Source organism: Myiozetetes cayanensis, unplaced genomic scaffold (genome assembly GCF_022539395.1).
Source record: "Myiozetetes cayanensis isolate MyiCay16 unplaced genomic scaffold, myiCay2020 scf5-8, whole genome shotgun sequence".
Classification (NCBI taxonomy): Eukaryota; Metazoa; Chordata; class Aves; order Passeriformes; family Tyrannidae; genus Myiozetetes; species Myiozetetes cayanensis.
The window spans coordinates 43,517,224-43,589,312 of NW_026087742.1; the positions used below are offsets into that span (position 1 = coordinate 43,517,224).

Here is a 72,089-nt window from a genome sequence, read left to right on the forward strand (position 1 = left end):
CTGGAAGCAATGGATATAGTCCACACATCTCCTGGAAGCAGTGAGGTCAGATGGCAAAAGCAACTTCACGGGAGTTTGAGTATTTGGACTTAAAATCCCCTTGGGGGACAGAACAGTGCGGGCTTTTTTTATCCCAGTACGTGCGTTGTCCTAGTTTACTCCACCAATACAAGAAATGGAAGTTTTATTCAAAGCCCACTCTAGTCAACAAACTCTTCTCACTGTTTATCCCGAGTTGTACCCATGGGAAATATATAAACGCCATCAACACTAGCGAATCGTCTGCAGTTTTAGGCGGTATCTGCAACCTTCTGGATTGCGACTCGGGAAATCAGGCGTAAGCTTAAACGCTTGACGGGGCTTTTTGCTGTTTAACTTGCAGAAACCGGGTGAGGGCGGGCTCTTTCCCCCCTCCTCCCCGAGGCTAAGCACTCCCCGGCCGAGGCGGGCGAGCAGCGCTGTCCCTCACGGCAGGCGCCGCCCACCCGGGGGCCGCGGCTTCGGCTGCGCCCGGCCCCGCTCGCTCGCACCGCCCGGCCGCGGTGCATGCGGGGACCGCCGCCGTGTCCCGGAGCAACGCCGCCGGCCCGCTGTCGGGGCGAGGGCAGCGGGCCCCTCCGTACCCGGAGTCGCTCGCCCTCTACCGCCCTGGGCACATCGCCGCCCCCCGCCTCGGGCGCGGGCTGAGGGAGCCCGCACAAGGAGCGGTTCGGCCGCGGTGGCTCCGCGCACGGCGGGGAAGCGGCGGGGGACGTTCTTCTCCTCCTCCTCCTCGTCCTTCTGCTGCTGCCGGAGAGGAGCCGTGCGCTTCGTCCTGGCTGAGGCTCGCTTGCTGAAGGGCATGTACTTCATGTTACTGATGAAATCAAACGCTGCCTTCTTAAGATATTTATGAAAACAGGAAGCCAGGAAAAGAGAGACCTCCTTAGTGTCTGCGTTCCGTGCTGGAGAGGCCACCAGGCGAATGCAGCCGTATTAGACACTGGAGTAGTGTTAGTGAGCACTTTGGAACCTGGGCTTCTTTAATGCTGGCATCTAAAAACCTTTTTGGCTTTTCCATCTGTGTGCAACATTCTTCATGTATGATAGATTCTTCATATACGATAGATTCTGTCTGCAACATTCTTCCACTCTTCATATCTGTATAATAGCTTTGGCTGTGTTGATACAAGGACAGGTGAAGGAAGATTTGAAGCTAGGGGAGATACCATTCATTAGGCTTAATACTGTGGTTTGGCCTAATAAAGGCAAACTTTGGAATATGAGAGAGTTATCTTAAACCTGAATTAGCTGACAATGGAAAGATACTATTGGAAAAGTAGTAATACAGTTACTTGTTATAATCGTTTAGTTTTCATGATAAATATCTTTTAAACAGTTTTCATAAGTGGTATGAGTACAAAACAAAAAATGTTTCTGTGAAATGGTACCATTTAATACTGTTTATAGGAGAGTCCTAGCTCTTTTGAACTTGTAAATCTTACTTTTGTATTTTACGTATTTAAAGATTTATATAAAACCACCGAGGTAACATTTGGCATGTTAAATGTTTCACAGAAAAATGATGCAAAATGTACATCTGGCTCCTGAGAACGATGAAGATGATCTCTATTCTGGCTACAATGATTATAATCCCATATTTGATACAGAGGTAAAAATATTTGCTGTTTTCCACCTTTCCCATAAGTAGAATTGTAATTTAGAAGTACGAGATAAGAACTTGTGTACAACTGTACTCCTGCTTTGAAATGAAATGTACTTTATTTATCAAGAAACATAAAAAGCTTCACCAGGATCGTTTTGAATAGTTATTTCTTTGATAGTTTCCTATTCCAGCAAAATAGTTGTGTACTTCTCAGGAAACCTAATACACTGTAATAGTTAGAATTTATGCAGTATAAAATCTTAGTTATTTTTAGGTATATTCAGTGTGGTGTTTCCCAGATTACATGCAGCAGCACATTTTGTGACAAAAGAGGCTACTCACTGGCGAATAAGTCATTGATCTCTTGCTGAGCTGCTGCTGGTGGTGCTCACAGTGCAATGGAATACTATGGGTCTCTGTGCAATCAGCAGAGCACCTGGGATGTCTTAAGATAGTCCTGCAGACCACTTTCTGGTAACTGCTGGTGTGGTGGAACTGGGACAACAATGGGCTCATTTGATCCAAACTCAGTAGACATGGCATCTTGTATGAAATCCTAATGCCAAATTCATAAGGAGTTGCAACATGACCTGAGAGACGTGGGATGTCTTAATGTATTGGGATGGCAGGTCTTAATGTTAAAATTCAGAAATAGTGCGAGTAGTAAACATTTGGATGGAGATAAAATTTCCTATTTTACCACTTCAGCTCTGCTTCCTCAGTGTGTTTTTTCTACTTTTCAGAGAATAATGAGTTTTACATTTTCTAATCTAAAATACCAAAAAAGATTGACAAATACTGTCATTGTAATTTAATGTCAGTAAAACCTGTTATTCAGTTATCTTCAGGCCAAGTATTTAGGGAAGAATTACTGTGTTTTTACCTTTCTGCTTTTAGTAGTCTGAAGGTTCTGGAATTGTGGCTTTGGATGTTGTTGTTTTAAAAGGGTTGATGTTTTTATATTATCTTTTCTAGGATTTAGAAAATGATACAGCTTTTCAACAGGCAGCAAGAACAAGTCATGGAAGAAGACCCCCTGTAAGTACCTTTGAAAATACATTGCAATAATGTAGACCTTCTTTAGAGCCTTACCTCTAACTTTGGCACTGATACAAACTTATCTTGAGAATCTCTTACCTTTTTTTTTTTTGTCTTCTACTAATGTGAAGATACAGATTTTAGTTATTCATATGAAAAATAAGTAAAAAATTTGCAGAGCCTGATTAATTCCGTTGCATTCTGGAGTTACTCTAGAACAACAAGGAACTTTGGTTGAAAATGTGTCTTCTTGTTTGATAAAATGAGGTAAAGCCTTGTTCAAGAACAAAATTATACATTCACAAAGGACTTTGTTTAATATTCCAGATATAGACTTACTGGCTCTGATATACCGTTACAAGGTTGAAATATATACTAGATGGTGGGATTTAGAAAATGTGCTATTTTTCTGATAACTTTTTCCTCCATATTAATGTAATTGACATCAATTCCCTTATTTTCATCTAGCTTTGACTTAATCTTACATCAGTTTTCAAAACCAAATATGAAGTTGGTACCTGCACTTTAGAAGTACCTACTGAATGGCTAAAGAACAGCTGGAACTGTCTGATTATTGTTACTTCTTTGCCAGAATAATCTACTTCTGCAATGAGAATTCTTTCTGTAACAGTTGAAGCGTTATATCTATGAAATCACTACAGAACTTATTTATGAAGACTAATCATTGACACATATGGTTGTTAATTGGTGGGAATTTTTTTGTTTGTTTGTTTGTTTGTTTTTTCCATCCAGGTGACAGCCAAAATTCCTGGCTCAGCAAGTTCAAGACCTTTAGCTACTGGATTTGGGGTAGGTTTTTGTTCTGTTGTATCCTTAATGAAAATGGCATTTACCAAAAATTAAATGTAACATTTAATTCCTTGTACAAAGTGAGCTCTTTTTAATTAAAGGATTTCATTCCAGTAAAATGCATGGATTCGTTAATTTCAATTCACAACTCTGTACTTAGTCAAGGCATTGTTAGTTAACTAGGTTACTGTTTTCTTTTTTCTGCCAAACCATACTGTAAATCTACTTCCATACTTCATAAGACATTAAAATCCAAGGAAATAACCACGTTCTCTTGCAGGGGGAACTGAAAAGTTTGTTATTTTGGCTTGGGAAAGTTTTCTGGAAGTTAAGGTGAAATCAGTCTTAAAAAATATGGCTTTGAAACACCTCTAGTTTAATTGGAAAAAGTTGATGATGGTCTTAGGTATTCTTAGCCTATTGTAACTCTTAACAAACCAGATGAAACCATATTCCAATAAATTATAAACTTGTTAGCCTGACTCAGTAAAATTAAAAAAAAAATAATGCTCTTGGATATAACATTCCTTAAGTGTAATGACAAATATAAGAGGGACATCACATGGCTGTAGATCTCTTGTGTAAGTTAGATGGCTAACAATTTCAAGAACACCTCAATTCTATTACGTCACTGAAACACAACCTTTACTCTGAACCTTCTGTTACCTGCTCTGGATGTATTAGAATCATGGAATGGTTTGGGTTGGAAGGGACCTTTAAAGGTCAGCTAGTCCAACACCCCTGCAATGAGCAGGGACATCTTCAACTAGATCAGATTGCTCAGACTTTCATTGCTGCTTTTTCTTAGCAGTTGTATTTGCAGATGATGAGCGTAATACCAGGCTGTAGGAGGAAAAGCTGTCTTGTTAAATGAGTGCACAAAAAGGCACTTCTTTGGGATAATAAAGGCTGAGTTGTTCATCTGCAATAGCAGAGCTAGACTTTCCAAAGCATTTTCCACAATACTATATCTTTCACTCCACAGATTTGCTTCTCCTGCACAATAATCCTTGCTAAGGTACATTCATCCTTAGCAGTAAAAATGAAAAACAATCATGATGTGGATGTATAATGAGTATAATGGTAAAACATAGACCTCTGAGTCGGAAGTAGGAGAATACTTTTTCATGGCCTGAAACCCTTAATTTTTGTCCATTTGTATTGTGTATTTGTAGCAAGCTTTAGCACTTACTAATAAATATTTCACATTTGTTTCTTTACATTTTAACCTTCTGCAGGAAGACAGTATGTGTCATTTAGGAAACAGAAGAGATATTCATTGGCAGTTGAAAAGTGTGTCTGTATTTATGACAAAATAAATCTGCATGAAAGTATAACTTAAGAAATTAATTCAGGGACAGATTTTATCAGCTCTACTCAGAATTTTACTGAGGTATCTTGTGTAAATTACTTGTTCAATTTGAAGATAGTGATTTCAGTAATGTAATAATGGAAAGCACTACTGCCTCAGATAATTTTCTATATCCTTCTTTTAAAAAGAGCTGATAGAAATATCCAATACATAAAAAAGCTTTATTGCAAATTTGTGCTAACAGAAGTGCTCAACATCTTTAAGTCCGCCAGGCACTGGCAGTATATTGCTTATGAAGAACATAAATGGGAACTTTGCTATGAACTTATGTGAGAGCTCAACTTTTAAACCTCAGTGTTGAGAAGACTGTACATAGGCTTCTTATGCTTTCTGAATGCCAGTTTCAAACTATTTACTTATTTTTGTAGCCAAAGGCAACTTTACCTTCGTCTATGGGAAGACCAATGACAGGAGGTATACAGGTAAAAGTTTCAATATGTACATTTTATATTCATTTGGAACAAAATTTTCTGATAAGTGTTTGATACAAGTATTTTTAAAAGATTGTAATATTTAAGCAATAAAAGCATTTTAAAAAATGTTTTCAGTTTAGTGAGGTGGTAACTGATTTTTGTATTTAAAGGTTTTGTAGTATGTAATTTTTATATAAATAATAACATATCTACAAATTATATCTTTAAATATATACAATGATGTCTATATTGTCCACAATATAATTTTTAGTAAAGTTATTTTAATATTTCTTCTTCTTTGTTTGAGGATGGGGTTTCTCGACCAATGACAGCAGTGCAAGCTGCAGGTTATACTAAGACAGCTATGAGAGGTATGGTTTGTAGAAACTACCAGCTGCCCCAGGGAAGTGTTATTTTACAATTTTCAGTAAGCTATTAATTTTACAGGTTCTTCATTTGATCCTCTTGGCCAAACAAGAGGACCTGTTTCACCTCTGGAAAAGAAAAATTCAGACAGGTTTGTTCAGTTTTGCATTAAATTATTTCAAATCATTAGCATCAACAGAAAGCCAACCATTCACAGAGTTCAAAAACATCCAGGCAGTTACAAAACCTTGAGGGGCCAAACTCTTCACTTTGTGGAATAATGCCACAAACAGTATGCATGTGGTTAGCTGGCTTGCTGGAGCAGTTGCACTGACTTTCGGGAACATTTGATTTCAGTGATTCCTGGTTCTGCATAGCTCAGCAGCCTGGACATAGGTGTTGCCACAAAAATGCTGTTATATAGAATTGTAGAGGATCATGGAAGTGTGTGTGACAGGCAAAGAACACCATGACTTTTGCAGCTCTCTGGGAAGAACTTGAGGGAATTTGCCAGCTGTTTCTCTCTTAGCACTTGAGGTAAAACTTGAAGGCTGGTGCAAATGTTGTGGAGTTCACTCAGAAAATGTTGTTGAGCTTTCCAATACAAAATTATGATGTTCCCCAAATGTAACTATGTAGGAATAGGGAATCCTACTGAAAAGTTAATTATTTAGCAGGGGGAAAAATCTAGATGAATGACAACTTTTTGTTATAATCTACATAATCTGCAGGCAATACTTTGGAGTTATCTATGTAAATAAAGGTTCAATTAATTGCTTTTAATGTGCTATTCCATTTCACTAGGTGTTTGATTTGAAAGCTGATCTGTTGTTCTGTTGTTACTTCTCCTGAACAAATTGAGTTCATGAAATTTACCTGTCTGTATTGTTCTCTTAAGAGGATTTATGTTTTCTTAGGTCTCTGTTCTCAAGTTGAAAATGTGAATCTTGTAGGGGATCTTTGGGCATAGTTTCACGTGATATTTTCTTTGATGGGAAAACCAGTTAGTTGCGACGTGATACATCACTGTGCTGTTTTATTGAGTAGTGGGTAAAAGAATTGAATTATGTGTAAAAGCTTAGTGTTTGCAGTTAAATTACTAATCTTTTTATTCTTATTTTTGTTTTAGTCCAGAAGAGAAGTTGAAGCAGTTGGAAAAAAAAGTGAATGAACTGGTTGAAGAAAGCTGTGTTGCCAACAGCTGTGGAGACTTGAAATTGGTAATTTTTCTGGATTTCACTTTTACTGTTGTGTGAAGAACAATTTGTATAGATAAGTGTTTCATCTGTTATAGAGGGTACTAGAGCAATGTTGTGCTAGTGAATAGTGGCTAAATAACAGGCTCTAGCCCACTGGATTTACATTTAGTATGGATGTAGTTGGAGAGCTCAAGCTGTTTGGACAAATTAGCACTTCTAGTAAATATGGTCTTTCTGTTTGACACAAAGGAATATTTTTCTATCCTAGTCCAATTTGGACAATTTCAAATATCTCATTAGGTCTTATGAAATGTGGTGGGTACAGCATCATTTAATCTTACTTCAGCTATCTTAATGTACTGGATCTGTTGAGCAGTTTGCAGTCCATCTGTTGGGAGATCATATTTTTTCAGATGTCTTTGTGTTTGCATTGAGCTCTAGAATTCATTCAGCTTTCAGGAGCCACACTGGACCCAATGACAGTGAGAGCTTTCTTATTCTGAAGGGACTTTATGTTGCCTGGTGCTTTCCCCACTTGGTGAAAGTCTCCTTAGCTCTTTTATGCAAGATGTTACTGTGTGCCTGTGTCATGCTTCTTATCAGACTACATATGTTATCCTTATAATGTTATTTGTATTCGGCAGGTTTCTTAAGTTTTTTTCTTTGCATGTTTCAGGCATCCTGAAAATGAGGTACTCCGTGTTACGGTGTCAGGATCTGCCCTTTTTTTGTAGAAAAATATCCAGTGTTTCTTTAAGAAGCATACCAGATTTCAGGTGTTTTTCTCTCTTTAAGACACCAGTTTACCTTTGGAACTAGTACAGCAGGAACATACTTCTGTCTTCCATGATTTTGTCTTGTGTAGAGTGAATTTTTCAAATACAGAATTGGACATTTAGTCTATTAGACTAAGACTGGAAGATTCTAATTGTCTTCAGGTCTGTTTCAGGATTGGTGAGATTCCATATTTCTTTGCCTGCTACAAAGAAGCGTTGTATCTACTGCTTTTGCGAAAAAAAAAAGCTGTCCCAGATCTCTGACTGCATTCTTGTTTCTCTGATCAAAAGGATACCTTTTTTTGGTTTGTGCAGCAATTCCAGTGATCCTAATCAAATTAAGGCAAGACTGTACACTGACTATCTTGATTGTGATAGGTCAGCCTAGACAGTTCTGGTTTCAGGGTGATACTATTCTGTATGAGGACTCCCTTTATGCTTGCACTTGTTAGGACTGTCTGGAATACTGGGCTACATCAGTCATACTCCTTTCCAGTGATTTTTGGAGAATCTGTTTAGCTAATAGCCTGATAGCTTCTTTGGAGAGAAGGATTTCACTTAGCATATATCCTAGGAGTCCACAGCATAGGGAGTTTGCTTTCTCGAAGAGCAAGAAACAGAAGGCTTCTAATAAAGAAACTACGAGTCCCAAAGTGTGACTCAAGTCTGGTGTTTAGACTGGAATGGGCCACCGTTCAAGCCAACAAAAATCCTCTTATATTTTACTTTTGTAATAAAACATTTTTTTTTCTGCTGCTGATAGCTTCTGACCAGAGAGTATGAAAGACATCTATCCATTTTTGTGTTCCTTTAGTACAAGTATCCTTACAGACCTATATGAATTTGTTTCTGTTACAAAGTCTGAAATTCACCTTCATTAGGAGATGAGCTAACTTGTTTTGTTAATTTTTCTTGAGCCCCTTACGAGTATGGTGGAGAATATCCTTTGCTTCTTGATGTCAGAGGGTTGTTTCTTATGTAGATTATATCACACCATTCCGAGGGTCCTCTAGGATGTTTGTGTTAGTTTCTGGTGAGTCCAGCAGAATATCCATTTTTCTGCAAAAGCCATCAAAGTTGCCAACTCATTATCTATAAAAGAGTCAAGTTGGATTTGCCTTCTGTCGTAAGGACTAATAATCAAACTGTATCTTGAAGTACTTCCTTCACTACTGGCTGCCAAATCGCTACCTTGAGTGGTAACCATTACTTTCTTTAATCATTGTACCCTTGTGAAGGCATACAGGACTGCTAATGGCGCTTGCTAGACCCAGAGCATTAGTTGTGCAAAGGGTCTTGACTCCAGCCTGCAGAGGATTATTACTGGGTACACACATGTGACATACCACTGTGGATAGATAAAAAGGGAAAGAAGTTTACCAGCATCAAGAATTAGTAAAGGTGTGTGTACAACGTACATTTGTGTGTTTGTAACCTGCATATTTATTTCTTGCCTCCACTTGCTTCCTTCCAACACTTTCTGCACTGAGATTCTGCAATAAGGAAACATGCGAAACCTAATTGCTCCCTCTTTTTTTTTTCTTTTTTTTTTCCTTTTTTTACCATTTTTGTGCACTTTCTGTGATTAATTCAAGTAGAATAATCTTCTAGGATCACCATAATGTAGTGATTATGGCATATGTATGTGTGTGACTGTACTTCTCTAAAATTATACAGCGAAGTAGACTGTATGTCTGCTTAGTGCTAAGTAACACCTTTCAAGGCACTGTTAAATTCTAGTATTTTGTTTAAGGCTCTGGAAAAAGCAAAAGAGGCTGGAAGACAGGAAAGAGAATTGTTGAGACAACGTGAACAAATTACTCCTCCAGAAAATATCAACTTAGACCTCACTTACTCAGTAAGTGCTTAGAAATCTTTAGTGACTGAAGTATTGCTAAAAAAACCTTCTGAACAGATATTTCAGTGTTTCTTGAAGTCTGTGTGTGTTGTAATGCTCCTAGCATGGTATCAGAGGAGATCCATTTGTGTCATTGAACCTGTTGCCATGCAATCTCAAGCACCAGAGAAACCATGTACTTAATGTAAAGTGGAGACGGATGCCCATGAATATCTGCTCCAGCTATCTACTCACATGCAAAACTTGCATATCAAAACATAACAGATGTAAACCCTATACTTAAAAAATAGTCTAGAAAATGTGACATGCCAAGAGAAGAAAACAGGAAAGATCAGATTCTGTCTTTAAATTAAACCATAAAGTAACAGAGAATGTATTACATGAAATAGGGTACAGTAATATTCTTAAATCTTATAGCAGATATCTAGATTTACATTCTGGCTTTCAAATTTATAGTAGACTTTTTTTTTTTTTTTTTTTTTTTTTTTAAAGGGTGCAAGATGCATAAAAATACTTGAGGGGTATTTAAAGTTGTACCCCGGGTACTGCTGTAGAGACAGCTATTAACAGTTAAATTAGGCAGACCTAATAGTTTATTTTACTGTAAAGGTCAGGGTAAAGCTGGGGAAAAAATGCCGAGGTATTTTACCCGACACCAACAGAACTTGTGCTTTGAAACAGCAGTTTGGAAAAATTATGTCTTTCTAAACGGAGTGACCACAGGCAGTAGGACCATTTTCCATTACCATTACCATTTTATGTTGGGAGACATAAATTACACACAGTTTCTGAGAATGAACTTGTATGAATATTTTTTAATAACCCTGTATTATACATTGCGTTTACTTGGATTTAAGGCTCACTTAGTATGACTTTGAATGGTAGTTATTTATGTACAAAAATAAAATAATTACCTAGAATAAGTAGCTTTTAAGCTTGTTTCCTCTATGTCCATGTGCAAGAACAAAGAAACATTATAGATGGAAAGTTTAAAATTGGTACAAACAGTACTCCCAAAGTAAAATAATTTGAAATTATCTGTTATGAATTAAAGTTTATTACTGTTGAGAGGACAATATATCTTGTTGTACCTATAATTCCAATTTTCTGTAGGTTCTTCTCAATCTGGCCTGTCAGTATGCTGCTAATGAAATGTATGCTGAAGCACTGACTACGTACCAAGTTATAGTGAAGAATAAGATGTTCACTAATGGAGGTAGGTTATATTCCAAGGTGGATTAAAGTAAGGCATTTAAAATGAGGGCTGCATCGGTGTAGTGTTGATTCACAGAGATCTCAGCCCTCAGAGTCAGCTGGTCAGAGTGGACAACGGATACCCACAGTTTCTGACTTGGAGAGCCAAACCAAATTAAGTTGCACCAACTCATGAAGTCTTTTCTTTCCATAGGCTAAGATAAACATAAAAACATCTATAATTTTCTCACACCACACACACTATGTTGTCTGCTCTAATACTAATTTTTTCTCTTTTCATTTGGCTTTTCTCTCCTGAAAGATTCTTTTAGTATTTTGTACGTCTTTGAGACTACCAAGTGCTCTTTTCTTAGAGATGCTTATTTGCAACTGTCTTCCTGGAGAGCACTGTAAATAATCTCTACCTCATCCCTCAATTCATAGTCAAAATCAGAATACATCTTACATGGTAGTTCTTTCCTAGGTTTCGTCAGTACTTCATCTTCTCCTGGCTGAAGGCAGTTCTGTGCAGTGCTGCTTTAAAGGGACATTTGTGTCCTGTAATGAAGACAGATCTGTTAGGAAGTTGTTCAACTGTGCCACTTTGAAACAGTCTAAAAATCTTGTAACTCACTGACTTCTTTTGATAGGTATACTGAAGGTAAATATGGGAAATATATATTTAAAACAACGGAACTATTCCAAAGCTATCAAATTCTACCGCATGGCTCTAGACCAGATTACTAGTGCCCACAAAGAGATGAGGTGAGTTTCTTCTAGGAGGCCTCATTATGAAACACAAGATTTGGATGCAATATGATGTGAGAGTTAAAAATATAACCTAATCTTGATTTCTTTACTTAGGATGAAAATAATGGAAAATATTGGAGTTGCATTTATTAAAACTGGCCAATTCATTGATGCCGTTTCTTCATTTGAAGACATAATGAGCATATCCCCAAACCTGAAGGCAGGCTTCAACTTGATCCTATGTTATTTTGCTATTGGAGATGGTGAGCAAATGAAGAAAGCCTTCAAAAAACTTATTGCAGTTCCCTTGGAAGTAGATTTTGATGACAAATACATTTCATTAAATGTAAGTTTGAAAAAAAGAAACTGTGTCTTAATATAGTAAATTGGGAGAAAGAGGGAGATATATATAATGCTTGGACTGTACTGAATATGTGAATAGATGTGTACTTAGGTATCTAAAATAACTTTTTATTTTTTTACAAACATGAATTTTTTAGTGTGGCAGTACTGCTCAGAAGTGTAAAATAATCAAAGAACATTCAAAGTCTTTCTTCCTCAAAAGATATGATGTACATAAAATCCACACCATTGTCTTTTGAATTTCATTATTATTTCTTTTAGAGCTAGCTAGAGTGATAGAAATCATGAGATGATCATGTGAGTTATTGTAATGAGGAGGTAACACAAGTCCTCTTCTGCTGAATGCAGTTCAGCAAATGCTTATTTTTAAGCGTGAGAATATTCTCTACAGCCTTCCCAGTCTGATATACATGACATGATCTACATCCATTAACAACTCTAACGTGAGCTGTGACAACATGTACGAGCAGAAGAACAGGCTTGAAGTAGTTGTAATGCCAAATTTCAGATTTTACAATTAGAAAGCTACTTTGAACTGAAGCTAGCTTTTTCAGATGTGGAAAGTGACATTATAGACCATGTATTTTGTACCAATTTATGTTTGCAGTCATATAGTTTATAAAATAATTAAAATGTTTATATACTGGCATAATTTGCAGTTATTCTGTCCCCCTACAGGATGATCTACATACAAATCTACTGCTTGAAGCCATTAAAAATGACAGTATAAGTCAAATGGAACGTGAGAGGTAATGATGGAATCTATTTTTTTTGACTATGGTGCCTGGAATTTTAGCTCCTGGAAGGATTATTGGTCTTCTCACCTGTCCACAGCTCTTGTTACAAAAGTGTCCTCATAATTCCTAGGAAGGAACACACTCAGAAGAACCAGTTGGATCACTCAGTTTAGTGTACTGCACTAAAGTAGAATACCTGCCCCAAATGATCTAGGTTACATTGCTTAAAACTTGCAGCATTAGTTTTTTAAAAAAACAACTACAGTGTGCAGTGAAAGGAAAACAGAAAAAACTGATACAAGGCAAGATACAGGGCAGTGTCAAGATACAGGTAGCAGAGGACTGGTTAGACTGACTTCTAAGATTGTCCTGAGTGCAGGAAGAAGCAAGAACAAGATCTGGTTATTTTTTTTTTCTATACATGTTTTTGAAATGATGACATAGGATGGTTTGGTTTGAAAGGGACCTTAAAGGATCATCCAGTTCCAACCTCTCTGCCATGGGCAGGGACACTTTCTACTAGACCAGGTTGCTCCAAGTCCCACCAAGCTGGCCTTGAACACTTCCATGGATGGGGCATCCAGAACTTCTCTGGGGCACCTGTTCCACTACCTCACCACCCTTGCAGCGAAGAATTTCTTTAATATTTTTGTGCTGTGTTTTTGTTTGGTTTTCTTTTTCCTTAGGAAATCCATGGCAGAGGAATACATCATGACAGCTGCTAAACTCATTGCACCAGTAATTGAGACATCTTTTGCAGTAGGCTATGATTGGTAAGAGTCAAGTGGGGCTTCTTTTTTTCTAAACTATATGTGAGTCTGTCATGCTGGTTATGAAACCAGATTCACAAACATAAACAGCCTGGGAAACACGGCCTGCCCTGCATCTCCAATGTGGTATCCAGGCTATTTAGAGTTTGCCTCCATAATGCTATGGAGAAGAACAATACAAAGCATTAGAGTCTATTCTGTGAAAAAAAATTTAATTCGTCATTGAAACTCAGCTGTTAAATATATATTTTGCACTGTTCTATGTTCACCCAGAAAGAATTTCTAAAAGCTCAGTTAAATTTGAAAATTCAACTTGAAAATTGAAGAGCTTTTAAAAATCTCAGTGAACAAATGCTATCTGGAAGGTAATGATCAGTACTCTTTAGTGTAAGTTTGAAGATAACATAATGAAAACTTGAGGTGCCTAAGAAGTCTTCATTACTCCATAAACTCATTATATAAAATAATGAAATCCAAATTTTTATTGGAAAGGTTTATTTGCGTTTCATTTTAAAACTAAATATTTTTAAATTTTAAACTTAATCTACCATTTCTTAAACATTTTACAAGTGTATACAGGGATAGGTTGCTGATACAGTTCACCATTTGAACTTTATTTTTTTAATGTACAGCTTAACTTTTGCTTTCTGTGGTATTTTCCAAAGCAGAATACTCTTCTCTTTAAAACAAAATCAAGTAGACACATTTACTGTAATTACAGTATAAAAATGATTTGTATAACTTTCCCAAGATATATTTTAAACTTACTTTCAGTTTTCTATTATAAGGACATTGATATTTTTTGTATTTTTGGTAACACTGGAAAATAACGTACACAAATAAGTGTTGTGTATCTGCAGGCACAAAATTACTAACGTGTTCAGTGTTTGGGTAGTGAAGGACATTTGTTGAGAAAAGAGGACTGTCCTTTTACCTGGGGTTTTTGGTCTGTTATGATTATTTTCACATTGTACGGGTCCTATAATTATAATTTACCAAGTTGTTTATACTAATACAAAATAATCTCTAACATAGATGTGTTTTGTCTGCTAGGCTCCACAAGGTGGTGTTTGGTGGTTTAATAATCATTATAATCTTACAATTTCACTACTTCTGACGTTCTGAATCATCAGAATTTAAACAGTGTGTCTTGTGAGAATTAGCTTGCCACTTTAGAATTTGTTAGCATGAGTAAGTCATATTTGTTTGCTCTGTATTTTGTATTTTTGTTTAGGAAAAATGGAAAAGGCTGTCAGATATTGCTTCCTTAGTGCTATCCACAGAATACTTGTCATGAAATAATACATTCTCATATGTGTTCTGGCTAGTTAAACAACTTCTGGTGAGATATGTGGGATTGTTTTGTGTGTATCAGGACAGATCTGCTCTCTGTTATTTTAGGCTGAGGTATTTGAGCCCAGTGAAGAAGTTTACCAGCAGTTTGAGCTTAGTTTTTCAAATGTAAACTTTTTTATGAGTCCTCTGAGTATTGAATGTACTTTTAATCAGATTAGTTTTCTTTAGAGAAATTAAGTGGGGACAAATAGTCTTTTTTATAACTTCGTACTTAAAATGTGACATAGTCATGGGACTATTCTGTCATATTCCATAAAGAACAATTGGATAGTTAGACCTCATTGCATTTTATAGTTAAAAGATTTTAGCAGTAGCAGTTGAAAACTTTTTTTGACTTTGTAAAGACATCTGTAATAAAAGAATAACTCACTATTATTTAATATAAATTTTTCTCCAGCATAAAAGACAGTTGTATAGAGACTGTCCATGTGCCAACCCGATTACAGCAGGAGGCAGTTCGCTAAATTAAACTTCTGTTGGCAATGTAGCCAACTGTTGGAAGGAAAGAAGGCAACTCTCCACCAGTTAAAAAATTAGTGGAAGGGATGAAGGAAGCATCCTGCAAATTGTTCATTGACTGTGCTTAATTACCAACTGTTTGAGAGAACAGTATATGCATACAATAAATAAAGGTCTTGCTTCAAATGATTGAGCAGCTTAAAGTACACCACATCAATCCCTGGATGATGGAGTTTGGGAATAAGCATCTGTCTGCTACATTCTCTTCTGCACTCATTTTGCAGAAGACCCTAAGCCACAAATAACTGGGAGATGACCAGAAAGAGGTTTATTATTATGTAGCTCAGGGACACAATCTGTAGTCTCTGCAGATTGTTCACTAATCTGGTCTACAGGTTGTGTAATATATGCAACAGGAGATGAGGTTTGAAAAACCACCTTATAGAATGTATCCAAAGAAAATAGTTTGAAAAATTTTCTTAGTGAGTTTTTGATATCAAGTATTGCTCAGTGATGAAAAATAAATTGATGTTTAGGCATCTGGCTTAAAAAAAAAAGGTAGCAGGGATACTGTTATTAAGGTAGGTTATAGATATAAATATTTTCTCAAATATTTTTAATTAGAGTGCTCTTTTCCTCTGTGAAGAAAGATTAGCTAAGAAAAATTGAGTTTGGAAAGCAAATTGGATGCAAAAGTGTGTAACTTAGAGGGGTTTGCACAGGTGCATTTTGTTTATGTTTTTGGATCACTTCTGTTGCAGGTGTGTTGATGCAGTAAAAGCTTCCCACTATGTGGAGTTAGCCAATGACCTGGAAATAAATAAAGCCACTACTTACTTGAGGCAGCAGAATTTTAACCAGGTATAGTAATCAGTGCTTTTTAATACTGTATTTGCAAAGATACTTTTCTTAGCCACAGCATATTTTTTGGTGAGGGAAAGAATAATTTATGCAAACATCATTATTTTGATGCTGATCGGTAAAATAACTTTATGAAAGCATTGGCAAAAGATGAGTTTTATCTAAACAAAATTTCTGCCACAGAAGCTGGCGTGAATGCATTTCATTTCAAAATCAAGACACCTAGATTTAGTTATCTTCACTGGGTGTCCAAGCTGTAGTTACAGTTAGTGGAACTGAGATTATTACAGTCAATAGAGCCTAGAAAGCCTATTGCTAATCAACATAAAGGTGTTTCCATTAATATGAGCTGAATCTTGTTCTGAGTTAGGTTGACTATATTACCAAAATATATGCAGCGGCACTTCATATGTATCATTAATGTTTATGCTCTGGTATTCTCACTGTTCCCCATGTACTACAGCTTTTATAGTATTTTATTATGAACTGTTTTTATACTTTATTTGGCCCTCCTATCGTTCCAATGAAATACAAATTGAAATTAAATTAAGCATCTGCTCAGAAGCTTGGACAGTTCTGAATCTCTTATAAAAATGCTTGCCCCTCTGAAGAGCACAGAGGGCTGGGTGAATTACCAATACTGGGAAGATATTACAGCAATTTAAGCCACAGTGTGTGTTAGCAAATGAAGAAGGTCATAGAAAAGATACAGTATTAGTAGTTCCAAGTAAAAGTGTAGCTCATTGCTCAAAATTCAATAACTTGCAGAAGTTCAGAAGATGGATCTACCAAAATCACTGTGACTTTACATTTTTTTATCTTGCACATTACTGCATGTTTAATTTTAAGTAGTTTGTTGTATTTTTAAATATACATGTGAGATAACTTTTGACTGTTTTGAAATGTGATCTGTATATTTATTTAGGTTGGATCTTTCTCCAGCTGGCTGCCCAATCACTAGTTAGATAAATTTCTGCCTGTGAATTTTATGCTGAACTGCCTTCACTTTAAAAATTGTCATCAGTCTCTTTCTAATAAGTACAGGAGGCTGTTAACTGTAGCTTTCCTTTTCTATGCATATAAATTACCAATGCAGGTGTATAAATTAATACCACAGCTTGCCATGTTTAAGGTTTTGGTATTGTCTGAGTGAATGTGCAGCTTCCTGACAGTGTTTATTTAAGGGAAAGTGCATTTTTTTGCTCTTAATCTTTATGAGTCGTGGCACAATTTATAATACCAGGTTTTCATCAGATTTGTAATGTAACCTTTTATTTGCTTGTGGAAGAGGCTTGGTTTGAAATGTGAGCAGTTGGAAAACAGCTTCATATGAACACAAGGAAGCTCAGATATCTGACAAGATTTGTTCAGCTTCCTTCTAACATGCACTGGTTGGTACATTCAGTGATAGGAATGCTTAATAAATAAGAAGGTATATAGCAACCCCCAGGTTTGCACAAGTGCCAAGAAGTATAAGAGATCATATACAAGCAAAATTACTGCCGAAACTGTGAATACCTCTGTCATCTTCTGAGGTCCTTCCCCATCCCAGAGCTTAGAGGGAGGCACACAGGGCCATGTGCTTAACTTGAGCCGCTTTTACTTCTCACGTTTAAGCTTTTCTAGTTTCCTGAGTGCTCTTGCTCCTCCTGCCTGTCTTGTCCTCTTCTCCTTCCTGTAGATACACAGCAAGAGAGTTATCCTTTGTTACACTGCATGTCTGACTGTTGTGGTTTAACCCAGCTGCCAACAAAACACCACGCAGTCACTCCTTCACTCCCTGCTGTGCTGGCATGAGGGGGAGAATCAGGGGAGTGAAGTGAGAAAACTCGTGGGTAGGGATAAAGGCAGTGTAATAAGTAAAGCAAAAGCTGCTCATTCTGCTTCACCCCTTCTTCCTTCTTCCATCACTTTATATACTGAGAATGACGCCATATGGTATGGAATATCCCCTTGGTCAGTTGGGGTCAGCTGTCCCAGCTGTGTCCCCTCCCAGCTTCCTGTGCACCCCCAGCCCACTCACGGGTGAGGTGAGAGGCAGAAAAGGCCTTAGCTCTGTGTAAGCCCTGCTCAGCAGTAATGAAAACATCCCTAGCTTATGAACCCCGTTTCCAACACAAACCCAAAATGCAGCCCTATACAAGCTACTACAGGCAAAATCAGCACACTGATAGCTTTTCTGAGATCAGGAAGCAGTTTTGAGAGTTTTGAAAATTTGGGGCAAATCTGGTAGCTTTTGAAGGATGAGAGTGTTACAGGTAGGCAAACAGTCATGCAAACTCAAGAAATTCTATTTTGATGGTAATTCTTTTCGGTTTCCAGTTAGTATCCAGTATAGTTTAACAAGCCCCCTAAAATTAATTTTCAGTAGTAAAATTATATACAGAGATTGTTGGTGATGTTTCTGTGTAGTACTTTAATGGAGGAAGAGGGAAGGGTTTGGGAAGTTAGCAATAAGGGGAGAACCTCTTTTTGCTTGGATTAAGTGATAGAAGACCTTTAACTGGCACTGGAACCACTTAATAGTGCAGTGGGACTGCAGAATGGTGATTGCAGAGAGTCATTTGGCTTTGTTCTAATAAAACTGCAGCTACCATTTAAATTCATCCAGTCTACCTGTTGTTCATATACTAACTATCTCCCACTTGCTCAACACACCTTTGGCTGAAGAACAAGAATGGAAACTTTCTGAAATACTCAGTTTCAAGGCTGAAAGATTTTTTTGTGTGTTTAAAAAAACAAAACACTAAAATAGATTTCTCCTGTAACTATAATGGGCTTAACTATGGGTTCATTGTAGTGAATATGTTATTTTAAAACAGTTCTTGCAAATAAAAAATAAAATAAAATTTAGGGGAAAATTACCATAATATCTCTAGTTTTGTGTATTAGACATTTTGAATGTTTTTTACTATCAGAAGAAAACCTTTGAAAAATCAATTTAAAACCAAAATTCTGCAGGTTAACCATGCAGCTCCTAAACATCTCTGACACACCCTGCTTGGGTCAGGCAAGTTGCTTTGAAGTTTAACTTCTGTAAGCAAATAATTTAGGTACATTGGAAGCATGTCACAAAGAATAGTTTGGACAGTCAGTGTTTTGATTGTTGAATCTAACTAGTAATTATTTGTTAGGATTAAAAAGTCAGAAGTTCTTTAGAAATCTTTGAATGTAGCTGATTAGACAGTGCTACATTGCAAGGACAAAAGGAATATTGCTATGGATTTTCATCCTAGGGCTCATAATTGCTGAAATGGTTCAAGAGATCTGCAACGTTATTTACCAGTAAATGACCATTAAATGAATCGAGTTCAGAGTCCATGTGAGCTTTTCATTATATGTGAAAAGGACATTACTTCTTCTCTGATCTTTATTGTCAAAGATACCATTTAGCAGTAAAAGCAAAGTTAAATAAATCAACTATAAGGGGAAATAGCTTTTCAGAGAGTAACTTTGAACTGTAAAGCTCTAAATTCACTAAAAATTCCACGAGAAGCAAGTTTTTCTTAAGAGCAGAGTACCTCAGATATAGTAATACTGCATCTGAAAATGTCTGGGATCATCCCCTTTTTGGAGAAAGTCACAAATATATACAAAGGTTTAAAATTATCATAATTACAATTCTTACATTTCTGAGACCACAAAATCTAGAGCCTAACTATTGAAATGCTTTTCTTGTTTAAGATTGGTGTATTTTTAGAGAATTTTCTACTATTGGAGAATATTAAGATCCTTAGTAATTCATAGTTCTTGGGTGGAATGTAGTTGACTAAATCAATGAACTGCGTTTAGCTGTGTATATTTTGTCGTTTTACAGATCATTAGTTTTTTGTGTAGAGTAACTGTGAAACATTGTATGTATGACAGTCAATTAAAACCTGTTTCCTTTATGTTTATTTTGGCATTTGACATACAGTATAATGCATTTGCTTTGATATGTAAAATGCAGCTGAAACGTTTCATGTCAAGAAAGAAGGAAACTTTTAAATTGCTAGTGTTGAGGGCTAAATTGAGGTTGCCACATCTGTGTTGTAATAGATGATGGAACTGGGCTCACTGTGATATTCTTAACAGTTTTTGTAGTTAATATAAATATTTGGCATAAAGAAGACAGAGTTTTCTTAATCATTTAGTCTGCAGTTAGCAATGTTATCCCATAGTCAATGAAAAGAAAAAGCTGCCTTTCATTTCAAAGTTTCTTTCATAGTTTAAATATGTTTACTTTTTATCTGAAAACATCTTTATTTTGAAGTGTACGAAATCTAGTTTTCGCGTAAAAAGTTTTTAAAAAACTTTGTGGCCTCAGGCTTCACATTTGAGTACTTCCTAGACTTGGGCAGTTGTTGTTGTCTTACTACACAAAACAACTGCAAGTTTAGGTCCAGTCCTATGCTGTTGTGTGTATTTTTTTGACATATAACATGTTCTTTTTTAGCTTTTTAATAAGGATTTTAATGTCAATTATTTTGTGTTGACTTAAAGAACTGAAAAAATATGTATGAGAATTTTAATTAGTCAGCTAGATTAAAAGCAAATCATCTAATGTTGTGTTTTATTTGTATAGAATTGTCAGATATCCGTGTAGTTCACAGGAGCCTTATCTAATCTAAATTTTGGAGAAGTAATAAATAACCAATATTATAGAAATTTCGTGACCAAAATTAATGTTATGTATGATAGAGATATATTTTTGCGTGTACGTGCTTATAAATGTGTGTTACAAGCTCTAGTAATTATAAAATATGTGAGTATATGATAATTTTAGCTGTTTGTCACTGTGAAGTTTATCAATGCTTTCTGAAAGGATTTTGGAATAAGTTTGCTTCAGTTGGAAGTAAGTTGTTTCCAAATTACTTCTAGGCATTGGAGACTTTGAAAATGTTTGAAAAAAAGGAGAGCAGAGTAAAGAGTGCAGCTGCAACAAACCTTTCATTCCTTTATTATTTGGTAAGTGTTTGTTTCAACAAAACCAGGTAAGAACTGCAGTTTATGTAGCAACTTCTGTGTTTTTGTAACAATTTTTGTGTCTGTCTAAATAATCTCTGTAAACAAGAAGAAAGTGCACACTAGAGAAGTTATTCTGGAGCACCAGTTCTGGGCTGTAGTTGAAGTTTGGATCAGGTCATTTTGTTGCTGGGAAGAAGAGTGAGATTGAGCCCCAAGCCACAGAAGCGTGTCTGCGGTGGGATTTGTGGCTCCATTTAAAACATGGGTCCTGGAGACCCAGCCTGAACTTTGGGGATTTTTTTAATTTATTTTTTTTTTTTAAATAAATGCTACTTTAAAAGAAAACTTCCAGACCAGATGGGAAACAGTAGCAAGACACATCTCAAGTGCTAAGTTATCTGAAATTAGAAAGAGATGATCTACCTTATGCAAATATATAAGAAATATTTTGGGAATCTTTTTTTTTTTCATCCTCAGTCTTTTGTAATTCCTGTAAGAAGCCACAGCTACAAGAAAATTAACTGACAAAGGACTAATACAATGTTTGTTTTGTTCATGTAGGGGAATGAATTGGCACAAGCAACTAACTATGCAGATTTAGCTATAAATTCTGATAGGTACAATCCAGCAGCTCTAACTAACAAAGGAAATACTGTTTTTGCAAATGGAGACTATGAAAAAGCAGCTGAATTTTATAAGGAAGCTCTCAGGAACGATTCCTTATGCACTGAAGCACTTTATAACCTTGGTAAGTCATAGGTACTTTTGTGATTCAGCTTTTGTCTAAAGGTAACAGTTTTTCTGAGAATCTGTCTTTCAGGGTGTTCTTATGTAGAAATATATGTGAATTATTATTACTTTATTGAGTAATTTATGTTATAGCAAGGTATTAACTTGTACTTTCTCTCTGTTCTGCTAAAAAATCCCTGCGTTAAGAACATCAACTAGTAATTGCAGATAAATGAGTTACTTTGAAGATTAAGAAATTTATGCTGCCTACAAGAAGTATACCAGTTTTAGCATTATTAAACCCTCATTCCCCCATTTATCTTGTTCAAAAAGTGAGATTACATGTATTCTTGCTCTTTGATTGGGTTCATGTTCCTTGTGTTTACCAGTTTGGTAGGCCATGCTGGCTGGTAAGAATTATAAGCATGGCTCTCACAAAGAGTCTGTTAATGTCCAGGCAGTCATACTGCCTCCAAGTACCAATTTTGGTTTTCTTGTTATTCTGTCAGGCCAAAGTAGTCTTTTTCTGACTGCACTGATTCTGTAACCATTATTTTTTTTAGGTTTAGCATACAAGAAGTTAAACAGGATGGATGAAGCTTTGGATTTTTTGCTGAAACTCCATGCAATCCTTCCAAATAGTGCCCAAGTCCTTTACCAGATAGCAAGCATGTATCTTTTTCTGGATTATGATAAGGGATGGTGGTTTTAGTGAACTCATTTAGTCTGAATTACATGTTTCCATCATGACAGGGTGACTTAGAAATTTACTGCAGTATCTGCTATAGTAATGATGATTTCTTGTCTGACGTTTGTGAAAATGAGACCAGAACTTAAACCTTCTTGAATGTTTCCAGTGAAGCAAATGAAGAAATACATTAAGACTGCTCTCATTGCAGGGAACGAGTGATTTACACTCAGTGTTAAATTGTGTCCTGGAATATTTAAAATACTGCTGCTTTTATTATGAAAATAATATGGCATATGTAAGCACATGTAAGTAAAATATTTAAGAAAAAAAATTTATGGTTAATGAATGTGATGTTCTCTTCTGATTGAAAAGCTGAGGAAGGGAGGAACTGGCTTTGCACATCACCAGTGATATGAATTTCTTTAACAGTTCTGAGGATGTGCAAACTGTAATAAAATCCTTCCCAAGGCAGAACAGATTTCAGTTGCTGTACTACACTTTTAAGAATAGTGTAGGTAATAAAAATACATTTTAGTCAGTAAAATAAGTAGCCTCCAAAAATACCAAAGGACTCTGATCTCTATTCCTTGTTGTATGGCCCCTTTACAACGCTATAAATGGCCCAACAACTCCCAGTTCCCATCTGGAGCAGAGCTTCTCTGCTCCACTGCTGTGTAAAACTGTTTTCCACCAATACTCACAAGGTTTTTCCATGACAGGTAGGATGCAGCACAAACTGAAAAACCAGGTTGGGCGGTAGCTCCAGCTCACACTGCTGGGAGCTCTGAGCCACTGTGCCCCTCAGAGGTGACTGAGGGGGGAAGAGCACACTGCCAGCTGAGTTACGGCTAATGCTGCCTCTCTTTCTGGACCAGAATGTGGCTTGTGCTTCTTAGACATACAGCAGAAAACCTCACTGCTGGCAGAAGTCAGTTCTTGGGAATAGCAGTTTTACCTCATCACTTACAGTTAAACAAAATGCTGTTATTATGAAAAACTAACCAGGTTGTAAAGGCTACAAATCAATGGCCTGGTTCTCACACTTCATTCTTATAAATGCAGAAGTCAAAGTAAAATTAGTGTCAGAGAGAGAGAGAATTGAACCCAAAGTTCTGTTGAGCCCAAACTAGTTTTAAGGTGAAAGAACAGCCAAAATCTCGGAATATTTTTTTTTCTTTAGCATAATAAAAAGGCTTTCTAATGGAAATTAATTATGAAAACAAAACGAAAAAAAAAAGAAGGCCAGTGTATCTTCATGCTACAGTGACTGGTGTATCTGTTCAGCATACGGATTGCATTAGGTAAAGTAATAAGAATTCTGAGTAAATCAAACTACCGTTGGCATCAGTCCTTGACTGAAGAAAACTCAGATATGAGATCATGGAAGATCCCAATCAAGCCATAGAGTGGCTCCTGCAGTTGATCAGTGTAGTACCAACTGATCCACATGTACTTTCAAAGCTAGGGAAATTATATGATAATGAAGGTGATAAATCCCAAGCTTTTCATTATTACTATGAGGTACTTGCTCTTGTTTTGCTTTTTCAATGCACTTTGTAATATTTAAAGAAAATTTTGCTGTAAGTTCATATATCAAATTAACAATTGATTCATTTAAACTTTTTGAAACGTCCTCCAGAAAGGAAAAAAAAAGAAGATACTGGGAGAGAATTAATAAAATCTAATTTTCATAGTCAGATCCTAAGGAAATGCATAGCCTGTGGTTCCAGTGTGGATACTGACCTCAGACTTTCGTGTTTCTTTTTGTGGTCATTGTTTACACTGACCTGTAACAGTTTTATTTTAAAATATAGTCTGGGACAAAATAAAATCCGAATATAGCAAATTTAGTAAATATAGTAATTTTAAAGGTGTGTAATGGGACTGAGTTGATTGGAGGCTGTGTCTGTATAATAGATATGGTTACATATATAATGTGTTTATATATGTGAGTTTATTTTAACGGTATAGCTACACATTATGTATACACAGTTGCCTAAAGATACATAGCCTCTTTAATTTCAAAGAGTTGAATTTCAGCTGTACTACTGCCTGTAGTTTGGAGGATTCTTCTGTCTTAGAAAAAATAATATGACGGGAAACTGCTTTGCTGAGGGTTCTTTTTATCTGTGAAGTAAGGATGACCAAGGGCTGTGTTGCAATCTGAATTACTAATTGAGTTTTTCTTGATGATAATTTTGCTGCCTGTTTCCGTGGGAATTTCAAAAAAGCTGAAAATGTTATTTATGTATGTTATGTATAGAAAAGAATGCTTTTAGTTGAGTTTTCCAGCAGACTGATGTGAATATGGAATTGTACACGTATTAGTTAGCATTGTTTAATGTTTTAGGTAACTTACTCGTATGTAGACGTGAGCTAAGTAAATGTTTTTGTTGTTGCAAGCTATTCAAAATAGTATTTCAAATAAGGCTTGATGGAAAATGTGACAGACTCATCTCAGGTAACTTCTAAAAAGCATTTTGCAATTAGAAAACTTGGCAGGCCTTTTTTTTTTTTTTTCCCCAGGATCACTTAGTGCAGCACACTACTTCTATTCATTTATATTACACATTTTGGGCATCTGGAGAATTAAACACTTGAGTAAGATATTCCAGAAGTACCATAAAGATGTTGTTTATCACTAAAATTGTGGGGTTTTTCACCTTTCCTATTTTGTCAGTCATACCGGTATTTCCCTTCAAACATTGAGGTCATTGAATGGCTTGGAGCATATTGCATTGACACCCAGTTTTGTGAAAAAGCCATTGAGTACTTTGAAAGAGCAGCACTTATCCTGTAAGTAGTTATTATTTTATGCCTACTCAGATTTGTGATTAGACATCCATAAGTATACCTAGAGATAAATCAGTTGGATAACTTTAATAATACTATAAGCCAACACCAGAATTAAGAGTATTTGGGATTTTACCTAATTTTCTGTCTGTTCATTTACAGTGTGTTTTTGTTCTTACTGTGCGATTTCAGTGTTAAGTAAGATCCTCCTTTGGGCCCAAGACAGTGTTAGGTATTAGACACTCTTTTTCTCTGTTATCTGCCATTGAATACAGCTACAAAGTGGGCAATAGCTCTCCAAAGCCACCAAGACCTCTTTCTCTATGGCTTTATGTGAAATACTTCCTTTCTATTGTTTTGTTATGCAGCGATGATTTGGTGGTTCAGATAAATGCACGTTTTAGCCGTTCTTGCTGCATTTCCACTTCTCGCATCGCTCCTACTTCCACAAAAAAACGATCACAAATAAGGTATATAAGTAAGCAAAATTGTGCTGTGCAGAACTGCCAGGGGGCAGTAAAAATAAATTGACAGATTAAATTGATCCTGATGGAGATGTTTGAAATATGCTGAGTTCAGTTCAGCAACTCAGTGGCTAAAGTTGTCCATTAGAAGAACGTGATGCACTTCAGAAAGTATATAGGCCATATACTTTATTTTAGTTCAGAAAGGAAGCTTACCAGAAAATGCTTAATAAAATTGTCAAATTTAAATCTGTAATCTAGAGTTTAAAGATAATTCTGAAAAGACAGGCATATGGTCTTTTTATGTAGGATTCATGAAGCATTTTGTGTTAATAGACCAATTCATGCAACTGAAATTCAATTGAATAAGTGTGAATTTCTCTATTTTGTGTTTTAGGAAACCTACCAAAAATAATACTAAAAAACCATCTCTTATTGCTTGTCTTGTGATGATCTAAAATTTTACATTCTTTTTGTTCTGGGAATCTGAATGGACATGCATGTACAAAGACAGCACGTGAACAAAAAGTTTACAGTATTATTCAAGGAAAAATCATACTGCAAATAGGTTGTAAGAAGTTCAGTAAAAAATACTAATTCTGGCTTTGAGACACTTGGGTTAGAATGGACATTAATTGTGGAAGAGAAAATCTAAGTTTAAATAAGGATTAAAAATGAAAAAAACCCAAACCAAAACATAGACTTCACTCAAATGGTGATATAATTATAAAGAAATAGAGATGTAGATAAGATAAAAATACCGAGTTCACAGGTTTGCCAATGTTTTTTTCCATATAAATACTGGCCATCTTAAAAATTTATATTTTAGTCCAGCTATGAGATTGCAAATACTGGCGTTCATGGTCTTCTTAGAAAATTTGGAAAGAAACAGACAACACTAAAAGAAATTATTTCATAATCTTGTTTTGGCAAAGATCTAAAGATTTTGTGCTTCATGTCTCAGTCAGTGCATGAAGCACGTGGATTGTAAAGTACTTACGAAAAATTGGCATATGAAATTCTTCATTATTATTTATAATTGTAATCTATCTGTAATAGAGAGACATTATTTCTCTGTGGGAGGAGATTTTTAACAGTAGATAATGATGCATAAATGTTTTGGTGCTTATTTGGTACTAGAAATAGAGCCTAGATAAGCTAATTGGTAAATATGAATGTAAATATAAATTGCTACTGATTTGAAATAGTTACATTTAAAAATTATTCTAACTATGAACAGCATTTTTTAGTTTAACAATTTTTGTTTGTTTAGTGCATTCAGTGCTTTAATCACAATAACTACATTTTAAATTGCATTCTAAGATAACATGTTAGACAGTGAACTGGGCAACAGCTTTCATTACTTTATTTTTACCAGCATGCACAAATCTATCACTAATAAAAGGAGTTGTGCAGTTAATGCTTGCTGCTGACAACTTATTCTCTCCAGAATTTTCATACTGAACTATGTAATAAACTTTATTTTGGTGTCTGCTTGGCTGCCTTTGTTTGCAGGAGACACATTCAGCTGAAACTAAAAAGGTGCAGCATCTGTATTTCATGAGCTTTTTTGGCAACTACCAGGCAAACAGATTATTTAGAGTTAAAAATGCCCTATGCTATGATTAGAGGGAAAAACTGAAGAGAATAAGTACAAAACTATTCTGAAAATGTTATCTTACAGTACCTTTTGGATATGCTACTATTGAACTGTAAGCCACATGTGGAAAATGCTTTGGCTTATAGAGGATCTTGATGCTATTGACATGAAATTTCCTAGTTTTCATATTAATTTGAGAAGGAAGAGGAAGGAGTCCAACTGTTTTATTGTACATGTTGAAACATCTCAAATATTCTCTCTGACATACCTGTCACCGTTATATGCTAAAAAGAGAAGGACAGGCAGCAGCTCGATGCTGTGATGGCATCATAGGCAAAAAGGAGAAACCAGAGTTTGAAGCTGTGAGTGGGCAGTGTGCTTCCTGGCAGGGATCTCCTGGGCATGCACAGGATCCTAGTGGTAGAGCCTCCTCAAAATACAGTTTAGCATTTTGTTCTTTCCTACTGCATGGTTCTAGAACTCTGACAAAGATCAGTGGTTCACGTGTCTGGTGTACTAACTGTGCCTGGGCACAGAATCACGAGCAGGAGGAAGGCTGAAAATACGACTGAAAATGAGTGACATGGAGGCCTGAAGACAGGTGCAGAATGCAGGGGTAAACTGTGTGTGAATTGAGCTGGCTAAATTCTTTCTAGGAAGGCAATAGGCTAGGTGAAAAATTTATTGGTAGTTTAGTAGTAGGTCTTTACCAGTGCTGTGTAGGTTATTTTGCTTATTCATTCTTTGGCAAATATGCATCATTTTATTTTATTTTATTTATATGCAGGCCGACACAAGTGAAGTGGCAGCTGATGGTTGCAAGTTGCTATAGGAGAAGCGGTAAGCTCTGTGACTTTTTGGTAACTTGTTGGAGGTTTGTGACATTTTTTTTTTGTAATCTGTGGGGGCTGTTCAAAATGGACAATATATGAAGGGGGCTTATAGAAAAGATGCAGATAAACTGGGGTCTGCAGATCCAGGGCAAAGAGCAACGGTTTTAAACTGAGAGAGGGTGGACTTATACTGGATATAAGGAAGAAATTCTTACTGTGAGTATAGTGAGACACTGGAACAGGCCATCCAGAGAAGTTGTGGATGCCCCATCAAGGCCAGATTGGAGCAACCTGGTCTAGAGGAAGGTGTCCCTGCCCATGGCAGGAGGGTTGGAACTAGATGATCTTCAAAAGCCCCTTCCAAACCAAACCATTTTATGATTCTGTGATTTGTTTTGTTTTGATTGATGTTTTGATTTGTTTCTTTTGATCTTTTCTGACTGATGTGAATATTGGTGCTAAAGTTGGTGTGAACACTCAGTTATGTATTATTTTGTTATAAATTTTCTCTGTATATATAATAAAACATGATGTTTCTTTTAAGTCCAGGATGTGTGCCTGCACTGACTTATATGTGAAACATTCCTTGTGCTGTTAAATAAATAAAGAAAATAGTACAGCATACATGATCTGATAGGTTTTTCGAATATAATTATACTACCAACTGATCCAACATAAACAGTTTTTCAAGTTGCTTAGTTCCCTTTCATTTTCAACAGCAGGTATAATTTTTCAATATCAAAATAGTATTTGCACTACACAGAAGAGAGTCTTAATGTGCTGTGTTTTCATACTGGGAATAGAATACACTGATAAGCAAAATGAAGAGACTAACCTTTTAGGGTTTTTCACCACCTAAAATACATTCAAGATACTTGATGATGTAAATTATACTCTTCTTTCTTCCTGTTCCATCTTGTCCCTCTTCTTTATGCTTCTTTAAAACTTCTCAGAACAGTCTTCCGTAATAAATAAGTGCATTTTCTCACTTAGCTCAGTTATTTAATACAACAGTGAAAAAGGAACAGGACCTGGGGAAGCCAGTGTGTTAAGAATAATCAGCACCACCCAAAACTAGACAGATGAAGCATTTTCCCAGCAAAGGAAAACAGTGGGTTTGGCTGCTTCTTAGATCGTTTATGGTTCATTGGCAAAATTCCCAGTTTATCGTGTTAACACATAGCACATCAGTTTGATCTCTACCTTGCCCCAGAAGAGAAAAACAGCGATATCTCAACAAACTTTTTTGTCAAGTATTTAATGGATATGATATTTTAGATTTACAGGGTCGATCGGTCCTTTCCATAATCAGTCTGAGTCAAAATTGAAGGCAAAAGACTTAAGGAATAATTACTTCACTGCCAGATCTGGGCAAAGGAGAGCCACACAATTTCTATTTTGATGTCAGGAAGGACAGACAGAGCTCTGCTGTTAGATATTTCCATTTGACCAATCCATACATTTGGAGTCCCAGATAAGTCCTGTTAGGCTTGATACAGCTCATCTAGTAGTTGTGTTGTAGAAATGGAGTCTTAGAGGAAGGTCAAAAAAAGGGCAAAAATCAGGAAACTGCTCTTTATTAATTCTCTTGTTTAGAGAGTAATTTGGGCTGTTTTCAGATGCCTTTAATTTTTACTGTTGAAGTGAATTGCTATTAAATTAAGTAATTAAAGAATTTTAAGTTCAGTCTCACCAAATTTGGTCTTATAATATTAAATTATTTAACTAAAAAGGTGCATTGATGTTAAAGTGTATCAATTTTGCATCAGATATTCTTTTTTATGTTTGACTGTGTGGATAGGAGGTGTTTGTTTTGTTTGCAGGTAACTACCAGAAAGCTCTGGAGAAGTACAAAGTCATTCACAGAAAATTCCCAGAGAATGTTGAATGTAAGTTGTTTAATTCTGTGGTACAACTATCAAAGGAAACTTTGTTACATTGAGTATGTGTGTTAGTAATCATATGACATGTTTTTCATATGAAAATATTTTCATGAAATAACATTTTTATTCATGCTAATGCTGCATGTTTTCTGTGACAACACTAAAGTGTGATTTAAGAAATACTAGGTCAATGCTGAAGAAGAGTGATGAAAATAAACTTCTATTGAGTCTGATTGGTTTGAGTTCTTTCTCATACATAACTAGGTTGCTTATTAAATATTTCTTGTGATAAAATATATGTACTTGTACTTCTAGTTCCTGCTAGTTGAAATTTCTGCTGTAAGTTTCTAGATATGAGAAAATCATATTGCTAAGTTTTACCAAAGCCAGGCTTTCCAAAAAAAACATAGATGGTGAGATTTTGTTGCTGGGTTTTTAAGTATAGTTGGTCAACCAGTCTCTGGAAAATCTTTGAAGAGTAAGGCATTTTGCAAAACCTGTACTCTAAATAAGAAAGCCATATAGAAAATAGAGGTTGTCAGTGGTTGTGAAAACATTCTCTGACATCCCACACTCTACCTCACAAATTCCAAAATACGAGGTTGTCACCAACAAGTTTATGCTTTTAAATGCAACATGGGAAGAAGGTTCATTCAATTTTATTTTAAAATTGGATCATTCTGCTTTAACAAATGCATTGCTTTTTTAAAGAGGAATCACACAGCTCTCTTGTACAAGTTCAGTGCTATAAACTCCTCAAAGTTATAAGCAAAATATTGTGTTCATATTGGTCACACATATTTTGGAGGGGTATTTACTAAACCTTTTAGAATACAAAGATGTTTCTGAATGTAGTTTCTACAAATTACACAAGTAGAGGCAGGAGTTAGACAAGACAACTGATTTAAGTTTTCTGCTGCTGAAACAGTGCTTCTTCGCTCATCCCTCACTGACCATGTGTTCCCTAAACCAGCAGAAAACTAACTTAGCACAAAATGAGTAACATGTTTGTGAAAGCGCCAGCAGAGAAATGGATCATGTCATGCTTGTTTTGGCTTCAGTTCTTTCAAAGGAATGTTGACAAACACATAGGAATAGCAACAATGTCTTCAGAGTTTGGTATAGTGTCTCAGGAGAATGTTTTTAGGGGCTCTTCTGGTTCAATCATACAGTTATAGTTGATTTTCATGTCAGGTTTGTTGGGATTTTTTCAGTTCTATAAATATTACTCTTTAAAAATCAACCACAGCAACAGAAAAAAACCGTTTTGATTCAGTTGGCATTTGTAAAATTGTTTTCAACAAAATGCTCTTGATAGCAGTTCCTCAGTAATATCTTAGTATCATTACTATGCTTCCAGCTTCCAAAATATTTTGCAAATGTCAAGAGTTCTGAGCCAGATGAGTTAATATGTCTTGTGCCTTCCACATTTATAAATGGTATTTGTACTGTTCATGGATATAGACACACAGAAAATGTTGAATTACCTGCAAAATATCACAACTCACATGGTGATACTGGACTGGAGTCACCTTATATGCAAAGTTGCTTGCACTGTTTGTCACCAACAGTGACAAACTGTTGGGGTGCATTTGTAGTTGGACCTGCTTGTAAGCCTTTTTTAATGGTGCTTTTTGTGTTTCAATTAGGCCTTCGATTTTTAGTTCGTCTCTGCACAGATATGGGGCTGAAAGAAGTCCAGGAATATGTAACAAAGCTCAAGAAAGTGGAAAAATTAAAAGAAATAAGAGAGCAGGTGAGTACAGAGATGAAACTAAAATAGTGTTTATTTTACTTCAAGATAAAATGTCTTATTAACTTCCTGGTTTAGAGAGGCTTATGTGTTGAGGTTTGGGGAGTTTAGTTTTAAATTACTGATCAGTCTTATATCTGTCTGAATAGTTTCTGAGTACCAGATTTTCTGTGATTTTTAAGTACTAGTGAAAGATGGACTGTGTGGATATGATGGGAATGCCTGAGCCACTTGCATAATTCAACGTCTCTGGAATGTCGTCTTTCCTACCTGCTTGCCAGATTTCATTTAATACTTTAGTGTGCTTATGAGCCAAGTAATAATGCAACTATAGGGAGAAATGGGGAGTTTAAGAATTTGTCTTTTTGTTATATACAAAGCTGCAACATTGACATATTACAAAGGTAGATGTAAACTATTTGTGTTAGTGCCAATTTTTAAACTGAAAAAAAATGCGTGGAAAAGCAACAGACTGTGAAAGGTATGAGATCATAACTTGTGTTCTGTTCAGAAGACTGAGCTCACGTTTGTGTGTGTGTGTGCACTCATGCATTGTCTTCTTGCTATTCTGGTGATAAAGTAAGGGTTTAAAATGAAAAACAGCTGCTTGTTTGAAAAGCATTATCCATGCTGTTGAGCAGCAAAGTGTTTTAAGTTTGGTTTTCCTGTTGCCTCGAAGCTACATAGTCACATTAGGACACACGTCTTAACTAGTTTACTGTGCTCCTAGTAACACTTACTGGGTCCCCTTTGATGCCAGATAATATGTACATGCATCCTTAGATACTTTTACTTAAATTCCAGGGAGTCTTGAGTATGTGCATGGACACTAGGACATTTTAAAAATGAAACTCACAAAGGGAAACACTGATCAAAGGATTCCAACTTTATGCTACAACTCAACTTTGAAGGACTAGCTGAAGTGTATTGGTTTAAATTTTCAGTAAATGTAAAATTTAAAGCACTTGGGAAAATGGACAGAAGAAAGCAGTCTACGGCTGTAGTGGGATTAATATTCCTCCATGTCTCCTCATAATCATATCAGTAAGCAAAACAGATGACCAGATCTAATGTTTGTATTCTGCAAAACTCATAATTAGGAGATCTCTCTGAAGTGTGTTAAATGGATTTTGCTTGGTTTCTAGGGAGTATCAGTTCAATGTCAGTGATATACGTAGCTCTTTGCGGTAACTTTCAGTACCTCAGCACTTTACTTGGGAAAGCTCACCAATTAAACAAAACAAAAATTGTCACATCTCTTCCTGTTTATTTCACATTGGAAGTGGGAGCTCTCCCAAACACATTTCTGTACTTTCTGGTGAGGAAAAAGCTGCCAGTAGAATATTTAGAAGTTTTAATCATCTTAAGTTACTTAAGATTTTAGTAACACAGAAATTACGTTTAAATTATGGGGGGTTTTCTCATTCTGACTTCATTGTATTAAGGTAATTTGTACCTGTCATATCTGAATGACAGAGGTATCAGTGGAATCCTGTACAGATGCATGGTAGCACAAGTTACTGCATAATAAAGGAACAAAGACTAAGAAAAGATGTTTCAGGATGCACTGCAATTTAGTATGTGGCTGTCCTGTATTAGAAGTTGAGTATCTCTGTAACAGAATCTCAACATCTACAACAGCCCTGCCGTTCCTTTTTCTGCCATTGGTGTTGCATCTGGGTTCCATACCCTGGTTTTGAGTTGGGGATTTTTTTTTTTTCATTGGCTGGGGTCTGTGTGTGATTTTTTTTCAGTCTTATGCCTACCATCTGGCTTTGGAAATTACTAGGGATTTTTTGTCCTAAGAAGTTTCTTCTGTCATCCATGACCATATAGTCATAAACCATACTGTCAAGTTCTAAAATTACCAAAATTTTAATATTTCAACACCTAAGTTTCCAATAGGAATACTGGTTTCAGTTAGCAGTACCAGATATAGTTCAGTTCCTGCTCCCAATTTCAGAATAAGCCATGTTTTCTTGATTGCACCCAGTAAACACAAAATAGTTAAATGCTAGTGTAGTATACCTGCATTTCATAGTCTGCACACAGACTTTGTCTTCCTGTAGAAATTTATCAAAATTTGCTATTCTGGCATTGTTTTTCCAGAATAAGTATATCCACATGGAGTTTTTACCAAAATAAATATTCTGGAGTACTTATTTCCCTCAGTTCTCAAATATGGACAAGTTGTTAAATACTTCCAGCCAAGAATCCGGGAACATCTGTGGAGTTCATTCCCTGTAGAAATTTTTCTCCCTGCCTCTCACACAGCATTCAATTGTTACTGCAACCTTCATACATTGGGGCGTTCTGGGGGGATGTTGCATTCTTTGTTTGGTTTTGGTTTGTTTTTTTGCTGCATTAATCTTCCTTTTTCATGTTTCAGTTTAAAAAAGACAGGTAACAGTGTAAAAGGTCACTCAAGCCCCTTGGCACTGATGTATGCACACATTACTATTTATTTCCGTCAAGGAGCTTAATGACTGAAAATGAGGGGCTGATGGGGTGTGCTGTGAAGCAGTGATGATAGGTGCAAATGCTGGGAGGGGACTTACTGCCCTTACCTTCAGGCATCTACATCTGGGCTCATCATCCTAAATGTCTTTTGCAGTTATGGGAGAGAAACAGGCATTTTTAGGGTGGAAACCTATTTTGTATGTCTGCTTTTAGTATGAGATTACTTACAAACTATTTGCTTGAATTAATCATATGCTTAAGGTGTAGTACTGATGTAATATTTGGGGAGTGAAGTCCTATGATGTAAATGCCAAGAGGGCACTATCATCTAGGGATAGAAGCTGAGCTTCCATTGTTAGACTTGATGTCAGTCATTCAATGTTTGGAGAGTCTGAACATGCTTCCTGAAGGATTGATATATGCTACTTCACTGGACTGTGAAAACAATATTTAATACAAAATTCAGAGAACATATTTTAGACTTGAGGATTTCCCAAAATAAATAAAAAGTATGAGAAATTCTGGTTCCAGACTAAATTGCTCCAAGACTAGTCCTGGTTTCACACGAGGCTCGATGCTTTCCTGTCTGACTCCTGTGAGTTTTGATTTAAGAGTTCTTCCTTTTTCTGTTGGCATGAGTCTTGAAAGTTCTTTCACTTCTTTGGTATCATTCCAACTTTGCCAGACTCCATTACATTTTTCTGGTGAAAAATGCATGAAGAAGCTTCAGTAACTGACCTGTAGACATGGTTGGGTAGTGTGCACGTGTGTTTTACTCAGATCCTGAAGTCATATTTTGGAATAAGATGCAGAGATACTGTATTAATATCTGAATGCTTTAAACACCAAGTTTTTGTACCTACCTATCAAAAAGTCCCTTGCTGAGATACACATTCTTGTAATTGACAAGATGCATGCGTGAGAAATTCGGTGTTTTGCCAGGAGGAGCTTAGTCTGCCATGTGTAGAGGTATTGCTTTGATAAACTGTTAAAGTTTTCGAGTAACACTTAAAAAAAACACAGCTGGAGGATGTTTATGGTACCTTCCTCTTTGCAAGAGAGCTGACTTTTTAAACACAGCTTTTAAAGTATTTACCCTCACCTTTATCTTGCATTTAACACTCAACAGCAAATTAAATTTTGCTGTGAAGTACAGTGCTGTGCCAAGAATTCAAAATCTAAGATCCATAGGGTGAATAGCTCCTTTTATAGATTCCCGTACTTCTCCCTTTTGAGTCTTTACAATAATAAAATGCTTGTGGGATTTACAAGATGTTAATAGGCAGAGGCTACTTTGAACTCATGCAAGGAGGGCTACATTGCCTATTTTTTCAGCCGTACTTCACAAAGGAGCATCTGAACTATTTTTATGCACATTCCTTGTATAAATTTTATCTGAAGAAAAATAATTTATTGAGATATTCTTTTTGAATTTCACAGAATTCTTGTTTTACATAAACATTGCATTTAACAATGATTTTAAGGACAATTTTGTATGTTGAAAAAGGAGGGTTTATTAGTTGCAGTATAGTAAGTCTAGTTTAATGTTCTACTATTTTATTAATAAGCTAAGTTGAATTTTCAATAATTATCTCTAATATATTTATTTTATGTATATATTACTAAATGGGGATTTTTGTTCTGTTCTTTTCAAACCTTTTTCACTGTTCCCCAGCGCATTAAGTCTGGCAGAGATGGCAGTGCACGTAACCGCAGAGAAGGAGGTGGTGGTAAGTACTCGAGGCCTCTGCTTAAATGTGCAATTTGTCAGGATCCTAAAGAAAACAGTTTTTCTGAAAGTGTTTGTAAAGCCTGCTTACATTCTGAAATGCACACAAATATGCATTGAGCAATATGGAAGTACTTCACAAATTTTATTTTGAACTTTTTGATTATCTCATTGCTGTATGAAACCACAACTGGTACAGTAGCATGGATTTGGTCCAACATTTGTGTTTTATATACAGATCTCAGAGTATTTCTAAGGCTAAATTTCTGCTTTTTTTTGGTACTGAGGACTTGAACATTTTTATCTCATTAACTTGGTATTTGAACACTTTTATCCCATTAACTTTGGAATATTTGCTATAAGGAATCATTTGTGATAACAAAACAGAACACATAAGCCATGAAAACCAGGAATTCATTGTTTCTTTATTGAACATGGAGGAGAGGGAATTTTTTGCCCACCGTCTGACCCACTATGTCAGGTGTTCGTTACAAGTTCAAGAGACAGTTCTGTGCAACCAACTCCGTAATAAGGATAACATACCCTTACTGTCTTTGAGTTCTTCCTTCCTCTTTTCCCAGTATAGCAGAAGTGAAGTACTAGAGTCTTCCCTAGAGGAAAGCTTACTCACTGACTGCTAAGTCTCTCTGCTTCTGTAGATTTACAATGCTGACTTTAATAAATATAAAACTCGTGGAATGTAAGTCAGGAAACTGTCCTGCTTTGTCTTTTCTGCACTAGGTAGCCTGTATATTGCAGAGCTAATGATTTTTCCCTCCCGTTATTAAATCCATGAGATGTTACTAAAGTAAACCTAACTGTTCCCCACTGCCACTCTAAGGAAACTAGCAGACTTAAGGCTACTTCACCCACCTGGAAAAAAACAAAAACAACATATTTTGACTCAAAAAGGAAATGGCTTCTTTGCATTGTGCTTTTAGTTTATCTTAATATCTATGGGTCTCATAAAAAGATATCCCCTGTAAATTCTGCCTCTCTTCCCTTCCTTTTACAGAGAAATAATTTATGATTTTTTTTTCTTATTTGGTAACTTTATTTCTCCATGTACATAGCAGATATTCTACAACATTTATCAAATTCTACAGGGCCATGAAAAGTTACGGAAATTATTAGTGTAATCTGAAGATGATCTTAGAATGCTGTTACATTTATGAATATTGCTCTCCTGGATTCTCTAAGGGTTAAGAGTGAGTGCTGGGTGTTTAAGAGAAATCTCATTCCTTTTTCAGTTCAGTAGTTTCACTAGAGAAGCTTTTAAATCATTCTTGATATGTAAAAGAACCTCCATTCACCTAGGATTGAATTTTACCTGTTCTGGGCCTCAGGCCAAAGTAATTCTTGGAGTGAAGTTCCTTGATTTGGTAACAGAGAGGAATGGAAATGTTTCTGGTCTGTCCTGTGTTACATAAGCCCTGTGATCAGGCAGCCAGCTAGAGGTGCCAAAAAAACATCGATGTGAGACAGGATTGATCCTTGTTCTCTGTCATAAAGTAAGATCCACTTTGGCTTATAATGAATAGAAATGAAGAGCAGCATTGGTAGCAGGCAAGGATATTTACAGCTGTGCAAAACATGGCACATGTAGGCAGAGGGCATAAAGGGTCTCTTATCTTACAGCTCTATTTGGTAATTATCCCCACCCTCGTTAGTGAAAAAGGGATATGTTACCAGGAGAGAGTCAGTAATTTAGCAAAAGATATAAATACTGATCAGGCTGAAAGGATGCTAAAACAACACTAATCCCTCTAACTACCAGTGTGTCAGTACTTCTTTTAAAGACAGAAGTATCTATGGAAATTTGTCCTTTTTTTTTTTAAATTTAAAAACATTTAAAAAAGAGAATGAGAGGGTAAGCAGGGACAGAATTGACCTAGAATTTGCCCTGTCAATAATTCTTAGATTGTCACTGGATATATTATGTCAAGGATATGAAAGAATGGAAAAAACCAGTTTGGGAACAAGTCTGTATAAGAGCACATTTGAGAAGTCTTCGTTACACGAATTCAGTGCCAAAGATCCAGCCTCTCTGGAAATGACTCGGCAAACAAGCAGAGGTACAAAGAAGGTCCTGTATCGAGCCTGGAGTTAACTTGTCTGCTGGGATTCTTAATTAAAAGTTGTGGTGAGATACTTACATGTATTTTTAGCACAAGTTAAAGGCGTTACGCACGTTCTAACTGGTAATGTTGACTCTGGGGAGCCTTATCAGTGAAGAAACTGCACACTCACAGCATCAGATGTTAAGGACTATGTTGTAGTTTGTCTGCCTTTTACTAAGGATTACTAAGTAATTTTGTCCAATGTTTGGCATTATTCAGCTGGGTTATGAGCTGTATTTTTGGAGTTTAATAGATTTTCGTACGTGGCCTGTGTCAAGACACATATGAAATATAAACATGGGTTATTTTATTTCATAATCTTAGTATGCTTTTGATAAATGACTTCAAAAGAAGAATTAAAAAAAAAAATTGTATACATTTTAAGATTAGTCTTTTCCAGTGGTGTTACCAAGACCAAAAGGGATCATTTTTCTGCAGTGTATGAGGGATTTGCCATCATTATGGAACCCAGTGAAGCATGCAATCCTCCTTAGCTTAGTACTTACTAGCTAAATTAACATACTTACTAGCTAAATGAAGTGTGTATGCATTCCAGATATTTTAGGTATGATGCCTGTTTTATTTCTTTCCTCTTACCAGCTCACTGTCCCCATACTTGCTGGCATTCCTAACAGATTTTTTTTTCCCCCCAAGTATTTTGTCCCTATATAGTTATTTATATTATGAGTATTAATAATTCAGACTTCCTTGGTCTAGGAAATATGATCTCCAATTGCTTTTAAAGAGGAAGCTAAGTGGAAAGAGAACTAAGCTAGCAGGGTTTGTACTTCAAAGGGCATCCACTACTTTGCCAATATAAATTAAACAGAAGGTGTATGAGATGCACCAAAGCACAATTTGAACAACAGGATTAGTGTATGTACGAATGGTAAACAGAATGGTAGCGGGGAGCCCAAGAAAACTGACATCTATATCAACATCAGTTAAAGTTTGCTCTTGTCGTGTAAGGAAGATGTGCATTAAATCTAAAACCCCTACCTAAAACTGAACGCATTTGTCACTCTTTATTATAAAAAGTGAAATTTTCTTCTCCCCACAACTATCAGATTTATGATTTTCAATCTTACTTGATTTATGTTGGAAGGAGATGACATTGATATGGTCCTGTTAAAATTATTGTTTTTACTATATGAAAGGAGAAAGAAAAAGAAAAAAACCAGAAACAAAGCACCACATAACCCTGAAGGAAGCTAAGAGTTTAGGCAGTTCTCAAAGATTTCCTTTCCAACAATATTTTCTTGTTTTCATGCTCATTTTTTGTGTTTTGCAGATGGTAACATCCAGAATTTAGAAGTTAGGGCGCTATGGTTTTCACGACCATAAGAGATTTTTATTGTTTAATAGCATCGTGCCTTTAGATAATGTAAAGTATGACTTTAAGGAGTACATTGCCATAGCAGTGTTTACTTGGTCTCTGCATTTGCCCAGCTCTCTGAATGGATGGTTTTGTACTGGATGAGAGGAGCCATGGAGTCTCGGACAGGAGCCCAAAGAAGCAGTGTTGAATTCAGAAGATGAAAGGCTGAGCACTTTGCATTCTCCTTGTTACCTAAGCCTGTCCAGATGAATTTGGAAAGGAAACCATGTGAGAGTAATTTAGGTGTCTTTTCCCTTTTTCATTTCACTGGTGATGGTGTCAGTGGAGAAATGGGTTTGTCCATCCCGTATTCAAACACCCCTTACCATCCCATAGGGTTTTCCTCATATATTATGGAAGCACATTATAGATGTTATGGCTGTAGGCATTCCAGATAATCTTGACTGAGAGGCAAGAGATTTTCTTGGTACCTGCAGCCAGGACCTCATGATCGCTTATATTTTCTAGGCTTCGTGTGCCTGCTGATGCCTCTTTAATTAAAAGTCATTGTGGGATGGTTCCATTGGTTGCATGTGCAAAATAGAAAAAACGTTTTCTTAATAGTGAAGAGAATATCTTTAAGTTTACTGCTATGAACTCACCTAAGGAGTTAGCTGAACTGACACATCAAATCAAAATGACCTGCAGTGGAGTTAAAAATTGCATCACTTCCCATGCCATTTCACAGTTTTAATATAATATTCTGCCTTCTACACTAAACTTCACTTTGGTCAAACCAATGCCCATTCTTCTCCAAAGATAGTGTCTGCATTCTAAATAAGAAGGATACACAAAGCTGCATTAAAAGGCATTCTGGATTCAGTGGAGCATTAACCCACTGTGCGCTTTGTTACATAAACATCTTTCAGAGGAGGTGGGTTACCAAACAACCGTACTCTTTATCTTTTCCCGATGAGTAAAACAGTACTAAAAATTCTAATTTACATCCTTTGTGATACTGGAGGAATATCGAGTGCAGTAGTCTCATCACTGTAATTGCAACTAGTGAGATTCCTTTAAAAAATAAGTACAAATACTGTGGATTTTATGGGTTGGAGTATAGACAGGTATTATGTGACACAGGAAGTATAGAAACACATAAAAAGATTTAGAATCTTTTTTGCTAGATATCAGTTCTTAAAATAGGATTATTACAGAATAGGATTACTCTTGAACTATGTTGCTTTATTTATTTTTCTGCCATATAAAAACTAACCATCTTTTAAAACTAAGTTTTATGCTTTGATTCTTTTTTTTTCCCCTCCAAATTCTCTGTGGAGGAATTAATTTAAATTAGTTTTTGTAAGATGTTGAACAAATCTAAATGAATGGAACATATTGTAATAGAATAAGTTAAATATCCTAAATATAGTATTATGGCCATGACTTCTAAACAGATGAGAGGAAAGAATGCACTGTAAAAGATATCAGCGTGCAGAGTGTATTATTTATGTCTTTGTATGCATAGTCCCCAGTTAAGGCTGCTGAGGGGAAGATCATGTCAGCATGATAATCCAAGTCTCAAGTATAACTGTTTTACAGCGTAAATGTATTTATAAATCAGATTTTAAAAATATATTGACCAACTCTGCCTAATCAGTTACTGTTGCTTTTTCAACTGAAACCTGGAGCCACGTTCCTGCAGTCAGTTTATGTGTGTGTGTCCACATTTTCACCCCAAAGTGAATACACAGGTACTGGCCTCCACATGAACTATAATAATAACATAATTAATAAAAGCACAAAAAGTTAATAGGGAACAGGTATTTACTGTAGTAAATTACTCCTTTTATACAGAGAACGTTTTAGTTCAGCAGTGTTTTTCCATTATTCAGAAGCTGTTTTTATTTAGGAGCATGTGTTTGTACAGTTAATACGGTAGTGCAGATAGAATTAAATTGCAGTTTGAGAAATGTGTAGCTGTAGTCCTTTGATTGCAAGTGCAATCAGAAAGACATTAACACTCAAAGCTGTGTTATTAGTAGAGAAGAACTACAAATAAAGCTTTTTATCCAGAGTTTTTATTATTATCCTTTGACCCAATGTTAACTTTATTTTCTTCTGTGTATTACTGTGGTGAAAGCTAGTTTCATTCCCTAATCCAAAAGCTGAAATGCGTATAAAATCTTTTTCCTGGATAGAGTGAGGGCAACAGGGAATGGTGAGTAGAATCTGTAAAACTCACGTCCCAGAAGTATCCATGTCTGTGATAAAATGCTTTAAAAACAATTTCTTCCCTGAATTTCTCTTCACTGTAGGATACCAAAATCCTGAAGTCTGCATTGCAAGCTTGTATTCCTTAACATTGCCAAATTATGTGTGAATGTATACTGGATAAAAACATGTAGATGATTTATCTGCAAACAGAACTAGAAAAAATAACTTCAAAATGAGATTTAAACTCCCAGCAGACCATGTTAAATGGTCAACAGAATTCTTAATAGCTGCCATATTGGCAGGCAAATCCTGTATCCCATGGCAGAGTGTCAAGAAAAGCTTACCCCAATTGGCTCAACATCTAGGACATTCCTCCTGAAAGCTGGAACTCTGGGTTTGAACTCCCTCAGGTGAAGGAAGGCACTGAAGCCAGACCTCTCTCTTCCTGAGCTGCTGTCTGACATCTCCGTGTGATGCAGATGTTGTCAAGCATCTCTTACTTTCAAAGGAAAGATGCTCCTCTTCCACGTCTTTAGGTATGGTCAGAGCATATTGCAGTCCATGGAGACTATTAGCTTAATTTAAACTAACTGTGGGCTGCTACCAGAAGAGGTGTTAACCTTGCCTTCACTCTTGCTGGAGATATAATGCTCATCTAGACATAAGGTGAGCTGCATTACTTTGCTGATCCACCTGGAAAAGAGTTTTCATTAGGTTACTTTTAAATGTATCAGGAAAATGCTCCAATGGAGCCTGCTACCAGTGGACAGCGTATGGAAGGGGTTATGACGACACAGGGCTGGAAGGCCAGGCTGGAAGGCCAGGATGCTCCTTCCTGTGGTGAGGTGGGGCTAGAGTGGTAGATTCAGAGGAAACAAAAGGTGGAACTCCTTACCTCAGGTTCTTACACATGCAAAAATTTCACAGGGTCGCAAGAGAAGAATGAACAAGTTCTTGAAGAATAAATCAATCAATCCCATTATTAACACGAAGAGCCGCCCCGTTTCCCCAAATGCACATTTGATTTACAAATTGTTGGAGGCTAGGAAATTATTCTTGGAGAGCTACTGTATATGCTTGCTCTACTTAAGACGCTCTTCCCTCAGCATCTTGTGATCTTTTGTATGGACAGTAAGCCAATTTAGATAGACCTTTAATCTAGTAAGGCATCCGTATGTTCTTACTGCTGAAGTGTTAAGAGGACACTGTGCCCATAGACACCTACTCATAGTTTTTTCCAGGGTGTGTTTAGTCAAGGTGGGATGTATTGATCAAATAGCTTGCAGCTTCTGGAAGGAACAGCCCACCCCCTCTCAGCAATTCTTTTTTTTCCGTTCCTTTTCTTGTGTTCTTGCTGCTTTCCTTGCACTACTTCTAGCGTTAATCTAGCCCTTTGGTGAGTTGGTCCAGTCCATTTAAAACAGTAAATAATGTGTTTGGGCAACTGGATCAAGTCTGAAGCTTGAAAAGCTCTAGTTGTGTGAAGAGCTACATTTACTCACTGTTACAGCACTGCACAATTCCGTTTACTGTGTTGGCTCGTAAACAGAAAGGGGAGCTTAGGCTCCCGGGTCACAGGCTGAACAACCCACAGGCATGGCCATTTGGGGCAACTCAATCATAGCAATATGTGCTTAAGGAACTTCAGAGCTATGGAAGGGGGAGCAGGGTTGGACATCCAGTAGGTGGGGAGAGCAAAGGAGAGGGAAATTGGCTTCAAATTTTGAACTTACTGCATAATTCCCTGCTTGGATGTAGCCCTAATAAAACTTAAGGGTCCTAGGATGTCCAAGAAAGCCTCTGTTTTCAATGGTATATTTTTAGGTAATGAGATGTCCAGGTAACTTGTGGGTATTATGTTTATCCCAGACAGTTTGGTTTGTTTACCATCCTACTTTTCCTTCTTTTAGTTAATATAAAGTCTTTCACCTTCCTCTGGTAGTATCACTAAACCCCATGTGTTTTCCTCTTTCACAGTCAAAAACCTTTGATATGCCATCTTCTTCTTTTTTTTTTTTTTTCATTATACCTAGTTCTTCCATTCTGGAACCAATCAGTTAAACCTGTGGAGTTTCTTTGACTAGCTCAGTCTTCCCCTAGATTGGTTTCTGCTGTGTTGTTCCTGTCTTTGCAACTCTTTACTGCTTCTTCCAGTTTTATTCATTGTCTTGTAAATTATTTCTTTTCCATTGCACAAGACTCTGTGCCTACATCTATCCTACTCTTTTTCTCCTTGTTATAATTTTGTATTTTCTTCTAAATTGTCCTCAAAACATTTTCATCCACACCATCTTTGTTGCACAGGCCTGTCCAGAGCTCACTGAACTCAAGGGCTGTCCCTTTTTGTAGTTTCACAGCCCTTTGGTTGAGCCCCCCAGTCCAACCCAGTGATTTCTCTCCATTTCTTCAAATCCTTTGTTAAGTATTCACTTCTTTCATGAAGACTGTCAGTGAGACTTGGTCTGAGGGAGGTGGATTTACATTAAAATACATTTTCCTTGTTTTGAAATTTCATCTGTAATCTGTGTCTTGTGAACTTATTAAGTGTTTGACATGTGATTGTATGCAGCGTATCTTTCTTGGAGCAGAGACATTGTTCTTCCAGTTTAGGGCTGAGCAAACGGAAGTCTGCAATTGTATTTATAGAAAAATTAAAGTCTGTCATCTTTGTAGAAGTTTGGTTTTTTGTTTTTTTTTTTTCCCTTTTAATTGTAGGAATATTTATTAAAATAACATTTATAGTAAATAAGGCAATGGAAATGTGTTGCCAAGTCCAGACTTTATAATTAATGTTTACTGAATGAAACCCATTTTTCCTCCTTACAGATGGAAGACTTTTAATAACGGTGTTCTTCGGTGTTGTAAATGAGCACGTTTGTATTTGGCTGTATGACATGTCCTGCCTTCTAAATATACCAAGTCAAACTCAAAATGTTTTCTCCTAGGAGAAAATACATATCCTAAAAATTTGTTTTAGCAGATGAGATTGAAAGCTTGCCATGAATGTGAAAAAGAGATTGAGAGGTGTACAGAATATTTAAAGTGTCTGGAATACTGCTGTGGCAAGAGAATGTTAATCTGATGTTGTCTGGGTAGGAGGCAGCCCTTGGAGCCGACACATTCCTTGGGGCCCCGCTGCAAGCTGAGCTGCCAGCACAGTGTTTACAGCAAGATGCAGGGCCAGGATGGTCTGTATACATGAACTGTGCCTGCCTGCCATGCAGACAGCACGTGTCAAATATACCCTTCTCATGAGAAGCAAAGTTAGTGTTGTATTTAACCTTGACAGTGCGGAGCAGGTGGATCACACTGATATATTGGTAAGCACACAGACATAGGAGGTGTCCTGTATACCTTGTAACGGTGTTTATATTCATTGTGCTTATTTTAACTCCAGAATGTGGCTGTGATTTATAATCAACTGAAATATCAGCATTTGAAGCAGAAATATTTTAAGGTGTTTACTCCAAAGTAAATAAGGTTGTATATATTTTTTTAAAAAACATTAACACACACATGCATGGACACTGTGTCCATTGTGTTTTAAAGACCACTATTACAACTGAATACTGTATCCATCATGAAAAGATGGTTTCATCCAAACCTAGTTTGACAGATAGTAGTAGCTAAATTGATGTTGTTCTTGTATCATGATTTCACAGAATATAACAGCATGTTATTTGTGTTCCTTTTTTTTTTTTTCTGTTCCCCAGACACTGGTGGTACCAAAGGGGAAAGACTGAGTGCCAAACTAAAAGCTTTACCTGGAACAAATGAACCCTATGAAAGTAGAAGCAGTAAAGAAATAGGCAAGTGGACATCTTAGGCCTTCTTACTTTCCTGGCTCTCATGGAATGGAGAAATAAGGAGAGAGGAAAAAATAAATTATTGGAAGAGCATGTAAAATTAGATAATTAGGGAAACATTTTCCTCATTAAAATGAGATTTTAGCTTCGTTGTTCAGAGCTCACTATAAAGTAGTTGTAAATATTGGGAAACGTGGCTCACGTTATATTACTTACGATATCTGTCTTCTGCATCTTTTGAATCAGTTTCTGTGGGGCTGCAGTCATAAAATCTTCAATAAGATTGAATTTTCAAAGGGTTTTAAAAACTCAACTCCATGTGGAATGTGGTACTTCCTAAAAAGCTATTCTTTAAACAAGTCATCAAGCTTGCTGTCCTTGCACTTTTCCAAAGTCTTTTTCTCACTGTTACATAATAAAGAGAAATTTATTAAAGAAAAAAAAAAAAGAAGGTGGGGAAAAAGGCTTCTATCACTAGCACTCAGGAACTTTGCTCTGGTGCCCTTTGTCAGTTCCTAAATGCAATATTTTGTTCTCCTTCAGTGTTCATATGCTCTTTCTGGTCTGCATTTCAAAGAGGCCTTACAGATGTGCAGTGATAAAAATTACTTGCAGGTAACCATTTCAAATGTATTTATTTAAATCCCAGATGCCTCCTACACAGATCCACTTGGCCCACAGGCAGAAAGACCAAGAACAGCAGCAAGAAAAAGAACTGAGGAAGATGACTTTGCTGATGAAGAACTAGGAGATGATCTGCTTCCAGAATAGCATATGGGCCACTCAACATTTTTTTTAATACCTGTATAAGTTTTAGCTGAAAAACTTTCATTCATTATGATTTTGTAGTGGATTTTGATAAATTATTTGGGAAATATTTTGGATACATGGTACCTTACATTAAAAACCTGTATTTGAAATTGCGGTGTCTTTTATAATTGATTTTAAAAAAATAATGGTGAGGTTATTTTACTCATGTATAAAATCTACACAGGTACTCAAACTCATTGCAAACTATATCAAATGCATGAAGCTGTTCCTTTCAGAGATAGATATGATAATCATATGAGACACATAAGCCTGTAAAATTTCACCTTTCAGTGCTAAATACCTCAAAGCATTGCTTATAAGGTTGAAAATGCCATATCATTCATCCAAAGCTAGAATTTATTTAAGGCCTGTGAACTGACTTTCTGAAAATTTTGGATGTGACCTTGGTCTTCTTTAAGGCCCCAGTTCAGCAAAGCACTTAGCACTGATACCAAAGAAAGAATCTTAATTTTAGTCCATGCTCAGCTGAGCTAAGGCCATTTTGCAGTCTCTTGGCAACCTCCTTATTTTTGTTTTTTTTTATTTTGAATGGTCAGAGTTGGCAGGATTTCAGTCCAGTTTGTTCAGAATTGCTAAGTAGATTGCAGCTTTTGAATCTTATATTGGAGGCTGTGGCACTGACTACATAGTGGTAGCTTTCTACAGCCCAGGCTGAGAGTATGAGCAAAAATGTTAGTTACAGAAATCATCATTTTGCTTATGAACTGAACAAGTCTGACCTGACATTACTGAGACATGTTAAATTCCTGATTTATATCACTTCTGGTTGATAAAAATATTAGTTGGGTATTCAGAATTTCCTAATAAATATTTGCAAAACTAGTCCACTGAGGTGGTTTGTTTTTAGTACATTGGCATGAGTTTGGTTTAATAGTTGGAGTTTGGTTATTGTACTTTGAAATACAAGGATCCAGTCTTCTAAAATTTCCAGTGCTGGCGTTCCTGTACTTGTTATTGGTGCTCAGATTGTTTCCCAGAGAGTGACACTGGAGAGGTCTCTTCATATCTTCACAAAAGGTTCCTTACACATTTTAAAAACATCTGCCCAGCCTCAAAGTGTGTTTCTACAAATGGTCAGGAATGTTGTCCTGTGGGGTTTATGGTACAGCTGCTTCCTATGTACCTGCTTCCCATGGTACTGGTACGGCGCTCAGCCTAGGACTGCACCAGCTTCCTCCTGGTGGGATGAGCAGAACATATGCAGAGTGGCTTATGGAACATCCTGAGGAGCTCATCAAAGAAGAGCGACACAGAAAGCTATGGGGCCTGGTCCTTCCCAGGGATGGAAAACAACGTGAGATGGATGTGGACGGCACCTGTCTTACTTCTCCAAGTCTTCCTCTTGTCTGCTCCTCAGTCCTGCTGTATCTATTGCTCTGGTCATGGAATGACATATTCCTGGATGTCATAGTAGTTCTTTTCTGTCAGGCTTAGTCTTGGAAGACCTGGACCCCCAGGATGCAATGTGCCAGGAGGGAGGGAGCATTTTCAGCTACAGAAGGCAGTGTTATATCTGACTTATCACACTGAGAGGAAATATTTGGGATCATGGCAGGAAGCATAAATGAACCCATGAAACAGTGCAAAAGAGGAGACAGGCGAGATATTGTCATGGTCTTCTAATACAAAAACATTTGCGTAGAGCATCTACTTAAACACTGCAGTCACACAGACTTGTCCATGATAAAGTGGTAGGAATTACTAATAACTTGGGATATGGTTCACAACTTAGTCTGTAGAAACACTCCTATGGACATCAGAGAGATTTTGACCAGCAGCAGTTTCTTGGTTCGGTCTGTCCTAAGTAACTGTACATTATGTAAAATCCTGTGGATTACAAGGAATTGCACATTTGTTCCGGTCCTGCACAAAATCACAGACACTTCTGCAACATGTTGCAGAAACTCCCAGGAACTTCTGGAACATGTTGTTTCCTATAGCATGAGGATCTGATTATATAATGCTCTGGGTTATAATGTATTTGCATGTTATTTTGTAAGCACAGTTGAGCTTGTTCTGAACCGACAGAAAGCCGTGTGATCCAGCTCCAACACCAGAATAATCAATCCTGCCGATAGTCAGTGTGATGTAGCCCAGGTTCATCTACTTCAAAACCGTGTTAACTATGGCTATGTCTCTCCTGGAATCGCAGTGTTGTCAGGGCAAGCCCAGAGCAGAGGAGCTGATGTGTAACCACCTGTGCTGTAGGCCCAGTAGCCCAGGGGTGCACAGGAGTACAGTTTTGGACCATGACAGATGACCCCCCAGACAATTGCCTTGCATCATCCAAAGGTGAGCCTGGGCCAGGAACCATTCTTTGTAAGTAGTTTCAGTGCAACTTCCTTCTTCTTTGGTGCAAGATGTTCTGTGTGAGGGAACACAAGATGTGACATCCCCACCTGGATCCAAGGCTGGAGACTGGTCCCTGATGGGGACTAATACACTGGAATCTGTAGAGAAAGAAGCTGCACGCATGTCCAAAGTGCTGTGTCAGTGTGTTGTTGGAAGGCCTCAAGCTGTCAGGAGGTGAACACACCTGCACGATTCAGACAGCTCAGGTCTTGAAGGAAGCATGGCCAGGCCAGTAGGGTGTTGTGTCTAAAATAATTATCTGTGTTATATGGGATTATTGTGCTATGTTGATGTGATCACCCTGCCCCTGTCCTGGAGATTGGTTGGCATTTAGCTCAGGTGCAATGAGTTACATTCCCTGCTGCCATGTAGGATGCCCTTAGTCTTGTGATAAGTCTCAGAAACTACAGGAGTGGAAGCACTGAATGAGCTAAATAATTCTACCTTCATCCCAGAAATTCAAGCAGAAACATTTCCTCAGGTTTGATTGCACAAAACAGACTCCATCTCCAGAAACCACACTGTGGGCATGTGCTTCCAGCAACATTTAAGCCCCAATTTTGTGTTTATAATTCTGAAATTAGTAGATCAATCATTTAAAATTCTGAATAAAGTTTTAGAAAATGCCATAGGACTGCTGTTAATTTATTCTTTTATATTAGAAGAATAGCAGTATTAAACCTAGGAAAATGCTAATTCTCTTGAGGAACTGACTCATGAGTTATTTTAGCTTGTATTATCAGGAAAAATGTATTGGTCCCAATATTAAACAACCCTCAGATGACCTCTTAGACTCGAGATCTTCCTCAAGATTTGCTGAATTTAGTTACATACAAAGTTGCCTTTCTCTTTACATGAATGAAAAATGTGCAGTAGCCAAATGTAAATGATTACTTGGGTAGTCGTTTACTTATTTGTTTCTAAACAAGCCTAATCCCACAGTATCCAAGTATTCTCAAACATATATTTCATGTTTTACTTCGAACATTCGTCACTACAGATTGCATAACTTGTTACTTTTAAAAGAAAGCTATTCTAGAGTAACATGGGAATTAAAAGCTTTACAAAGAAAAGATAGATAGTTCATAGAATCATAGAATAGTTTTGGCTAGAAGAGCACTTAAAGGTCATCTAGTTCTAACCCCCCATGCGTAGAGGGGACAACTTTCACTAGACCAGGTTGCTTCAAGCCCCATCCAACCAGACTGTATTTGTGCTTGGAATTACCAATAATCTGCAGGTATTATGAGGAAGTGCTGTTTCTCTTCTTGATTCCTTTGCTAGCATAGTCTGAGACCGTAAGAAATTAATTTAATTTGCTAGGTTTTGATTGTTCTTGATGTCAAAGGCATCTTTTTGGTAGAAAGGCTATTTTTAACCTGTTTGCTCCTTGGTTTCCACCTTTGCAAAATGAAGTCCATTGGGGATTCTTCACTTTGCAAGAATTTCACTTTGCAATGCTGAATTGCCTAACAACTCTAAATCTCAGTGCTGAGATCCTGCTGTAGAAGATGCTACACCGTGGAGGCTGCAATGTGGTATTACAATGCTTGCAAGCGCAGGGAAGATGAATGGGAACAGAACAATTTGGGTGACAGGTTATCTGCAAACAGAATGTGAAGGAGAAGGGCACCTTTGGGGAATAATTTAATTCTCTGTCTGAAGATCTGTACCTATTGGTGATGCCAGCTGAATGTTTGGTCCACCCACAATACAAGTTGTTCAACTTGAAGGTCTATAAGATGATTTTTAAAATGTTTTTCACGTCATTATTTCAGATAGAGAGAGGACCTCATTAATACACACTGCTGTAGCAGGGTGGGGATAAACATTTGGAATATGCCAGTTTAGGGCAGTTCTGCCATTGCCGTGATAAGCGCATTATGTGGTATCATTAAAAATGTCATAATAATGTGGCTTATTTATGTGAGAGCCAAAGTATCTGGAATCAGCTGTCATGCAAGGGTGGCTATGGAAGACAACAATCCCAACCAAGAAAACGTCCTGACAAGGTTGCTTGTTGCTCGTTAATGTGTCTGGGACAATGAAGATACAGACCTTATGTGTTTTTTGTTAAACACATTTCAGTGTTTAACATTGCATGAAATGCTCTGATGGAACCACATGGAGAAAATGTTTCTTCTTATGCGTATGAACTCACTAAAAATATCTGCCTTATTCTTGCACAGCTTAGTTTTCTTTTGAACATCCTGACTTTCTTATAGCAGGGATTTGTAGAACTGAAATTCTTATTATCTGGCATTGATCACTATGGTGATAATCTCAAGAGAGAAGCAGATGCCCCTCCCAAGTATAAATGTTGAATGACAATTGCCAGAAAGAGTATTTAGACTATTATGTAAAAGTGAAAGAAATACTTTTCCTTTTATCTCTTCTATAAGTGACAAGTTTCTCTTCCCCTTCCTCTCAAACATTTCTTCTTTGTTTTGGTTAAGAAGGGATAATGTAAGGTCAATAAAGGAGGATAATAAACAGTAAGGCATACCATGAAGCTCACCACAATCCAACAAAACAGAATGTGAAGGTTGGATCAGGCTATAATTCATAGATTAAATGATTGCATATAAGGAGATGAACTGTTATCTTCATTTGTAATACATTTGGGTCAGGAAAGTGGAAAGTTTAAGATAGTATGTTGTTGAAACACTAAGAGGAAACACCAGAAGCTTGGGGCACTGTTGAGAAGAACAGTTATGGCTGGAGGCTGGCGGGTGAGGGAGGGCTAAGGAAAGAGGGCAGGGACGAGGGCAGGGAAGGGAGGGTTGCTGCACTTCCAAGAGCAGGGCCCAGGCAGGGGTTGCCTGAGCTGCAACAAATTGTGGCTGTTCCTCTGTCCTCTAGAACAGAAGGCTCACCCAAGGACATGACCAGACCATGATCCACTCCTTTCTTCAGCCACTCAGCCAGAGAGATGTGCTACTTTCTACAGGGGCACTGATATAGAGATAAGGAATTGAAAAATGATACCAATTCCTAGCACCGAGCCCAATGATGTAGTGGGAACGGGATGGTGGGCAGCAGGCTGGCAATGGCCTGTGTCACTGTGGGGATGGCGATACAGCCAGCCTGCAATTGGTTTCTCCTGGATGCTTGTAAGATTTGGGACTACTGGCCTTGGCATGAGGCTGGGAGGACCACAAGGCAGGGAGGCAGGGGCTGCCCATGGCGATGGAGGGTTACTGCTCCAGCTGACCCTGTTGTCAAGAGCATGGGCTGGATGTTCTGTGCTCTGTCACTGGGAAATTTCAGCTGAGAACATCAAAGGGAAACATCTCACTGCCCTGTTTTCTCTTAGCAAACAGCATGAGCCATGGAATTACCTATAGATTCACATACAGGTGCATATGCCTGTTATTCTGAATTCACTGATTGAAATACTATCCAAATTCAGGACAGACTTTGTATTAATAAATACTTTTTTCCAGTATTTCATTACATAGATGTTTTAAGCCCCCCTCAAATTCTGAGAAAATTATAAATCAACACCAATGACAATGACACTGGTTAGTAATTTTTCAAAGTCATGGAAGAACCTAAGTTGCCAAAATGTATTAGTGAATTTTTTATGACTCAGATGTCTCTGGTGCAGAGTATGCCATGAGAACTGGCATTATGCTCTTTCAGATCCTGTGTAATAGAATCTCATTTGCTGCCCTTCTGTGATTCTTCTTATTTGAATCAATGAGATTGTTAATAAGACAATAAACTGCAAGTAATGTACAGAATTAGAATATTGTCTAGATAAAATTCAAAGCCTTAAATTCACTGGCAATTTAATGCTTGTGCCACTGTTTTCTCTTCATCTGCTCTGATTTTTTGAGGCAGACCTCTCCCAGAGAGGCCAATATAGAGGAAGTGCATAAAGTCATTTTGCAAAACCAAGTGTGACATCCTTACGCTACTCAGAAAGCATTGAGAAAAGATACTGGTTTATCGTGGGAAGAGTAATACAAAAAGATCTGTTGTGATAAATATTTACCAGGCCAGGTGCAGCGCAGAGCTCAGGAGTTAGACTGGACTGAGTTCAATGGAATCTGCCTTGCCCCAGTCTCTCACCTGAGGATAAGACTGCAAAGGAAAGTTTTTAATTCAGTTTTAAACACTCCTTCATGAGAGTCAAAACCTGATTCAAATTCCACACAGTTCAAGATTAAGATATCATAAGTGATACTGACCTGTGATGCATACAGTACCAAAATCACTAAAAATCATAGTTAGACTTAACTCAATGACTTTTCAAAAACCATGAAATCAAGTCATTTCATTATGAATGCCAGTTCATTCTGTTTCAATTCCAGACTGATTGGTGAAGCTGATGTCTTGTATTTCTGTGGTACAAAGCTGGGGTTTCTCAGTCCTTGTATGATTTATGATTCCCATTTTCCCGCATTCCTGATTAGTATTTTCATATTAACTATCCTTTCACTAAATGCCTCAATAGATATACAGGGCTTTAATGTAGCACATGAAATATTTTATTCAAGTGATAAATTCTCAAGGCTGTTTTTAATGCAGACCAGTTCAGTGGACCACATCTTTTCTGACCCAAAGTGCTACAGATGCTTATTTTTGTGGGTTGTACCAGAGATGATAAATCCATTGCATTGTGTGTTTTTAAAAGTACCAGCAAGCCAGCACAGAATAGATGGAGAAGTCATTAGAGGTGAGACTCACCTCAACCTCATCTAGATGTGTATCATCATGCAAATTTCTCACCTGAAGCGGCTCTTCTTCCGGTGAGCAGAGTGATACTGCAGTGGGTGTCTGCCACAGGCCACCTGAGCAGGAGGAACTGGCGAATCAGGTGGTCCACAGACAGCTCCAAGTGGCCTCACCTTTGCCAGCCCCAGTCTTCATGTGGGACATCAACCACCCCAGTGCCTGCTGGAGAAACAACACAGCAGGGATGTTTCTGGAGAGATGCACCAGAGGTGCTGCCAAGTCGCAGATTCCAGACCCCTACGAGGGACAGTGCCAATTGCTCTAAAGTGACTGGGAGAGCCCGGGCTGCAGCGGTCCCTTCCCCAGCTGCAGTCACACAGGCAAGGCTGGGCTACTTCCAGCTGCAAATCCCAACGTTTTTTCACATCAGCCCTTTGGCTCTGACTGGGCCAAGTGCCCCTGGCTCTGCCTCACTCTCGAGCCCTGGACGCCAAGTGTCCCGGCGGGGCCGAATAGATCCCAGCTCTGCCCGTGCCGCGGGCAGCGGGAGCAGAGGGGAGCAGCGGGGCAGAGGGAGCGCTCGGCTGCCGACGGCACCCGCGGGAGCGCCGGGCCTGGCCGTGCCCGGGCCGGCTGCTGTGGGCGGACCGAGCCCGGCCGTGCCCACGGGGCTGTCCAGGGCCGGGGGCAGCGCGGCGGGGAGCGGGACCGGCCCGCGCCCTGCGTCGAGCCCTCGCCGCCTCTCCGTGAGCGCCGCCGAACATGTTCCTGGCAGGCGAGGCCAGGGGAGATGCAGTGAGGCGCGGGGCACTTTTCCAACAGCTCCTCCGCCGGGAGAGCCAGTGGCACGGCGCGGCGCCGCGTCCCGCCGCCTTTCGCGGCTCCCTCGAGGAGGAGCAGCCCGGCCGCCATGCAGCGAGGCAGGGTAAGGGCTGCGGGCTGCGGGCCGGGGGCTGCGGGGCGCGGGCGGTGCCGGCGGGTCGCGGTCCCGTCCCCGCTGACGGCGCCGTCGTTGCAGGTGCGGGCGGCGGCGGCGCTGCTGGCGCTGCTCTGCTTGGCGCTGCTCCCGCTCCGCGCACAGCCCGCCAGGGCGCACAGGCAGCGGCCGGCGCGGACCCGGAGCTGCGGAGAGCGGCCCGAGGAGCTGCTGGAGCAGCTGTACGGGCGGCTGGCGGCGGGCATGCTCAGCGCCTTCCACCACACCCTGCAGCCCGAGCCGCCGGGCCGCCAGCACAACGCCAGCTGCCCCGCCGGGGGACGCCCGGCCGCCGACAAGAGGGTCCGGCTCCCCGTCAACCTGCGCAGCGCATCGCCCTGGGCTTACAGGTGACTGCGGGAGCCGCGGGAAGGGAGGGTCCGGCTGCCTCAAGGGGACCTGGCGGGCTGAAGGGAGCCTGGCCGGTGTCCCCCTGTGGGAGCGGCAGCAGCGCCGGGATCCTCCGGCTCGCCCCGCGCGGTGCCCGGGGGATGATCGGGGAGGCGAGGGGTGAGCGCGGCACCGAGCAGCAACCGGGAGGAAAGGTGCTAAAGTAGACGTCTAGGTAAGGCGATGTAAGGTAATTGAGTAAAATCAGCTTATCTGACGGATACGTCTAATGGGCAGAAAGATAAACGAATGAGGTGGAGTGAGCCGTGAGATGGAGCTCACACCCACCCGGGAGCCAAGATCACCCCTCAGAAAGTTGCTTGGGCAAATTGTCATATGTGAAGTTCACTCAGAATCACCACTAAGGAAGCACATCCTGACTCTGTAGCAGCCCAAGGGGAGCTCAGTTCTTTTCCTGAGATGTGACTCCAGACACTCTGGTGTTTCTAAAATACATGAGTATACTCTGTGTTCATGTTACATACAGGCAGAGCCATATCTTCCACTTACCAAACACTCCCAAGGGATTGCTGTCCAGTTTACTGTAGAAGCGTAGGCAAGGAATGAGTACGGCAATATTCTGCATTGTGTTTTCAGCCTATGCTTTGCAAACCTCCTTCCCCTGAGGTGGAACAGAGGCTGACAGACTATTTTTAAGTGGGCATGAAAATAACTTAGTAAAGCAAATTTGAATTTAGGCTACTTAATACACAAACCAAGGGTCTGCACTTCTAGAGGGAGCTATGGAAAAGCTTGGAAACCACTTAGCTAGAACACTAAACCCACTGTGTGATCACATTCTCAGAAGACTATCAAACCTTCTGGTGGTTTGTTTTAGTAAGACTAACAGAACTGACTAACTAACTAACTAACTCTGTTTTCACCTTTCTGTAAAGACACTGCAGACAACATGAAGGTAAAACATGCCCAAACTTAAAAGGAACTGACTTTCTTGCTACTTTCTGTGTGTTGTCCTTCCCATATGCTTTCATGCAGTTACTGTGTATTCAGCAAGCAAATATCTCCTTGTTAGCAGTCTCCAATAAACATTTATTCTGTGGCATGGGTTCTGCCCACTTTTAGTTTAAGAAGTAATCCTACTGAGAGAAAAAATGGTTTATTTGCTCAGTAAGTTTTTCATAAACAAAGTATTTTTAGTAATACATTTTCTCTAAGCAGACTGAGAATTTTTAAGCTACCTAAGCGTGCACAAAGCAAGTATGATGAATGAAACACCTACTATTAGGCTTAGGTACTTTTTAGGGTGGTTTTGATAAATACTAGTGCTATCAGAAAATTGTTCTTCTGATTTGAAAACAGTGCCTTCCATGCTTACATCTCGTTAGGCAGGTGTTTATTTTCAGTTGAGCCTCTGAATAGGTTTATTTCTTAACAGAGAACCAGCTGCTTTTTGGGGCTTGGCTTACAGAAGTTTATTAAGAAGCTGTAAATACCCTGTTTTTTCATCAGAACATTTTCAAACAGACCACTAACCATTCGCATAGAAGTAACATGATGAAATCTCCAAGCTGGGAATTTTGAAAGATCACAGTGGGGGAAAAAAAAAGTATACCATTAAAAGCAAAATCCAAAAATATGTTTAGGGGAAAAACTGTTTCTCTAGGGTGAAGAAAACTGAGCACACGGTCCAGTTAACAGATCCCATTTACAATTTTTTTTTGGTGACTGTGGTTTTAGTGTATCATTAGTGTGCCGTGAGACACCAACAGACATCGCAACATTTGTAATGAAAGTGTAAAAATAAGATTGCTAACGTGCATTAGCTCTTCCAACCTTCTATCTCATAGATTTTGAAGCTGGATGTGAAGATCTGTTTTGTTCTACAGTCTTTACCCGAGTACTCTGCTGCTTGTAATTCTTCTGCTCAGATGACTGTTCAGTTCAAGTCAACAGAAATTTTTTCATATCAACATTTATGAGAAAGAATCAAATATATTACTTAGAGATCTGTTCACCCCCTCTGCATTGCCTGTATCCCAACTTGCCATTCTAAGTGTGGAAGAATTAGGTTTGACCGGCTTAAATCTCAGATAATCCATGTGTGGCTTCTTTCCTTGTCTTTGTTCTGTGCTAACTATTTATTTTCCATTACTTGATCTTTTGATTTGGTTATGTAAAAATCAAGACTTACATCATTTTTGGCTTGTTGCAACCCAGAGGTTGTACAGGGGCTGTACATGGATTGCACCACAGATCCATCTGGTCCCCAATCCTGCTGCTAGCAGCAACCAACAGGTGGTATTTAAAGCAAAAGTTAGCAGAAAAGTATTCATCTGTCTGATACTGAAATTCCACCCTGACGGCCACAGGAGATCAGTATATAACTCAGGGCACAAAGTTTAATCACATGAATCGCTCTTTACTCTGCAGAGCTATAAAGAGACAGCAGAGTTCCCTGAAGGCAGTTAGGCATGTTGGATTTGTTCAGCAGTTCAGGAAGATGGTCTAAAAATTACCCCTTTTTAAAAAAAAAAAAAAAAGCAGACACCATCAGCTCTGCCATGAAATCATCATTTCATGAAATCCATCAGGCTGTGTACCAGTTTGTGGCACCCATCCAGGAGCTGCTTGTCCTTTTTAGCAGCATTACTAAATGGACAGTCAAGGATATCCAGAAAGCCTGCTTGTACAAGGAGGTTCTGGCAAGGGTCATGGTCCTTGGCTACTCCTATGGTTCAGAGTTGCTTAAATAGAATTAGTGATATGGGTTGGCCTACAAAACCCTGCCAACAGCATAGGATGGGTGCTGCTTGTTAAAATTTACAGAAGCCATAATCAGGGTGAATCTTTACCAATGCAAGCTCAGATCTGGAAGTGCACAGACAAGTTTCTCATGGACAAGAATGATTATAAAAAGGATTAATTTTAAATGCATGTCTAAATGTTTGCAGGATCTGATATTAAAGCTCAGAGTAACAGATGGAAAATCTGATCCCACTGAAGTCAACAGCACTTTTATGGGTAGTGTTAATTTGTGATTCCATTCTTGGGGCTGCAGAGCATAGGTACCATTCATTAATCAGCTCTACACATCATTTCTATTTTTATTTTCTCTTTTCTTAAGGTTATAATAACAATCATAGCCAGTTTGTAGGAATACATTTAAAGTCTTCTGCAAACACTCCTCTACGTGACTTTAGCAAAAGTACTTTATGTGTATTCAAGAAGTCATTCACGTTTCTGAATTTCCAAATCCCATGTCTTCTCTGTCTGCCTCTGGGGCCTAATCCTGTGTTTACTAAGGGTTATTTACAGAGATTTAACTTTTATTGTTAGTGTTGCTCTGATCATGAAATCCCACATCATCCACTCCCTTCCTCAAACATTGCCCAGCTTGTTTTTTCTGATTTTCAAAAACCAGTTTCAGTTTATAAGCATCCCTGTTTTAGTGTTCATTTACATAAAATCTTAATAAAAGTAATACAGACAAGTCTTTTTTTACTGGTGAAAGCCAAGCTTGTGTGCAGTGTGTTTGAAAAAGAGGTCTTTCCTTTAAATAATACTCCAGTGGTTTTCTAGAAGCTTATCCAAGACATTTTCCAGGATTTAACAGTACTGTGTGGCACAGTGTGCATATCCCAAAGACACAACCAGGGGAAAGAATTCAAGGGGTCACAGAACTGCCATCCTTTTCAGTTGAGTACAAGTTTGTACAACTCTTCAGAAAATCAGTTATAGCATTAGGCTACTCTTTGCAAGCACTGTAGTTACTACCTGTATATAAAACAAACTAAGAATAATGTGAACAAAAGAACACCTGCTATAGGGAAATAAATGTCTTGCCAAGAGGGAAAAAAGTTATTAGCTCTTAATCCCATAAGTATTTTGGAGTGTGAAGGAAGGGGATGATGATCTGCTTATTAGACTTCTGATAACATCCAGCTGTTAGCCCAGTGTTAACACTCATTTTCTGAAGAGTCTGCTGGCTGCCCCAGCACAGCATCTCACTCCCTGGAGTCAGAAGCTTGGAAACTATGAAGCAATAATATTATTAAAAATACTACATGTGAAAGTAGCAGTACAGGACAAGACAGATTAAGTCTCTGCAAGGGTTTTACTTCTGACAGAGACTTTTGTCTTGAGTTTCCAGGCTTAGAACGTAAACGGCAGGAAGTTTGTTTTTCACTGGGATCCCTCAAAGCACTCGTAGGGTCATAAGGAAAAGCAGCCTAGTCACACTTCATTAGCAGTTCCAGTTCAGCACAAACCTGCTTCTTGTTCCAGCAGACCGAAACAGAGCAGCGCAGCAGAGCTCCCTGCTCCTGTTGCTCGTGAATTGGGAGCGCTGGTGAGGCAGAGTTAGCCTTATATACCAGTGACCTGAGTTCACAGCACAAGGGCAATCCTCACAAAAATGTCTGGGCTGTCTAGTTTGCAGCAGTGGCCACAGTAAATGACACGAGGCTGCAGGGGACAGCTGGATGCCAGTGATAAATTGCACTTCTCTGGTCCTCTGCCACTCTTCCCAGCTGCATCCATCCCAGCTGGGTGTATCTTACCCTACATGTAGGAAAGAGTCAGTGGGAACTTGGAGCATGTGTTTTGTCTGGTTAGTTAACCTGATGAAAAATTCTCTGTTCTGGAAGATATAAAAACATGACTTTTAAGTGCTTGGAGTAATGGAAAGGCATCAGACCAAAGCAGCTGAGGCAGTGGTCATTATCTGCACAGAGTGGTGTTGTTCCACACATGCAAACAGAGGAAGTAGGTCACACAATTGCATTTTTCCAACTGGGTCACTTGTGTTTCTCAGTGTTTCGGACCCAAGTAGGTCTGGGCTGCCTGGAAAGATAAAAATAAGGGGCTTTAGTTGTATGGCTTTGCCAAACAGGTTTGTGCTGAAAATGCAAAACCTTGGATATGGCTCCAAATTGTAGTGACATTTGAGTTAAGCTATTTATTTCAGGAGGCATTACTTACATCCTTCAGCCTTAAAGTTCTGGTCTGGATGCAAAATCGCATCTATATTTTCAATCCATCATCTTTCCAATTCCCCACATGATGGAGTAGAGGTGTCTACATCAAACTTAGTAATACAAGAGATTTTTTGCCTTGGAGAGTATAAAACCATGCCACAATCAGACCATCCTTCCAAAAAAAAAAAAACACCTCAGTTTATACTTGACTTTCACCATGTGGGAATTTGGAGGGGAAAGTTTGTTGTAGACCATGATTCCAGTGTTCTTCTGATACCAGTGAAAACTCTTATGTCTGCATGCAGAAGCATGTTCATGCTTTCCAGTAACATCATAAACCAGGTGCTAGAGATAATACAGTAGAGGAAATACCAATGACTTGACATATGGTGTGTTTAACAATCCACCACTGAAACTACTCACACTTGAGTTTGAAATGGGAATGTATCACAGTAGAAAGGCCTGTATTCCCCTTTCTTCCCTTCTGCTGGCTACCAGACATTTATTTCACATTGGTGTGAGATCCTGTAACATGAAGGTATTTCCTGGGGAAAGTAAACAAGTATAAATGAAACAGAGAAGCTTTGCAAAAAATATCTGCAACATCACCGGTGTCTGGCTACAAGAGAACTGGACAGGTTTGTCTGTGAGGAAAACAAATTCTTTAAGTATATATGTGTCTGTGTATATATATATATATACATACATATATATATATATATATAGGCCATTATATATACATTTTAAATGTCTCTTTTCTTTGATGACAGGATAATCAAGTTTGTGTTTGGCCAAAGCTGTGATTCCAAGTTTCCTTTAACCTGATAAACAGATGATAATTCTGGAAAAGGCAGCTCCCCTATGCCCCCATCGACATCTGCTTGTCCCCACTGGCTTTTGGTGTAGATGTCTGTGCACATGTGGCAAGATACACACAGCTTTCGATGAAGTTACTTTTCAGTTGAATGAGTTCTTTGATCAGTCCTGTGACCAGAAAAACATCGGCATCAACCCAGGGGCGGGTGTGAGAGGGAGAGCCAGGCTGCTTGTTTTTGCAAGTACAGATTTTGTTGACTAGTAGTGACTGCAATCACAGCAGAATCACAGAATTATGCTGCCTCTTCCACAGCTGAAACCTCTTCTCACCTAAGAGATGACCTGAAAAGATAAAAGGCTAACACTTTGATGCCCACGGAAGTGCTGCAAACCCTGAGAAGTACAATTTAGAGATCACTTTAAATCTATTAAAATTTAAGATCACTTTAAGCTCTGTTAAGAGATCTCACCTGAAGCACTGCATCCAGCCCTGGGACCCCACCATAAGATGGAGTAAGTTCAGGGGAGGGCCACGAAGATGCTCTAAAGGATGGAGACCTTCTATGAAGACAGACTGGGAGCCTTCAGTATCTAAAGGGGGCCTAAATAGGGCTGGAAAGGGCAGGTAGTGAAAGGAAAAGGAGTAATGGCTCCAAACTGAAAGAGGATAGGTTTAGATCAGACATTGGGAAGAATTAGGAAGGGAGGGTGGTGAGGCACTGGCACAGACTGCCCAGGGAAGCTGTGGCTGCTGCATCCCAGGAAGTGTCCAAGGCCAGGTTGGATGGGGCTTTGAGCAGCCTGACCTACTGGAAGGTGATCCTGCCCCTGGCAGCAAGGTTTGAACTAGATGATCTTTAAGGTCCCTTCCAACCTAAACCATTTTGTGATTCTATGGTTCTATTGTGGTTTTCAAAATCAGTTATTTTAAAATGGCTGTGGGAAGGAGGTATTGTATACTCAGTAGTTTGTTTTATCCCATAAATAATTATCTTGATGACAGGTATTTGATTCCTTTTTGTTATGCAGTTGCCTTACTTCATCTACTGCATGGTGGTTCTATCCTAATCCCAAGCAGAGGATGGCTTAAAACCCAGTGCAAGAATTTTTACTGTTCTTGCAGCAATTCATGATAGACATTACAGGCTTGACCATTCCCTCTGGTATCAAATCTTTTTTACTCAATTTTTTATCCTCAGCTGCTGTGATTTACCACCCAAACATGGGAAATGATTGCTTTAGTTTTCAAGAAAAAAAATGCTCCACTTCACTGTCAGGAAAATCTACCAAGTAAAGAGGTAGCAAAGTATTGCAACGGAGCCTCTGGGCAGGCTGGGGTTCTCTGCTGGAGCTTTTTAAGAATGGGCTGGACAAACATGGGCAAATACATCTGAGCTTGCCCCATGGAGTCATAGGTGACCTCTTTATGTGTCTTCATGCTCTCTCTATGCCAGTATCAGCCCCCACTTCTGCTGTGCACTGTATGTACATCTGACCACGTATGGTGTGAAAGTAGGAGCAGGGGAAAGGGCAGAAAAGGTTTTCCTGTTATCTGACAGGTGTGCTCACGATAACATGTGTGAGGTCAGCATCCTCCCAAAGCAGGGATGGGCCCTGAGGGAGGAGCACTGGCTGTATTTCTGGGCTGAATGCTTCTCCAGCCAAAGACAGCCGTCATCTCTCCCCAGCTGGACAGCAGAACCAGTGCTGAAGCAGGGCTAGTTCTGCAATGGTGTTACAGAAGGTTATCTAGAGGAAACCTGAAGGTGCAAAGAGCATAGTGGTAGGCATAGAAGTTAATGGTATTTTTAAAAATCCTCATTTTCTGGAGGTGCAAACGTATTTTCTAGAATAATGGCACACAATTCTAATAATGTACAAGTTACAGCCATGCCTGGTATCTAATTCCAGGATAAGCAGGAAAAGTGGGTAAAGAACAAAGCAACAAAAGCACCACAACAAGCAGTGTGGCTACACAATCCAGTACTGTACTCTGCTGTGCACTTAGTCTTTTATTTCATAAAACAAGCAGACTTTATCAGCCTTTACTATCCTTGCTAAAAGCAATGGCTATAGGTCAGCCAGGATCTGTGTGACTTGAGACCATAGTATCATATCTTTGTTTCTGCACCCAACAACATCCAGAGAGGAATGATAGAACTTGGGCTTTGCTGATCCAAGCTTTACTTAGAATCATAGAACCCTTAAGGCTGGAAAAGACCTTTGAGATTATTGAGTCCGACCTTTGACCGATCACCACCTTGTCAACTAAACCACAGCACTAAGTGCCATGTCCAGTTGCTTCATGAACACCTCCAGGGATGGTGATCCCACCTCCCTGGGCAGTCCATTCCATTGCTTGACAACCCTTTCTGTGCAGGAATTCTTCCTGATGTCCAACCTGAAGCTTAGTTTAAAAGCTTTGCACCTGCTAATAAGGAATTTCTAGAGATAGGGAATTAATAAGCAAAAAGAAATGGCCAAACAACAAATGGTGAAACAACAAAAAATAGAGGCTATACTTCTGAAGCTTTGAGGCAATGCTTTACTTCAAAATATAGCAGGCAAGGGCAGACAAAACACTGACATTGCAGTTTATCTCAATGTGGGCATGAAAATATTACTTTTCGCTGGATAGAGGAAGAGACAAAGGCGAATTAGAGAAAGAAATATAGAGTTCTGCTTTCTGCACCTTTATAACTCCAAGAATAGTAGGGAGGCAAAATCTATTGCAGAAATAATAGTACAATTTAATTCTACTAAAATTATTAATTTTTAAAATGTCATGTCATGGCTTTAACAAAATAATGTTAACAAGGATTTGTACTAATTTTTGAAGAACTTGAGGCAGATCAAATGCCCAAGTGTCCTTTTTAATGCTCTATTTACCCATTCAGTTCAAACCACAAAACTTATTCTTCTTAACCCCCCCCAATCTCATAGTTCAGAAAGCCAAATGTTTCATACTTCTGTGTGCACTGTAGGACCTGATCAGTTCTGTTAGTTGTGCATGGTCTCTTCTTTACACGTTACAAATAAGAAGCCAGACAGCAATAGCCACAGCTATTTTTTCTGGAAAAGACAACAAAAATATGATACAATTATTATAATGAAATAAGAACAACAACAATAACAACAACATTATATAACTCCAAAGGAATATAACTATTTTTAGATGTACTAACGGATCTTTATTTGCTTCCCTGTAGAATTTCCTATGATCCCACGAGATATCCCAAATACATTCCTGAAGCATACTGTCTGTGCAAAGGCTGCCTCATGGGGATCTTTGGGGAGGAGAATTTCCACTTCCGCAGCACCCCTGTGTACATGCCGACCGTCATCCTGCGCCGCACGCCCTCCTGTGCCGGGGGCCGCTACGTCTACACAGAGGATTACATCACCATCCCAGTGGGCTGCACCTGTGTGCCTGAGCCAGAAAAGGAGGCCGAAAGCGTAAATTCCAGCATAGATAAGCAAGAGGTGAAGCTGCTGGTGAGCCAGAACAAGCCCTCGTCAGAATGAAGAAGGTACTGGGAGTCGTGTCACAGTACTGGCCTCACATTCACATTTCATCACCTCGGGAAACTGTGACACGGCAGCAAACACATTGACTTGCCCTCTTTTTGTGCTTACAGTTATTTCAGTTATAAGATGGAAAGTTGTGTCCTGTCACTCAGATCATTAGAGATGGCGAATCATATGAAGAACTTCTTTAGTTCATGTACTCCTGTTTAGTGAACCTGTTGAGTTCATTGTTGCAAATTCCAAAGTAGCCTTTTTTCTTTTTCTTAGAGCAGAACATTTTATCCTTGCTTATTCACAGTAAATTTTAGATGACGTAATTGTAAGACATGTTAGCTATTATTATAGCAGGCTGCTGGTTGTAGATATTTTTAAAGAATCTCTTATACTCTAAGTTCCCTTATATAAAAATCACATAGTGCCGGACATGTGCCCAATCAGCAGTTAAAAGGATGATTTCTCAGGCTGAGAAAGCTTTCCTTTACATTGTATAAACTCCAGGCAGTGTTCTTGGCCGTTACATCTTTGGTTATTTATACACTACAGCAAGGAAACCTTTGCTGAGTTAGAGTTATTAATGAAACAATATTCTATGTGTTTGCTATTTTTAAACTTGCCAAATTGCTAAGGGTACAAAAGTGTTGAGAAAAACATGTTAGAATACTGTAAAACTGCAGCAGACTTTTCTGATGTGGACTAAATCTGATTACACAGAAAATACCTGTTAGAAAAAACACACTTTGGGTCCCAAGAATTCTGTATTAGATTTCATCCATCACTAACTGCTTAACTGTTTCTTGTGATAAAACTGTACCTGTGCAGTTGAAAGGCCAAAACTTTTTTCATGTTAGGAGAGGAAATTGTCTATTAAAACATAAGTACAGAGGACAGGGTCCATCTCAAGTACACTGCAGAAGAGTAAGCAGGCTAGGTCTTAACTTCTAGATGCTATAAGCAGTTACTGAGGTGAGTCCCAGTCAATCCAAACAATGTATACAATTACTGTTAATCGGTTTTCCCTATGCCGCATGTAACAATCACCTGCAAGAGCTGCTAGTCTGCGGAAGCACCATCTTCCATCTGTGCAGCTTACTACTGGAAACCCTGGATACACAAAAATTTGCATTTCCAGAACAAGAGACTGAATGTTGACTCAGTTTAGTGAGTAAGAATCAGGAACAACCAGGCATGCCTTGCACAAACATAATTCCTCAGAGGGCCACACTTGCCAAAACTGATCAACTTCTGAATGCACAGCAGAGAGTTATCTTTTTACTGTTGAATGACCTTGACTGCAATATTTTTACAGAATAGACATCACATGCAGCAATGCATTTGCTACTTCAAGAATCTCAAAACTGGCCTTTAATTCATAGTGGAGAGAACGAACCCCTACACTACACAAACACACACTTCTTTGGAGTGTTGTTGGATGAAGAAGGGCAAGAGTACAAGCTAATCAGAATTAACAAGTTAAACAGAGAATGGAAGTCATACGACAACTACTTATCTTGGTGCACAGTTATGGACTGTGCTCTCTATGACCCAGTCTAGCATAACAGTATTTTTACAATGCAATTTGTGTAACTTCGTACAAAGCCTAAAATAGCTTAATGAATAAAAGATTCACTTCATGATGTCAGATTGAAGATTGTAACTGTGTCTTTTGTGCAGATGCTTCTCCTCAATGCTACGTGTCTTTAGATCTGTGTTTCCTCAAATTGTGATGCTTTTATCTCAAGGGAATCCTCAAAGGAGAGTTCAAACAAGGTCATAAAGTGTTTATACTACTCAGAGAACAGCTAATTGCCTAGCTGCGGCCAGTAATTAGAGGTAGTTACCTGTTCCCTAGAGAATGTAAATACTTGCAGCAGTTACAACCACTTTTCCTTCCTCCTAACGTGGAAGAACTTCTCACCCTCTAAGCAGAGGGAAATGGTAATCAGAGGGGCTCAAAAGGGAGACAGACCCACAAAACTGGAGAAACATTTCATTGGATGATGTTTCTGCAGCCTGTCATCTTAGGGTTTGTGAGGTTTTTCTCCACACACACTTCAGGCAGGGTGAAGATGGACCTTCAGACTCCACAGCATAGAAAGCGAAGTCTTCACCATAAAAGGCAGCAAAATGACCCCAAACAACAACAACAAAATGTCAAACCATGCAGCATTTAACATGTAGTAAATACTCAGAGGGGCTACCAGCTAAAACTCTGGCTAAACACTGCCCTCCATCAGAACTCATCTATCTGCCCACACGCTTTTCTTATACAAATTTGTCTGCAACTAATTAGTTATGAGAGCACATGGATATATTTGCATGATGTGGAGGAAAAAAAAAAATCTCTCTTTTTTGTTGCAATTCTTGTGCTGCAAGGATTAATTTATTGGAGTAATTTTGAGGTTTTCAAGTAACTAGAGCATGTTCTTGGAATTTCTGGGAGTTGCAAACTAAGATCAGGTAAATGGAACATGATCAGTTTCTCCAATCCATCCAGTAAAACAAATGCTTTGGCTTACATAGAGCTACAGAAACTGGATGACAGAAAGTACTACAGAACTGCAAAATCTCAGTGGATCAATAGAATGAGTATGTTGGCGGCAACCTTCTTGTCACACTGCAGCAAGTGCAGGAAACTTCCCGTGGTTACAAGCATCTTCATGTTATCTTGTTCAGAAGCCCGTTTTCCTTCTTTAATCTTTACCCTCTTCTGTGACAGACTTTTTAGCTGAGCCACTTTGCCTCCTGATCCAGCTTTCCAGTTAGGTGTCTCTCAAAATCTGTGTTTATGTTTTAGCACGAGCAACTGTTTGATAGTTTGTTAGTGAACAACTGTTTGTTAATACTTAATGTCAAGAACTATTATCTACATAAACATTTGTTGATCTTCAAAATACCCTTCCATCTATTCTTTCTCTCCACATTACTCATGTTGAAAAGGTTGAGTATTAAATGTAGTTTGCATTTGTTTGGAATTGTTTTTTTTTTTAATGAGGTCATCACATCATGGATTTATATCGGTTTCACTTCAAATGTGGTGTGACATTTTCCAGCTTCTAGCCCTCTGGTTACAGCTGCTGCAGCCTTGCCTTTAATTTGCATGGGGGGAGGGAGGGTTCATTGGAGTTGCTTCAAGGCTTCACAAACTCTTGACAGAAGGCAGGCATGAAATGCCTCACTGAACCAACTCCAGCCCCAATAAATGCAAACAATTCAAAGCTGGAACTATCTGGCAGCTGCAGCTGATTTGAGAAAATTTTTTGTTGTGCCAGGAAAATCTTTTCCTTCAATGAGGTTGTCCCTGGAATACATTAGAAGCCACAAAACACAGAACAATATCCTTGGTAAAGAGATTATTTTCTTCTCTATAGTATTGCTTAAGATAGGTTGGAACATTCCTATCATTCAGGAAGGCTGAGAAAAGCCTGAGATGCTAGTCTTGGTTTTCTCACCAGTCATTACCTGAAGGTGTTTGTCTGAATAGATGGAGATCTACAGCTGCAAGTGAACATGGAATTGCATGGGGGAACACAAACACAAAAGCCAAGAGAGGAAAAGGGAAAAAGGCTGTGATGTGCTCACAAAGCATGAAACCCCATTAATCTCACTGGCATTAGGGAACAGCCATATATACCTGGACTAGGGCACGAGGGAGATCCAGTCAATCCCACGTGTTTTGGTGGCATGAGCTACCACTTGGTTTTGCTGTACTCCAGTCTAAGGGGGCTGCAGAACGTGAGCAGACCCAGAAAATCAGCACAGCTCTGACATCGGCTGATGAGGGGCTTCTGCTACCCGAACCCAGCTGCCCTGTTTCCCATCTCAGCGCATGGCACTGGGGCTGCTCCGTGCAGGTAACAGAGTGACCAAACCAACCATCAGAGATACCTCCCAGTTGCTCTGGTCCGGAGGGGCACAGGCACGGGCACGGGGGTGGAAGCAACTGTGTGTGTGGTAGAGATGGGCTACCTGTGCAACACCAGAGCTGAGGGTGACATTTTTAACAGAAGTGCAGAAATTGGCAGCAGTACCTTGGACCTCATGCAACTGCATTTCCAGAAACATTTCATTTCTCATCTGGGGTGAGATGCAGGCAGCTGCAGTGTATTCTCTTCCCCTACAGCAACTAGCCTGTGCACAAGCACATTTTCTCTGCCAAGTGTCCCAGCCATACCAACAGCAGGGCACTGAGAGGTAATGGGCACAGTGCCCATTACTGAAGGTAAGTGGCTGTAGCACAGGACTCTCTAGTGATAAACGCCACTGGAAAAGCAGCATGGTGCTAACACTCTACCAAAGTCTGCTCCAACTAAAAGTCCATCCATGAGACATCACCAGTAAGGAAAATCAATCACTACTTGACACTGATGTTTTTATTCATAATCCTAGTACAGAAGAGAGATTTTGTTGTCACATAGTATTTCTTAATGTTACCATGATGGCACAAAGCACAAATTCACTATGAATTTTTGTGACTTGTACCTTCTTAGAAATAATTCTTGCCTTGGAATCATTTGGACAAAAAATAGTTTACCTTCCATCACTGATGAAGTCTGTAAGTGCCACCAGTCAAGCTCTGCTTCGGCAGCTGCCTGCACTCACCAGGCTTTTAAGAGGGAAGGTGGTGGACAACAGGCTGCTCTGTTTGAGTGCATCTGCACAGATTTATATGTACTCTCATTTTCATAACTGTGCATCTTCACAGTGACTCTTTTCAAAGCTGTCTGACCTACATTTGAGAAGCAGCAGTTATTTTCTTGGAAGTGAATTTCTTGGTATAACTGAACGGTGCAGTTTTATTTTTTTTAAGTAAGGTCTCTGATGAAGTTAGCAAAATCGTCCTTTGATTCTGCCGTAGAGAGCCCAGCAACACACATTTACCAAAATAAAGCAAACAACTGAAGGAATTAATAGCAAAGCAGCAACATAGGTGAAGCTTCAATTTGAACAGCACATTCTAATTTAGGTGGATGGCAGGGGAAGAATATCCTCCCTTCTGCCAATCTGTTCCCAATACCTGCCCTCCTTGAAACCTCCACACAGTTATAAACAAAGTTTCATGAGTTCCTTCATTGTCTCCATCTGCTTGGTAATAAACCAGTTTACAATTGTGAAGTACAGACTTGTGCCAATAGCCACGCAGTTAACACTCTGCTTTGCTTTTTTTTTTAAACTGGCCACATAAAAGTGATGGTGAAGCCTCCAGGAAAACAGCTAAACCCAGCTGTATGTCACCTGTGGACAGGCATTTTCAGGGGGGATCCTGGCTCAGCAGCAAGGATGGCTTCTGGTTTGAAAGGCATGACTGTATTTGGCCATGGGCTCACAGAGACTGTTAGAAAGAAGAGTTTGGTGCCTGTTCTCCTGCAAGCACTGCCTCTGCTGCACTTCTCTTGTTTCACAAACCTGTTACCTGTCTGACAGAAGCCAAGGCCACAAAAGAGTAAGAAAACTGTTAAAATGAAACTCAGGAACAGCAGGTGTAAAGTGTGAGGAGGGAAAAGCCTTAGGAAGTAAACAGATTTCTTGGAAAATGGGGAAGAGAGCTACAGTGGCTTGGATGGGTATTTATGAACCACTGTTGTGCCCAGCTCAGGCAGCACGATACTCTGAGCACTGAGAGAGGATTATATTCCGTCTACATTATTCCTGCTCAGTTGTTTACTCAACCAGATGGGAAAATCCGCATGCAAACAGCAGAAATGCACAGAAACATGTGTGTTACCTCTACCTTATAAAACGGTCCATGAGCCCCTGGTGGTCTAGTGGTAAAGGCGCCGCGCTATCACCACCGAGACCCGGGTTCGATTCCCGGTCAGGGCCACTCCCAGGCAGGTGGGGCTCGTTAGCCCACCTACATCCTAAGGACCTCGCTGCCACCGTCCAAGCTCGCTTGGCCCCGGCAGATGAACCTTAGGATTAAAGGGTGGGCTCAGTTCCGCGCACACTGTGTCTCACCTAAAAAATCCAATGCGCAGGCTGGAAGGTGTAAAGACCTTCCCCGGATCTTCGCTCGCGAAGACTGGCCATTATTTATTTATAAAATGGTCCTGTCTCACAAGTTTAATTAGGTTTATTCCCACTGCAAAACAAATTTCTCCATTCTTCATTTTAGGTGATACATTTTGTAGATGCAGCATTTCTGTTAGCCTTTTACACAATATGGCATATAAAGACAATTACTTGTGTTTTGTATGGTGTATTTATAGATTATAAACTGTTGAGTGCCTTGGAATTTATGAACCAACTTTCACCCAAAAATACATTAGTAGTGTAGTTAGTCAAAACCAACTTTAAAAATTCCCAGTTACCAAAAATGTCTACCACCTGAAAGCAAAATTTTTCTAATGTGTCACCTACTTTGATTGAAATATAGTCCAAACCTTGTATATAAAATCTTCCATTTGAAACAGTGGGAGTTTATCAATACATTAAATTACTCCTCAGTGGCCTTGTAAGATTCAGGGATTTCTAAGAGGATTCTGTTCTGCTGCTCTGCTGCTGACCGTGGAGCAGGAGAGAAAGAAAAGTGGGCAACTGGAAAAAACCAAACAGTTTTTGTAACTATAAACTTGACATACCTGTAAATCATCTTTAGTTTGATATTGAAATCTGTTAAAAAGCAGGCAATTTATTTAATCAGAGCCATTATTATTCAAGATTTAATGGACTAACATTACTACAGAAGTATCAAGTTCTTTTGCAATGACAATTCTGATGTCTGCCAAGCAAGCACCTATGTGTTGTTATAAGCTAAAATCACTTCAAAAAAGTCTCTGAATTGTAAAAGGTACTGGTTAGAATTGAACTCAGACTGAGAAGCTCCTGTTATCCAGGAACTTCTATCCAGCCCATGCACTGTTTGGTCCACATTTACCTAATACTTAAGGTACAAACACAGTAGCTGCAAATGCTTACTCACTTAAAAGACAGAGGCTAAAGCACATGTTCATTAAAGCTAGCCCAGGAAATCGTACTCAGAGCTGAATATTTTCAGCACTGAGAACTGTGGAGTCACTGATAAAAAACAGAAAGCAGCTTGACTGAAAAGGCTGTAGATCTTCTTATGAGAATCAGTCCAGTCCAGAAGTATAGTTCACATAACATCGAAATTCATTGGCTAAATTTCTCGAGTGTTTTGGAATAAACTTGCACATCTTCACACCAAGATGCTTTGCTGCCTGTTCCTCCATGACAGCACCTGCAGCAAAAATAATTGGTATTCAATAAGAAAAACAGTAACAGAACGTTTGGAGTTTTTTTAGTAGCTCCTCACAAATACACAAAAACAGAGCCTGGGTTTTTTTTAAGGAAGGAAGGCTTAAAGTAGTTACACTGTCAGCATCCCTTAACAACTTAATCTACTGAGAAATTTACAATAAATCTAAAAGAATGGAAGACACCCCAAGGAAACGAATTTCCGAAAACTTTCATAAACATAGGCAGAGGGTATCAGTGCCCTTTATGCATAAAAGAAACTTGGAACTCAGTCTTCTTGCTACATACCAAGGAAGTTAAACGGTAGGGAGCCATGGGAAATGCAAACAGATTACGTATACTCTTCCACTTAAATAAACCGCAGCTAGGCACTGAGAAATCACTTCTTGAGCAGTATTTCTCAAACTCTGTAAACTGAAGGACCACCTACCCATTTTAGGGAGAACCACCCTTGTGCGTGACTGCCATGAGCAATTAAACCAGAAAGTAGACTTTCTATGGCCATGTATTGTTTAAATTTTTTGTTTACTTTGCCTGCTTGGTTGACTTCCCTCAAGTTGTATGGAAAAAGAGCTTTTGTCCTTTGCTTTTTGAAAAAGCTTCCTGGATGTCTTCAGATGTCTTGTAATAACAATACAGTTTAGGAAATGCCATGACTAAGGCAGATACACATCACTTCTTAAATCAGCAAGTGCATCTTCATAAAGAAGGACCTGCAAGTACAGTTATCTTGTTATTTAATTTCACTGTTTTAACACTGGTTTTTAATTCCTCCTGACGTATTTCAGTGCCTAGGATATCAAGAATAAGTTGCACCTATGTTTTGCCATACCCTGACTTCAACCATTGCAATTACAAGGAAAAAATATTTCTGGAACTTTGTAGGATGATCTTATAATTCTTCAAAAATTCAGTAAAACTTGTAATGCCATAAGAAAAAAAGCTGACTTTTAAAAGTCCTATTAAAAATCATTTGCCTCTAGTTTCAAACAAAGGTTGAACTCACGTATTCAAATAAGAAGCTTAGGATACATATTGCCCCTTAAATTAA

At 38.6% G+C, this 72,089-nt stretch overlaps 3 protein-coding genes across 7 annotated transcripts in view; 2 read left to right on the top strand and 1 right to left on the bottom strand.

Moving 5' to 3' along the window:
* The first annotated feature begins 579 nt into the window (after positions 1-579).
* IFT88 (intraflagellar transport 88) lies at positions 580-46,946 on the top strand. Of its 4 annotated transcripts, none has more exons than XM_050333005.1 (26): positions 580-839; positions 1,558-1,651; positions 2,621-2,683; positions 3,437-3,493; positions 5,234-5,287; positions 5,586-5,649; positions 5,726-5,795; positions 6,774-6,864; positions 9,373-9,477; positions 10,591-10,693; positions 11,322-11,436; positions 11,536-11,767; positions 12,463-12,533; positions 13,208-13,294; positions 15,868-15,967; positions 20,828-20,914; positions 21,476-21,662; positions 22,207-22,315; positions 23,705-23,855; positions 25,015-25,130; positions 27,979-28,031; positions 29,848-29,913; positions 31,557-31,663; positions 35,796-35,850; positions 45,218-45,313; positions 45,960-46,946. In XM_050333005.1, exons 2-26 carry the CDS (start codon positions 1,562-1,564, stop codon positions 46,079-46,081), a joined length of 2,451 nt encoding a protein of 816 aa, XP_050188962.1. In that variant the 5' UTR covers positions 580-839; positions 1,558-1,561; the 3' UTR covers positions 46,082-46,946. The 4 variants fall into 4 exon arrangements, with proteins under 4 accessions (XP_050188962.1, XP_050188958.1, XP_050188961.1 ...); XM_050333001.1 differs by lacking the exon at positions 580-839 and adding an exon at positions 866-992; XM_050333004.1 differs by lacking the exons at positions 580-839; positions 45,218-45,313 and adding an exon at positions 866-992.
* Positions 46,947-53,966: 7,020 nt separating this feature from the next.
* IL17D (interleukin 17D) lies at positions 53,967-66,757 on the top strand. Its single transcript, XM_050333813.1, is given in 3 exon segments — positions 53,967-54,101; positions 54,195-54,502; positions 63,505-66,757. Coding segments are annotated over 3 exon segments (759 nt in total). The 3' UTR covers positions 63,821-66,757.
* Positions 66,758-69,878: 3,121 nt separating this feature from the next.
* Positions 69,879-72,089, bottom strand: part of EEF1AKMT1 (EEF1A lysine methyltransferase 1) — a 10,423-nt gene continuing 8,212 nt past the window's right edge. For both annotated transcript variants that reach the window (XM_050333601.1, XM_050333600.1), the window contains exon 5: positions 69,879-71,021. In XM_050333601.1, coding sequence (XP_050189558.1) covers positions 70,894-71,021 — 128 coding nt within the window. In that variant the 3' untranslated portion in view covers positions 69,879-70,893. The remainder of the gene's footprint in view (positions 71,022-72,089) is intronic.

Bases quoted from the DNA above. Each gene is read 5' to 3' on its own strand.
- IFT88 (XM_050333001.1), top strand. From the start codon at position 892: ATGAAAACAGGAAGCCAGGAAAAGAGAGACCTCCTTAGTGTCTGCGTT. The intron at 1,652-2,620 runs GTAAAAATATTT...TATCTTTTCTAG, and splicing joins ATCCCATATTTGATACAGAG to GATTTAGAAAATGATACAGC. The intron at 5,650-5,725 runs GTATGGTTTGTA...TTAATTTTACAG, and splicing joins TACTAAGACAGCTATGAGAG to GTTCTTCATTTGATCCTCTT.